General features: G+C 44.4%; 1 protein-coding gene and 1 pseudogene across 2 annotated transcripts; both read left to right on the top strand.

Annotated features, from left to right (window-relative positions):
• Nucleotides 1-10112: 10112 nt before the first annotated feature.
• LOC140507436 (merlin-like) lies at nt 10113-11790 on the top strand (annotated as a pseudogene).
• A 26200-nt stretch (nt 11791-37990) lies between these two features.
• LOC140503722 (cell adhesion molecule CEACAM6-like) lies at nt 37991-70783 on the top strand. 2 transcript variants are annotated; one of them, XM_072607943.1, is made up of 11 exons: nt 37991-38320; nt 39262-39615; nt 45579-45857; nt 46246-46500; nt 52427-52702; nt 52782-53051; nt 62837-62972; nt 63237-63286; nt 65040-65101; nt 67554-67607; nt 67822-70783. In XM_072607943.1, the coding sequence occupies exons 1-11, from the start codon at nt 38257-38259 to the stop codon at nt 67906-67908; spliced, it is 1887 nt and encodes a 628-aa protein (XP_072464044.1). In that variant the 5' UTR covers nt 37991-38256; the 3' UTR covers nt 67909-70783. The 2 variants fall into 2 exon arrangements, with proteins under 2 accessions (XP_072464044.1, XP_072464045.1); XM_072607944.1 differs by lacking the exons at nt 45579-45857; nt 46246-46500 and having other exon boundaries at nt 37994-38320.
• Nucleotides 70784-71857: the final 1074 nt, after the last annotated feature.

Raw genomic sequence — 71857 nt, 5'->3', positions numbered from 1 at the left:
GATGATCACCTGCAAATGACTTAGTTGTTCTCAGCAATACAATGATAAAAGAAAATTCCGAAGGATTCACTATCAAAATGTTATCCACCTCCAGAAAAGAACTGATGGAATCTGAATGCAGGCTGCAGCATCCTTTTTAATAAAACTTTATTTTTCTTGATTTTTCCCCCATTGTGTTCTCTTTGGCAATATAGCTAATATGGAAATATATTTTGCAAGGCTTCAAAATGCTTACTTTACCAAGACAGGCCCAGGGAAAGGACAAGAGGGAATCTGGAATTCAAAAATTATAAAAAATGAATGTTAAAAATTATTTTTATATGTAATTGAGAAAAATAAATAAAAACATTCTTAAAGAACTGAAACACATACTGACTTTGAAATAAATTCTTTTTGTCTGATTTCCTGAGTTTGTCCTGACTGACTAAGGGGAGGCTGTAATCAAGATTGTTTTCTCAACATCCCCTTTCAGTTGAGGTCTTCAAGATACTCTGTGGCATTGCAGAATTAGGGGATTGTTAAGAGACTTTACAGTCAGATCGTGCAGTTGTTTCATTGGAATGATGGGAGACTTAGACAGGGAAAATCCAATTGAGAAATTGTTTCTCTTCCAAGTGAAGGGAAGCAGTGTAGCCTTTCTGAGACTACACCTCCCACAAAGTCATACTAATGACTTTCTCTGCCCACAGAAGCATCTCCTTAATCTGGCTACATTTTATGATTGTATATAAACCCATTCAAAGCAGACTCTGTGTAACCAGCAGAGGGGATCAGGAAAGGCTGATGTAGAAGGATGCTTCAGATTAGTCTGGGAGGAAACCAGGGATCCCATACGGCAAAGCTGAGGAGGGAGAGCATCCCAGGCAATGGGTGGTCAGTAAAAGGACTCAGAGATCGAGTGTCCAGTATGAGGAGCAACAAGTAGACCAGGTCAGCTCCTTATGGAGTCTGTGGGGAATCCAATAAGGTCACACAGCCAAGACATTGTGCAAACCTTAAAGTGTTGTGCTAACATTTGTTGTTTTTATTATTGTTCATGAGAAACAGCCTAGAGAGGTAGGGAAGGGGTAAGGTTGTGAAGAGCTTTAGATGTCTTACAGAAGAATTTGTACTTGATCCCAGAGGTAATGGGGAAGGCTCTGGATCTTTGTGAGTGGGAGGGCATTTAGATTTACTTTAGAAAGTGACTTTACAAAAGCTACTTTGGGGGGTGAAATGTCCCGGGCTTTCTTCACTAATTTAAATCTCCCATGCTCCTTTTACTTATTTAAATCTCCCGGGCTCCCTACACTAACTTTCCCTCCCTGGGCTTCGCTTGGAATCTTACCTCAAGATCTACGTCTTTGTCGGTCCTCAGGCGTCCCTGGTCCCTCCCGTGGGGGAGGGGAATAACTAGACAGAACACCCGAGTTGGCAGCAGTCCACTCTTTAATTGTTCATTCACCTCTAACCCCGATCCCCCCAATGCTCCAGTATATCTTTAGGCACCCGAGCTCCTCCAATGTTCCTCCCCGTAGGCGGAGCCTACCCTGTTACTGAGGCGGTCCCAGTACCTCGTAGCTTACTAGAGAGCAGCTAGCATGCCACGTAGGCAGGTTAACGCCTCCAGGTGTCTCTACTTTCCATACAGGAGGCCACGGTCCAGAGCTGGGCCCTAACAGGGGGGTGTGTGGGAGAAGGATTGGCAAGGGGAAAGGCTGGAGCTGGAGAAACACCACTTGAGAGGCTAATGAGAAGCCCAGGTGAGAATTGAAGAGGGTCTAAATTAGGGCTATGGCTGATCAGAAGAACAAAGGACATGCATATGACAAGGGTGGTGGAGATAGAAAGGATAAGATGTTGCAACTGCTTACAAATATAGAGTGAATGAAAATGAGGAACTAGGGATACTAGCAGAATTGTATGGAAGAGGACCATGACATCAGGAGGGTGAATTGCATTTAAGAGAGGGATGGCTGTGCAAAGGTCACCAGCCTCACTCTCTCCTCTAGAGCCATCTGGAGGTGTCATCTTTACAGGAAGGAGACCACAGAGAAGGACCAGGAGGCAAGGTAATGGAAACTCATCTGTGGATGGAGACAGTTGGCATGGAGGGCTGGTTTTGTTTGTAGCACCTTACCACCAGCTTTATTCTCCTTCCTTGTAAGGGGAGGAGACACACTGAAGCTGTGGGGACCAGTGGTGGTTGCTACTTTCTCCCACCTGACCAGCCCCAGCTTGAGACCATGGGGGAAGGAAATTGACGAGGATGGTTTCATTCCCTCCTGGTGCAGCTCATAACTGTTTTAGAAATGTTTAATTGCCCTTGAATCCACTCTCTGATTTGGGAATATTTATAACAATAGCTAACAATAACAATATTTACTCTTTATAGGGCACTTTAAAATTTGTGACACTCCTTACACATATTATCTCATTTTATAACGGGCCATAAGACACCCCAGGGGGCCCATGAACCCATCTCTGGTGCTGTTGCTCTGGAGTTGATATCTTTTTGTTAGACTGCTCCTCCTGCTAGGTACTGATGCAAGATGGACCTAATGGCCTGGTGGCCCATGTTGAGCAGGATTCCTGAGCTGACTCTAGAACAGAATTGGGACTCTCAGGCAGGCACAGAACCAGCTCAGACCCTTCATGGGGGAGGATGGGAGCTAACTTCTGCTCAATTGTCATCAAACACACATCAGACTCACTTCAGTCTTGCTTGGTCCCATCTTTGGGTGCAGCTCTCTTTGTGTCCCTCAGGTGGCAGTAGCAGGACGCAAAGGGCTTTGTCTCACCCCATCCACCTGGTTCTGACCCAAATAGACGTAAATGGAAGCTCTCCCAGTTCCACATCTGACCCTTCCCCAGAGTTTCTAAGGACAGCAGCTGACACCAATTTCTAAGGCCCATGGCACCTGAACCTCCCTAAAGTACAACGTGGGTGCAGCCCACAAGGAAACTGACCTTGGCTTTCTGGGAAGATCAAGGAACACCGAGAACGCCTCTGACACCAGAGGGAAGAGGAAAGTGGGGGCAGTGATCTCCACAGGGACCCCTGAATGACAGATCCTCTAAACCCTCCTACCCCAAGCTCCTCACCTGACTGAACACCTTCTAAGAGCCCCCTACACAGATGGCCAGGGACCTCCTACACACACACACACACACACACACACACACACACACACACACACACACACACACACTAGCTTAGCCTCAAAGCTGAGGAGGCAGTGTTTCAGGGGCAGATGGACCTCTTCTGAGCAAAGCAGAGGAAAGTGGAGAACACTGGCTTTGGAGTCAAATGATAGTGGTGGAATTTCCCTTTACTACTTACTATCTGTGCAGCATTAAGCAGGTCCTTTAACCTCTGGCCCTGAATTTCTTTGCCTGTGAAACAGGGTGGTTAGAAGGGATCATCTGAAAGTCCCCTTTTAGCTCTGGGGTCCTGGGATTTTTACCTTTCCTGGGGAACATCCCACCCAAACCCAAACCATTGACTCTGTAATGTAAATTGTTGCAAGACTTTTTAGGGTCATTGCTAACTGCTGCCCAAATAAGCCAGCATAGGATAGAGATAGGTAAACCGCACACCGGTTTATTTCCCTATTGGAGTGTGATGCAATCATTGGTAAGTGGTGGACAGGTGTCTCACAATGTCACAAATCACACATATGTATGTATGTGTGTATGTATGTATACATGCATGTATTTATGTATATATGTAGGTATGTATACACATATAAACTTACATATATACATATGTATTCCCTCTTCCTGAGCCATTTAGCACAGAGAGAGTGAGACAATAGACCAAGTGTTTCTTACAAAGTAGTTTTGGCTAAGATCTAGCAGGGCTGGCAGACAGGAAAATGTTATCTCTTCAGATAAGGAAAAGGATGCTTAAGTTGTTACAAAGGAAAGAATGTATCAGAGCATAGTCATTTACACTGGATTAGGGGAAACAGTTTCTTCTTTATCAGTCAGTTAATCAACATTTGTTGGATTGGATAAAGAGAATGGGATGAGTTCCTGGAACTTTTCCAAGAACCTCAAGTCATTGGGGGAAGACAGGTAGCAGTCAGCACTGTCACAGAAGCATCTGGCAGAAAGGTCTAGATTTACAATAACAGCAAATACAGGGGGAAATGGAGTCAGTGACCTTCTCCTCCAAATCCACTTTCCACAGAATTCTGCTGGTCTCCACCCCTGACTCAAAGTCCTGAGGTTCTCTGGTCCTTGGGGCCTTACTTGGCAGCTGCGTGGTCACTGTCTCTAAGCCTCATTTTCCTTGGTTAAGGATGGTTAAGGACTCATCCCAGTCAATTAAGGCAAATTCATGAGACAAGACAAAAGTTGTTTTGTATGCACAGCAAGACAACCTTGGTGTGAGGAAACTGAGGCAAACAGTTCAGTGACTTGCCCAATGTTACACAGTTAATGAGAAGCTGGATTTGTACACAGATCTTCCTGACTTCCAACACTCTGTCCTGTGCCACCTCATTCTCCCAACTACGAGAAGTCAGAAAAAGGTCCCATTTCCAAAATAATAAGGAACTGATTAAGATGTGTAAGAAAAATAGCAGCTGCCTAACTGAAAAATGGTCAAAGGATATGACCAGACATTTTTCTAAAGAATAAATTCAAACTATGAGTAGCCATATAAAAATACTCCAAAGTCACTAATAGTTACAGAAATACAAATTAAAACAGATCTGTGGTTCCACCTCACACTTCTCAGATTGCTAAGACTGACCCCCAAAAGAAAACGACAAATGTTGGAAGGTGTGTGGGAGAAACAGACACATTAATGCATTGTTGGTAGAGATGTGAATTGGTCCAGCCTCCTGACAAAGCGCTTTGGAAGTATGTTCCCAAAGTTACTCAACTGTGTGTATCCTTTGGCACAGTGGGCTCTATCCCACCACTGGCTTCTATCCCAAAGAGATCAAAGGAAGAGAAAAAGGACTTATACATACAAATATTGGTAGCATCTCTTTTTGTAGTAGCAAAAGTATTAGAAACTAAGGCAGTTCCCACCAATTGAATGTATGTATGTATGTATGTATGTATGTATGTATGTAATACAAATGTAATGGGACAGCATTGTGTCGTAGGAAGTGATGAAAGTGATGGTTTCAGAAGAATCCTGGGAAGATTTGTATGAATTGATGCAGAGTGAGTATATGAATGAAGTGAACAAAGTAACAGTATTGTAAAGATGAACAACTTGGGAAGACTTAGGAACCAGCCAAGCTTCCAGATACCCCATGAGGAAACAAGCCGCTCATTCCCTAGAAGATGGATGAGGGGATGCAGAATGAGGCATGCAGTTTTACACCGGCAGTGTGGAAATTTGTTTTGCTTAATGATAAATATTATGAATATTTGTTAAAAGGTTGTTCTTACCCCCCCCCCCCCCCCCCATTTCGTGAAAGGAAAAGTAAGGGAGGAAATAAATAGTTGTAATTTGGGGAAAAAATTCAATAAAAAGAAAGGATGGTATACTGATATTGATCTGGTCTCAGGGAGATCTTTTTCTATCCTTAAAGAGAATGGTTAAGGAAGGAATTGAGTGGCAAACATTCTGAAATGTCGACTCAAAACTGCATTCAAACGTATCATGGTTATCCTCATTCAATCTTCCTATAAAGGGTACCTTGGGCCATCTTGGAGGAGGGATTTACATGAGGGCATGGAGGACCTTGCTAGATTGTCTCTTTTAGTTGGAATGCTTGGATTTAGCATAATGTTAAATTCAATACAATTGTTTCTGGAAAACTGAGACCTACAGATAATTCAGAGCACAGGATTAATGTTTTTCTTCCATAGAGGCATTATTCTCTTTGCAGCAGACATTATATAAGTTTCAAAGTGGAAGGGATGATACCATCAACATTTCTAAAGTGCCTACTAATCCTTATTGTGCTTGACTCTGGAATAGATACAAAATTTAGATGGAAATCTCAGTTCTTAGCCTCAAGAAGCTAAAATACAAATGGGAAATCTGATACCAACACAGTGGTGCTAGACATAGCAGGATAATGTTCTCCCAGAGTCATAAAATGAAGGGCTTTGTGGGGTCCAGGGGATAAACTGAATCAGTTATTCAATATTTATTTGGTATCTAATAAATGAATGAAGGAAAAATCATTTCTTAAGTGACTACTGTACGCAAAGCACTTTGCTGTGTGTTGGAAGGACAAATAAATACCTTCCCCAAAGCAGCTCACATTCTATTGGGAGGAGACAATAAATATAGACATATACATATATATGTCTATGCACAGCACTCACTGAGGAATCACCCATGGAGGCAGTGCCTAGGAGGAGTTCTGTGAAGGTTGGAAGTTCAATTCCATGTGGACGGTCTCGGGTGGGTAAAGGTGGGAGCTTCTAAATCTTAGAGTTCTTACGAGGCCCCCCAGGACAACTGCAGGGAATCGAGAAGGTCAGACCGAGCTAGCTCGGCTAGCTCGGGTATTTCCGCCTCTTCCCAGGAGATACGTGATGGGTGGAGCCTCCCTGCTCTTGAGGCTGTCCCGGATTGGACACACCTGTTGTCTCCTACAGGCTCGATATTGATATGTAAACTACGCGACAGAGGGCTTAAGTAGGTCCAGGAAAGCCCGAAAAAGCCTCTTGGGCGGAGGGCCACGTGTGAGCTTACTAGGCTCCCCATTTTCCTCTCTCTTCTCTCCCCTCCCCCTCTCTCCTCACTTATACTTCTACTTCCAATCTCTTATTGTAAGATCTTTGCCTCCTTGGGAGATCCCTCTCTCTCTCCCTCCTAAGGAAGAATCCCCTGCACTTGTAACCGAGACCCTGAAATAAAGCTCAACCCTTGTTCGACTCTGGAACGTCCTTTCTCTCATATGCGCACCCAGCGTGGCCAGCCGAAGACCTCGGGAGGTGAGGTAAGAAAGACTCGGGTAGCCCACAGGCCTCTAGGCCTGGCAGAGTTCCTGATCACAGGTGAGACAACATCTCTGCTGGGGCCCAGGGAAGGAGAGGGAAGGAACTTGGGAGAATTCCAGCTAAGACAAAGACAAGTGAATCAACACAAGGACCAGGAGAAAGGAGACCAGTCCCAGGGGGCCCGTTTCATAGACAGTCTCTGCAGACCTGGACAGAGGAATCTTATCTGAGCCAAAGTCTGAGGAGGCAGTGGTGTTGAAAGTTATGATGATTCAGTATCCCACTGTTCACAGCTGTTCTTACCAACCAATGTTGTGGGAGGTTCTGGTGGGGAAGGAAACCCCAAGTCTACAGCTTTTTGCATTACCTGTCCTTCATCATGTATCCCACTTGCTCTTCCTACCTTTGGGAGGAACAGAGGTGCAAAGATCTAACCTCTTCTGAGATGCACCTATCTGAATTGTCTTAAAGTTAGCTATAAAAGTTATGCCTTGACCTTAAAACCATGGATGATCTTCAGTGATCCACCTGTCAGTGGCTTGCTGCTGGTTCCAGCCAACATTTGCTCAATGTATTCCTCTCAGTGTTGTGCCAAACCCACCCTATGGAACAATGGGCAGCAACCTGAACTTGACTGTTCTGGGTGGGGTTCTCAGAGCAGGCCGTCAGCTATACTTGGTACAGAAACACAGCAGAGGCCTCCAACACTATCATTAGTTACTGTGTTCTTACTGGAGTGCAGACAACAGATATCTGGAACATAGCGCTCCCCAATGGCTCCCTGCTCATCGTCTCCAATCTCAGCCTCAGTGACACTGGCCTCCACATTGTGGAAATTGTTGATCCCAGAGACCAGATAGTTGAGACAGAAGAAGCACAGGATAAATGCTGCCCTTCACATGGGCCATTGTCACTCCAGCACCCTGCTTCTATATGGGATAAGAGGCCTCCCCTAAGTTCTGTACTCAGGGAGCAAGGAGAATGCAGAACATGATTCATGCCCACAGGAAGAAGCTCGAGGAGGTGAGAATTTCTAAATCCAGACCTGGGTTATCAGTCACAGAGAGCACATTAGAGTGCAGAGGTCCCTAGCTGCTGAGATCCCAAGGACACAGGGGACAAAATGGTTTCTCTCTCCCAGCTGGGCTCATAGAGCACCTGGCTGGCTGTTTCCTGGTGGGCTAAATTGTCTTGGCCACCAGACCGTAGCCACCCAGACAATTGACTGCACCAGGAGCAGTCTAAAAGAGATTAACCCCAGGGAACATCTGGAGGTCCAGTTTAGAAAGGGCCAAGGTGGGCTGAAAAGAGCAACTTTGCCTCACATTTGTTTAGTGAACCTCTGCAATTCTAGCTTGGCCCCAAAGGCATACATCCCAATTAACCCAGAGCCCCTTCAAAGCTACTACTTAACTCAAGGAAGTCTGAGGGAAGGAGGGAAAAATAAGGTGTTGGAGGAGGGGGATCAACTTGACACTGACTCATTTTCTCTTATACTGTCCAAGCCCCAAATCTAGATAGAGTTCTTTAGAGAGACTGAGAGCCCAGGAATCCTTGGGGGATAAAGGTGATTGGGCATGGGAATCAGAATTTGGGGGGTAATTTCCTTCTTCCTCCCAGCTTTCTCAAGCCACACTATGAAACTAAAAGGGGCCACTGAGAGCTCAGAATGGACCTGGCCCCTCTAGTTGTGCCTGAGGCAGACAACCTGGTACTGCAGTTCACCTGCCTCAAGATAGTTAAAAGTCTATGAGGAAAGGGGAGCATTACTGGGGGTGGGGACAGTCACTGATACTCGCTTTCCAACTTGGCCCAGCAGACCTTGAGCCCAGACTCTCCACTGCCCAAGAACCAGAAGCCTGGTTGCCTGGGAGCCCAAGACTGCCTGGATGCCTATTCATCCTGAGGTTCCCAGGACTGGGAGGGGGACCTCTGAGGGAGGACATCTGTATCTCCTCCATGTTCTAGAGAGAAGGCCAAGACAGAGGGGTCCAGACTTCCCTGAAGGGACAGGTTGGGACAGAAGGTCACAGGTCCTGCTGGGGTCTAAGCTGGAGGAGGAGAAGAGAAATTCAATGTGGGGAGCAAGGAGTCCATCCGGGGCTCCCAACTGGGGAGGCGTTCCCAACAAGGAGAGATTTCTAGTTGGGGAATGGATCAACAATTGGTTGTCATTCAATCATTTGTCCTGTCTGATTTTTCAAGACCCCATTTGAACTTTTCCTGGCAGAGATGCTGGAGAGATATGTTGTTCTCCAGGACATTTTGCAGATGAGGAAACTCAGGCAAACAGGCTGAAGTGATTTTCCCATAATCACCCAGCTAGGAGGTGTGTGAGATCAGATTAAAACTCAGGAAGATGAGTCTTCCTGCTTTCAGGCCCAACACTCTATCCATTGCATCACCAAGGACTTGCAGTCACTAGCATTTATATAGTTCTTATGTAATATACCCAATATATACTCTATATATCATAATGCATTTGATCTCACAAAACCACCTGATGTTGGTGCTATTTTGGTAAATGAGACTGAGAGAAGACAAGTGACTTGCCCAGAGTCACATAGCTAGTAAGTATCTGAGGCAGAGTTTGAATTCAGGTCGTCCTGACCATATCCACCATTCCATCCACTGCATACCCTAGATCCCTTCTACCATGGAGGGTTGCGTCAGGAGAGAGTGACCTCCTCAGCATTGGGGATCTTCAAGCAGAGACTGGATGACTATTTGCCAGGGATGTTGGAGTGAGTATCCCTCATCAAGTCTAGGTTGAACAAGATGACCTCAAAGACCCAGAAGAAAAGACTTGAAGAGGCCCCTGGGAGATTTCTAGCTCTGAGGTGGTATGGTCTGTGGGGGAGGGGGTGACAGCCCCCTCCAGAGCTTCTTCCATGGTCTGCCTTCTGGAAATGGTCCTAGGCATCTGTCTATGGCAGGATGCATCGAATGATTACAGGTGAGAGGCAGGAGCTGGTGTTTGGGGAGGGCCCTGTTGGTCATTGGCAATGGCCTTCCTGTCCCTCACCTCCTAAGAGGAAGATATTGTTCTGAGAAGCATATATCTAATACATCTGCTTTTCTGCATTTATTTGTTATTTTTGCTCTACATTTCTTTCTACATTAGGTTTTTATGCCCTAACACATGATCAGTTTTTGTGAAAGTGCCCGGGCCAGATAAAGCCTGTCCCAAGCCAGGCTGGGGCCTCACTATGGCTGGAACCATTGTGTCCCACATAAGCTTCAGGTCCCTCAAGAGGAAGCAGTTAAAATGTTCACCATGCGCACATTGTCACTATGGATGCAGACATTGAGTTCATCAGAGAGATTCAATAGAAAGGGAAGGATCTATCTGACCTGGTGTGCACCACTCTGTGACTATGGGAACCCTGATTCTTTGGATTGCAATACATGATCAAGGGCACTATGGTCTGGATCCAAATGAACAAAGAGGTACTGGATCAAGATGTTTCAAAGGAAGACCCAGCCATCTTTTGCTTCCTGATCAAATTTTTGTCCAGAGAATGCCAAGGAGGAGCTGGTCCAGGAGGTCACACAGCATTCATTCTTTCTACAGGCAAAAAAGCAGATTCTAGATGAGAAGATCTACTGCCCTCCCAAGCCATCAGTACTCCTGGCTTCCTATGTGTTCCAGGCCAAGCATGGTGAAGATGACCCCTTTGTTTATTAGCATGGTTTTTTGGCCCAGTCTTCCAAAAAGCGTAACAAATCTGTTCCTGATGCCAGTAGAGATGTGGGAAGAGAGAATTGCCTTCCGTTATGCAGAGCACTGAAGCACAGCAAAAGATGCAGCCTAGCTAGAATATCTGAAGATTGCCCAGGAGATGTATGATGTGAACTACTTGGCAGTTCAGAATGAAAAGGTGTGTGACTGCTTCTTGAAATGAATGCTCTGGGCCTCTACGTATATGACCCTGAAAGCAGACTGACCCCCAAATCTCCTTCCCTTGGAATGAAACCCAGAACATCTCTTACAGTGAAAAAATACACCACTAACCTCTGGACAAGAAGATTGATATCTTTACATCTAACTCCTCAAAACTGCAAGCTAATAAGTTGATTCTGCAGCTGTGCATTGGGAACCATGACCTCTTTATCCAAAGAAGGAAGACTGACTCATTGGAAAGAGAAAAGAGGAAAACCCAGGCCAGAGAGGAGAAAGCAGATGGAGAGGCAATATTTGGCTCAAGACAAGCAGATTGGGGAAGAGTTGAGTGAAGAAGAAATGAATTAGAGAAAAGACTCTTACAAGAGAGGGAGGAAGCTACAGTGGCCAAGGGTATGGTCTGAGGCAGCAAAGGTCCAGATCATAGAAGAGGAGGCAAAGCTCTTAGCTCAGAAGCCAGAAAAGGTCAAACAGGAAATGCAACAGGTCAACACTACAGAGGAGGAAAAGCACCCTAGAGAGCAGAAGGTGCTGGAGACCAGGATGCTGGTGCTGATGATGGCCCAGGAGGCAGAAAGGAGCACTAAGGAGGGTGATCAGGTGAAGCAGAATCTCCAAGAGGCCAGAGAGTCTGAGAGAAGAGCAGGGCAGAAGATCTTGGAAACAGCCTACAAAGCTTCATCCATGCCCGCTGTGATCTCGAGCACAGCCCTGCCACTCAACAGGGTCAGCTTCAGTGTCATGGGCGAGAGCCCGACTTTAAGGATTCTGACACAGCAGCTCTCCATGGACACTGAGAATGAGAAAGTGGAATGTCTGAAGAAGAGAAACCCTGCCAGAACAACTCAATGACAGGTAAATAGAGGGAAACAGCCTCAGATATTCTGCACAGTGAAAACTCAGACAGGGGCAGCAGCAAGAAAAACACCATTAAAGAAGACCTCTCCTCATTGGAGCCTTACACTTCAACTTGCATGTCATGAAGTCCCAAATGGCCTTCTTTGAAGATGTATAGGAAGTGCCTCAGCCATCTCAGGAGTGGCAACTTCTGTCTGGTCACTCCTGCAGCAGCAAGAATAACCATGCCTGTGGAAGTCATCCCTGGACATGCTGGCAGGATGACTAGGAGGTCCTTGGACTTTGCTCCAGACAAGTGGTGACTGCAAAGCCAATGATGTGCAATGGCTTTGAATTTCAGCCCTTCTAAGGACATCTTGTGTGGGATTCAAGTTCAGCATTATGGATTTAAAAGGAACTTAGGGAAGGCCTCTCACCCCAGACAGAGGCAGAGTACTGGAATAACTGCATGGCCCATGGGAAGGTCAGGACATATCATATACTTTTAATCATGCTCCTTCTGTTTCAATTATCCGGCCTCTGGAATCAACAATTTCCACAATGTAGAGATCAGTGTCACTGAGACTGAAGTTGGAGATGAGCAAGGAGCCATTGGGGAACACTGCCTTCCAGATATCTGTTATTACCTGCCCTCCAGTAAGAACGTGGCAGCTAACGATAGCATTGGAGTCCTCTGTTGCGTTTCTGTACCAACTAGAACTGAGATACCCTGGATGGTGAAAGTAACATTGCTGCCCACTGTCTCATAGGGTGGGTTTTGGACAACACCGATGTAATCCCTCTGAGCAGATGTTGGCTAGATGTAGCAGCTGAGGATGGAAGCTGAGAGGGAAGGAAGGAGACAGAGGTCAGAAAGGTTCCCTAACTCTCCTGAGGGCCCAGGTCACTGAGCTGTCCCCAAGGTAAGGATGGGGGCTTGTAAACCTGCCACAGGGTAAACTGGGGGATCACTGTGGCACGTATTTGGAAGGGATTCATGTGCCTATACATCAATCTCTCTGTCCTAGTCTCTGCAGAGGATCTGAGATCTTGTGGTCCTGAACCCAAACCCACTAAACCCTTGGTGCATTTTAAGGCTAACAAGTTTAGTCCTGTGAGGAAGTAAATTTTCCAGGTAAATACAAGCTACAAGTGTTAAGTGAACTGTCCATGTCGCACAGCTAGTAAACAACAGAGCTGGGATCCAAACCCAGATCTCTGTCAAAACTTCCTTAGTCTACATCAGGGATTGCTCAGCTGTGGGGCTAGATGTTGTCTTGAGTCCCAGGACTGTGGAGTGCTGGTGCTAACCTTTCCCCTTTGTCCCTAGATCAGGGAAGACTCCCCTAGCCAGATCTGCAGAGACTGTCTCTGGGAGAGATTCCCTGGGACTGGTCTGCTTCCTCCTGGTCCTTGTGTTGATTTTCTTGTCTAAATCTGGATCAGAATCCCCCAAGTTCCCTGTCCTTCCCTGGGCCCAGAAGAGCTGGTGTTTCACCTTTGAGAAGGACCCACTTCCAGGAACTTTTCCCACTGTGGGGAACTTTAGAGGGTCTCTCCATTGATCTGTGCTTCTCAGCACATCACCACTTCTAGCTGTTCTATCCCAATTGCCAATGTGTGCCTGCAGGCAGGACAGAGTGCCCACTTGGTGACTCTTGCTTGAAGTCACCTCTAACTCTGGATCTCTTTGATTCTGGGGAGCTGACCCTTGTTTTCATTTCCTGTAGGAGGTGAGACTAATCCTCACTAATGACCCTTCTCAGCCACCTGTGACAGCCAACAGGCAAGCTCTCTGGCTGGGGCAGCTGGTGGTTAGGGTGAAAGATCTTAGAAGCAAAGTCCCATGTTCTTTGAGCTGCTTTTTGGGGTAGCATCTCCCTCAAAGCCTAAGAGCCTGTATCCTCAAAGAGTTGTTCTACTAGGAGAGTCTTCCTAGCCCCTATTAAGTCAGTATGGCAGAGTAGCTGTTAGGCAACAATTCAGGTGGAAATCAGGGTCCTGGGCTCAATGCTTAGGACAGAGTAAGTGCCTAAAAAATGCTTGTTGATTAAACAATAAGCTAGGCATGAGTCACCATTTTGTGATGAGCCAGCCAGAAGAATTAATCTAACCTTGCTTCAATACTTCATGGATTCATAACTTTCTTAATGTAGAACATCCCTCTACTGATGCAGATTTCCAACTCTGTCTCCATGCCTTATCAGGGTTTCTTTGCACATTTCTGGGACCTGAATATCCCTGTCTCTATAATTATGCTTGTGCTAAGAATCTCTGATTTCACTTACTGTTCCTCACACAAACAGTACACAGTCTTCCCTAGGGCCACAATCTCAGTCTCCCTGCTCCATTCAATTATCTTGGCTTCTGTTTTGCTAGTATAACCATGTAGGACCCATGGCAACCTGCCCATGGCTTCATGGAGGACCTCAGGCTGCTGCTGGGGGTGTTCACAGTCCAGTGGGAGGAAGGCCATGTATTTCCTTCACTCTGTTCATACCCCAGTGGAGTCCTGTATCCAGTCACAGATTTCACATTTAAAGAACAGTGAAGTGTCATCCAGAGGAGGTGACAAGAATGGGAGCCAAGAAAAAGGTTTAACAATGGAATGGAAGAGGGGAGACATGAGAGGGAATGTGTGAACCTTACTCTCATTGGATTTGGCTTAGGGAGGAAATAGCATACACACTCAACTGGGTATCTTACTCTACAGGAAAGTAAAGGGGAAAGGGATAAGTGATGGAGATGATAGAAAGGAGGGCAGACTGGGAAAGAGGGCATTCAGAAGCAAACACTTTTGAAAAGGGACAGGGTCAAAGGAAAAAAATGAGAGTAATGCAAAAAAATCATGAAAAGAGAACCAACATCTTGGTAAAAGAAGTATTAGGAAATACCAAAAAAATCTAACACTTTAGAAAATAAAATTGGCCAAATGGTAAAAAAAAAAAAGGGGGGGGGGCGGCAAAAATTCACTGAAGAACACCTTAAAAAGTAGAATTCATCAAGTGGATAAAGTGGTACAAAAGCTTATTGAAGAAAATAATTCCTTAAAAATTAGAATTGGGCAAATGGAATCTATTGACATCAAAAAACAGCAAGAAACAATAAAACACATTCAAAAGAAGAAAAAATAGAATATCTCATTGGAAATAAGAGCCCAGACATCATGTTTTAAGAAAAGTGTAAAGGACAGCAATCTAGATATCCTGGAACCAGAGAATACATTAGAAATTGAAAGAATCCACTAATCACCTCCTGGGAAAGAGATCCCAAATGAAAACTGCCAGGAATGATATGCCCAAATCTTAAAACTACCATGTCAAGGAGAAAATTATTCAGGCATCCACAAAGAAAAAATTTCCATTATCATGGAATCACAATCATTATCACTTATAATTTAGCAGCTAACATGTTAAAGAAGTGGAGCTCTTGGAATATGACATTCCAGAAGGCAAAAGAGGTAGAGTAACAACCAAGAAGAATCTACCCAGCAAAACTGAGTATAATCCTTCAGAGAGGAAAATGGGAATTTAATGAAAAAGAAGACTTTTAAGAATTCCTGAGGAAAAGAGCAGAGCTGAATAGAAAATTTGACAAACACAAGTCTTGAGAGAAGCATTGAAATGTAACTTAAAAGAGAAATCATAAGGGACTTAATAAGGTTAACCTGTATACATTTCTATATGGGAAGATGATACTTGTAACTCCTAAGAACTTTATCATTGTTAGGACAGTTAGAATGACTCTGTGTAGATAGAGGGCATGAGTGTGAGTCTATGTTGTTGGGATAATCTCAACAAAAGATAAAGGAAAGACAAAGAGGGCTACCCTAGGAGAAGGGAGAAGGGAGAAAGGGGAAAATGAATTCACATAAAAGAGGTGCAAAAGGATGAGCCTTTACTTGAAGGATGGAAAAGGAGGTGGGCAAGACTCAAAACGGTTGGAAATAAAATTCCTAGATGAAAGACAAAGGGTCCTGACGTAGATGAGGCAGGCTCATTTATTTTATGATCCTTGCAAGAAGCAGATGTGCTGCAGCCAAGGAACACATACACACCTACAGGAGCAAGAGCAAGCTCATGTATTTGGTCCCAAAACTCAAAGTCTCTCTCTCATTTCTTCATTGACTGAGTACTTTGAGGTGTACAACTTCCTGGTACACCCACTTCATGTTACCCTCTTGATATATTGCCATTCCCTCCACATACATTGCATGTGCATTTAAATGAGCTTTAGCTCCTTGTCCCCCCAGGAAAGGTTAATATTCATGAAGCAATTAAGCCAAGCTTTGCATCCTAACCTTAGTTCAAATCTAACAGCTGCTCCTTCAGTGGATGACTTCTGCTCAGGCGACAGTAGCCCCAGTTCACATTGAGGCTAGGGCCCAGCCTGATGAATGTACTTTGAGCAGAGGAGGAGACCCAGGTGTGTCACTGATCATGGTGCCAGTATTTGAGGTGGAAAGGAAGATGAACTTCTAAGAAGCAGCCAATGTGTACCTCTCCTCTCTGAGGGAGGGGAGGGGCTTGGCTGGGAAGCCTTGGGGAGGTGAGAAAGTGGGCTTCTCTCCTCCCACTTCCCTTGGGATGGTAGAAATGAGGTAGAGATGGGTTTTGAGGCTGGAAACTTGCATCCTGAAATAACTGCGGGTAGATAACAACAAATAACTACATGGTGCTGATCATTCCATTTTGATTTCAAACGATGTCACTAATCACTGAGGACAGAGCCATGGCAGGTGGTTTCTGGGCACTGATGTACACAGAGACATCAGTCTGCAAGGCACAGAGCAGGATCAGTGTGTGCCCCACTGCACAGAAGAGGAAGGTATACCCTGAGGGCCTTTCCAACTCATGGAATCTATGAACTACAGACACTAGGAGCTGGAAAGGATCCATGTACTCTAACTTGTACATAAAACATGGACCCTCTTCTCTATGGCATTTCTTAGCCAGTGGTCATCCAGCCTATACTTGAAGACCTTCAGTAACAGGGAGCTCAAGCTACATCATAAGGTAGTCCATTCAACTTCTAAACAGTTCTCTGTTTTTAAGGGAGGTACTTGTCCTTTTATGAAAATGAAATCTTTTTTGGAGGGGGGGGGCGGATTCTGCACCATACTGTGGGTCTCAGTCTGATTCCTTGACTAAATCCTCTTGTTCTGGACATGCTACTGGAGCAGGGAGGATCTATGCCATACTTTTGTATCCTTTTGTATACAGAGTATAGGGGCGTGTACTGGGCAAGTGGTGGATAAATATGGGTTGGCCCAGGTCAGTTAGAGAAGCAGTCTCTTTTTTTTTTTAATTTTATTTTTCATTTTTAACACAGTTTACAACAGATTCAAACTTTTGGTCAGGTTATACTTATTTTTAAAGCATTTAAAATATGGACCATAAAAGATAGTTTTTAAACATTAACCAACTGAGACACAAATAATATTTATGTTTCTAACTTCACAAGCTCTTGACTTAATTGTCCCCACAGTATTAATAAGAATTAAAGGACCCTAACTTATTGTTGTTGGTCTAAAGTTCTATGCCTAATAGCTTAATTTTAGACTTAACCTCGGATGTTCCTCTACCAATAATATATAATTTGATAGATCTGGAATTAAGCTTAGAAACTTTTTGATTGTAGGAAAGTACCACCAAGAGTAGAGACGTTGCAGGGATACAATATCTCCCCAACTTCATGTCAGTTCCAGGCAGGAGTAGATTGTCCACTTGCATTCAGTCAAACTTAAAGTCTGCCAGGTGTCAGTGGGAAAACTTAGTCAGGAGAATCCTGCCTCAGCCCAGGCTAAACAGCTGCTCTCCCACCCTTCCCTTGAGATCACCTTTTGCAGTTCATACCAGCATTTCACAGGCTTGTTGGCATCATGGATTGGAGGCTCAGACCACGTTGCTATCCATACCTGGATTTAGACTCAGAAGAACAGTCACTTAATAGTCCCATAGCATCTAAAAATAGCAAGTTCAAATAACCAGGTTTCAAATATGATTATAATTTCCCTTTGGCTAAGGAACATCTTTTGAAGCAAGTCTTAAGTGGCTTACATGCCTTTCTATACATGTTCTAGTTCCTGATTAAATAACAACCATAAAATCAAATTTACCATTAAAACCTTAACTTTTCCATCAATGCCAAATTTTACCCAAGGTTACCTTCCTCTAGGAAATTTAGACTAAAATTCTTTTCCTCAAACTAAACATGCCATTGATTTATTCTCAGTAATTAATTCAGTCTATTGTTTTAATACTAATTGCTTTTACCTCACTTTGTAACATGTGCAATTTTTCTCCCCATCACTCCCCTCCCCCTGCTTCCTACTACCTTGCATTCTGATTACTCCTTCTCTCAATGTACCCTCCCTTCTATCATATCCCACCCTTCCTTTATCCTCATCTTCTCTCTTTTCTTGTAGGGCAAGATAAATTTCTATACCCCATTACCTGAATTTCTTCTTTCCCAATTATATGCACTAAAAATTCTCAACATTTGTTGCTAATACTTTGAATTCCAACTTCTCTCCCTCCTTCCCTCCCTCTCCCAATCCCAGTGAGAAGGCAAGCAATTCAATACCGACTAAATATGTGTCATTTTGCAAAAGACTTTCATAATAATCATGTTGTGTAATATTAATTATATTGCCCTCTGTCCTACTCTATTTCCCCTTATTTTTCCCCCCACAATTGACCTTGTCCCTTCTGAAAAGTGTTTATTTCTAGTAACTCCCTTCTCCCATTTGCCCTCCCTTCTATCATTCCCCTCACCCCACTTGTCACCTCCTTCCCTACTTTCCTGTGGTGTGATATAAATTTTCATATCAAATTTAGTGAGCATGTTATTCCCTCTTTCAGTCACATGTGGAGAGAGTAGCTTCATTTTTCCCCTCTCACCTTCTTCCTTTTCTCCTCCATTGAATAAGATTTTTCTTATCTCTTTAATGAGTTATAGTCTGCCCTGTTCCATTTCTCCCTTTCTCTTCCCAGTGTTTTCCTCCCTCACCCCTTAATTTTTATTTTAATTTATTTTATTTTTTTGCTTGCGGATATCATCTCTTCTGATTCAATACACTCTGAACTCTGTCTATATATGTATATGTGTGCATGTGTGTACAATTTCTTCATCTACCCAAATACTGAGAAAAGATTCAAGAGTTATAAATACTTTCTTTCCATATAGTAATGTAAACAGTTCAGCTTTAGAGAGTCTTTTATGATTTTTCTTTCCTTTTTACATTTTCATGCTTCTCTTGGTTCTTGTATTGGAAAGTCAAATTTTCTATACAGATCTGGTCTTTTCCTCAATATGAATGATTGAAAGTCCTCTATATCATTGAATGACCACTAATTCCCTTGAAGTATTATACTCAGATTTGCTGGGTAGGTGATTCTTGGTTTCAATCCCAGTTCCTTTGACCTCTAGAATATCCCATTCCAAGCCCTTCAATCCCTTAATGTTGAAGCTGCCAGATCCTGTGTTATCCTGCTTGTATTTCCACAATACTCAAATTGTTTCTTTCTAGCTGTTTGCAGTATTTTCTCCTTGACCTGGGAACTCTGAAATTTCGCCACAATATTCCTACGAGTTTCTCTGTTTGGATCTCTTTCTGGAGGTGATCAGTGGATTCTTTCAATATTTATTTTGCCCTTTGGTTCTAGAATATCAGGGCAGTTTTCCTAGATAATTTCATGGAAGATAATGTCTAGGCTATTTTTTTGATCATGGCTTTCAGGTAGTCCTATAATTTTTAAATTGTCTCTCCTGGGTCTATTTTCCAGGTCAGTTGTTTTTCCAATGAGATGTTTCACTTTATCATCTATTTTTTCAAACTTTTGGTTTTGTTTACTAACTGCTTGGTTTATCTCATAGTCTTTCATTTTCCTGAACTCAATTCTTTCTTTCAATGAATTATTTTATTCAGTGAGCTTTTGAACCCTCTCCTCCATTTGGCTAATTCTGCTTTTTAAAGCCTCCTTCTCCTCATTGGCTATTTGGATATCTTTTCCCAATTGAGTTAGCCTTTTTTTTAAAGCTGTTATTTTCCTCAGCATTTTTTTGATTCTCCTTTAGTAAGCTGCTAACTTGTTTTTTAAGCTCTTCTATTGCCTGAGCCTAGTTTAAATTCCCTTTGGAGGCCCTGGAGGCAGAGGCCTTGACTTCCTCTGACAGTATGCCTTGTTCTTCCTCATCCAAAAGGATGGGGGGAGATACCTTTTCCCCAAGAAAATAATCTTCTATGGTCTTATTTTTTTCCCCTTTTTTGGGCATTTTCCCAGCCAGTTAACTGACTTCTGAGTTTCCTCTCCACAACCACTTCGCCTCTAGTTCTGCTAAGCCAGCATTGGAGGCTGAGATTCAGATGAGCTGCTCCAAACCCTCAGGGGCTTTAGGTGCAGGGCCACTATTCAGTGTGAGATTAAGATCAGCTGCTCAGGTGGAGGCAGGGCTGCCACACAGGGCTCAGTTCCCTCAGGGGGTTTAGATGAGACCTTCAACAATGGATACAGGCTACTTCCTGTTTTGGGAGACCCCATCCACTCCTGCCTCCACAGTTGCCGTATGAGGAGGCCTGAGTTATGGGGACACCCCGCTCCCTTCTCAGCCAGCCGAAAAGAACCACTTACTGACCTTTAGCATCTGTGGGTTGAGGGATCTGAGCTGCCACTGAAGATTCTGTCCCAAAGCCTGCTCAGTTCTGCTCCTCTCTGTGTCTAATGGCCAAGGCAGGGCTGGCCTTTGCTCCCTGGGATCTTCTAGGGATTCCAGCTTCTGTTAGAGTGGTGGGACCAAGGACAGAAGAGAGCTCTGGATTTGGGATCAGGAGGTTTGGAATTATACCCAGCTCCAACAATCACTGTGTGACCTCAGGGGAGTCACCTCAGCTCTGTGACTTTCCATTGCCTCATTTGTAAAATGGGGATAATAATCCCAGCATCCTCTCCTTCTCTGGCTATCCTGAGGAAAGATTCTTCAAGTGTGATAGAGATGGGAATCATTACTACTCATTGTAGACTCCATTAGCTGCTCCTCTTATTCAATATGATTCAACAAAATGAGCTGGGCAGCTAGGTGGCTCAGAGCCTGGACTGTTGGACCCACATCCAGAAAAAACTGGAAAACCAACCTTGGGCTCTTACTAGCCTAGTAATCCTGGCCAGATCATTTAAATTAGCTCTGACTCAGATTCTTCAGGTCTCAAATGGGTCTAATAATAGCAATTTTCACCCAAGATAGGTGTGAGGATTGATAGAGATAATTATTAATAACGAATCACTAATATGGGGGAATCCAGGGTTTTTGGTTTTTTTTCTATTTTCTCATTTATTTACTACATCAAACCTCTGAAGGACAGGGCTAATGAGGAGAGTGGGTTCAGTCTTGACTGGGACCTCACTAATTAGGAAAGCTTAGTTCTGATTAAAGGGTAAAGACTACCTTATCTAGGCAGAATTCTTATGAATTCCACCATTGTTCTACTCAGGTAAGACTGGGTATCTAGATTTTGTCTGGATTGCCTGATACGAGTGATCTGGGTAGCTCTGGGTGTCTTTGACCAAGACTCATGTAATCAGAGTCATGCACTCAGCCCCTTAATAGAATAGACGCACCTTTCATTATAATATTCATTCTCTTATTAATTGTTAACCAGTCAAAGTTGATTTCCATTTGTTGAGAACACCCACTCTTCCTAGGGTATATAAATGTTCAGCAGCCCCTGAGATTTGTCTTTGGTTTCAGAGAATGCCACTGACCTCACATTATTAATTATTTGATAGCCATAATTAATAAATTCATTATTAATTATCCAGAAATGAAGTCTCTTGAACTTTTTGTTTGTCATAGGGAAGTGTATGAAAAACCCTTAGGAAACCTTAAAGCACTCTAAATAGTAGCTCTCATTATTGCTACTGGTCAGTCATTTCAGTCCAGTCCAACTCTCTGTGACCCCCTTTGTAGTTTTCTTGGCAGAGATACTGGAGAGCTTTGCCATTTCCTTACTCAGCTCATTTTCCAGATGAGAAAACTGAGGCAAACAGGAACAAACTTTCTCCCAAGGGCTGGTTGTTGTCCTCTGTTTTTGAAGAGGACCAAAATGACATCACCATGATAAAGTGAAGTTTTAGTGTGTCCAACTGTGACTTATCAGACCAGTACAAGTTTGGAATGCTCTACCACAGGTTGGGCACAGATAGTCCGTGTTATTGGAATGGATATTCCAAATTTGTGTATCCTACGTTTGCTTTGTGCTGTCTCAGTTCTGCTTTACTCAAAGAGCACAGCGTCTTTTCTGATGTGGGCACACCATGCTGAGTGGTCCTGTGCCGGTGTCTCCCATGTTGCACAGTTGAATCCAAAGTTCTTGAGAAAAACCTTGTATTGCTTCTTCTGGCCACCATGTGATCGCCTGCCCCATGCAAGTTCTCCATAAAATAGTCTTTTTGGCAAGCATACATTTTGCATTCAAACAACGTGGTCAGCACATCAGAGTTGCTCTCTCTGAAGCATAGTTTGACTGCTTGGCAGTTCAGCTCAAGCAAGAACTTCAGTGTCTAGTACCTTATTCTGCCGGGGGATCCTTAGAATCTTCCTAAGACAGTTCAAATAGAAGTGATTCAGTTTCCTAGCATGGCACTGGTAGATTGTCCATGTTTCACGGGCATACAACAGTGAGGTCAACACAATGGCTCTGTAGGCCTTCAGTTAGGTAGTCAGACTAATACCTCTTCTCTCCCACATGTTTCTTCGGAGCCTCCCAAACACTGAGCTAGCTCTGGCAATGCTTGCATCAACCTCATTGTCAATGTGTACATCCCTGGAAAGTATACTATCAAGGTAAGTGAACTTATCCACAGCATTCAAAACTTCTCCATTCACTGTAAGTAACTGATGGTTCCACATATGAATGGTGTGGTGGTAGCTGATGGAGCACCTGTGTTTTCCAAGGCCTGTAAGAGGGAAAGCAATGTCCATGCCAATGAAATTACAGGTTCTTGGCCTCAGCTTCCAGCATCTTTGGTCTTGCCAAGATCTTAAGGAGGCTACTTCTAAGCCAGATACTTTATTGGAAAGGTAAGAAAAAAGACCAGTCTTTTTCTGTCTATTTTCCGTACAGGGAGTGGAGAACAAGAACACCATCTCCTTGATATGCTGATTTACGAGTCAAGATGTCATACACCTGTGGTTCATAAGCCAAAGCTCCCCAGCTGGTGACAAAATACTGTTGTCCCTGAAGAAGAGGACATTCTCTGTAATCAATATCACAAAGGAAGACAAAGGACCTTATGAGTATGACTTCTGGAACCCAGTTAGTGTCAATAGAAGTAACTCATTCACCCTGAATATTACTTGTGAGTAAATTCTCTTTCTATATGGTACATGCTCATAGACTAGTAGTATGTTCCCAGAGGTCAGGCTCATTTAGTCACTTGCCTGAGTGCTAAAGATCAGATCTCTGAGGTTCCTATCTCTCTTGAGTTTAGGGGGCCCACAATGTCCATGTCTTGCTTTCCCATCTATGATGGAGCTGGGCCAGCCATGGTGCTGAGCTAGAAAAGGCCTTAAGACTTTCCAAGTTCAGGGACCTCAGGTTCAAACCTGTAAAGTGGAGGATGAGCTGTGAATTTCCCAGCTCAGAGGAGGATCAGGGAGAAACAATGGTCCCTGGTAATGGGTTACAGAGCAGGAAATTCCCCTTATCTGTGCCTTTATTTCAACATGGACTCATTCTCTTTGCTCCAGATGACCCAGATGCTTCCATGATTATGGAATTCAGGGCCAGAATACAAGGAAATACGTCTGAGTTTCTCTCCCTCCAAGTGAAGATATCACCCTGTATGAGAACACTGCTTGCTCAGCTCTACCTGCACAGGTAGGGACAGAAGATCTCCTCCACTCACTTCCAGGACTTTGGGGTGTCCTTCAGGGAATGGGAAGGGGTCCTTTTGTGCTGAACTGAAGAGTCTTCCTGGCACTGAGCCTTAGACACTTTGATTTGCCTGAGAGATTGCAGTATCCCTAGAGCACCCTGATGAGCTGTGAGGTGTCTTAAGGAGCATAAGAAAAAGTGTGAACATTTCCTAGAATTGTGAAGAGATCTGGCTGTGGATCAGCCTAGAGAAGAGAAGCCTCCAGGAGGGGATGTGGTAGTAGGTGGGGTCCTGATAACTGTATTCATCCAAGATTTTTATGATGACATTTGATGACACTACATGGGAGCCCCTACCCTAGGCTACTCTCTCCAAGGCCTCTTCATGGAGGATGCTCTGAAATTACAATGTATTGGCCAGACTGACTAGATACTTATGCCAGCAGCTAGCACTTCCCTTCCTCATTAGAATATAAGCCCCTGGGAAGTAGGAATTAGTTATATCTATGCCCAGTGATTAGCACAGTGCTAGGCACATTGTAAGTACTTAATAAACAATCAACTAGACAGTGCTAGAGACATGCTGGTGAGTCTTATTCTCCAGCTCTCCCTTTTCTAGACTCCAAGATGACCTGGATGACACCATCTTCCTGTGTCCCTTTGTCATTATAAAGGATTCCCATAATATCCTGAAATTTCCCATCGTATAGCTATATTTCATGCAGACTATATCTTAATTGACTGTTTCCTGATGAAATATATGGTGGTACTTTAATCTCATCAGCAAACGTCTATAAATTAGACAGCTATGGTGAAAACATTTTCAGTTAAATAATTGTATCCATAAAGCTTACAGTCTCATTTACCATCAATCAATCCTTATTCAACAACACAGTTTATTCGTTTCCTGATTTAAGTGCCATGTCTACTTTTCATTGTTTGCCTCTGACCCATGTCACCTCCCTACTCAATAAATTCCAGTTGCTCCCTATTACCTCCAGAATCAAATACAGACTCCCATGTTTGTCATTGCAAGGGGCAGCACACCCTTGTTCCTCTCCCATTTTTGTTCTTCTTACACCTCATTCCCCGTTTTATGTTCTTCATTCCTGTGACAGTGTCCTTGTTCCCCATGTCTGGAATGCACCCCCTCTCATCTCTGCCTACTGGCTTCCTTCAAGTCCCAACAAAAATCCATCTTCTCCTGGGAGCCTTTCTCAATCTCTCTTCATAGCAGGGCCTCCCATCTCTGGATTGTTTCTTCTTTATCCTGTATACAGCTTGGATAATTGGTTTGCTTGTTGCCTACCTCATTAGACTGGGAGCCCCTTGAGGTCAGGTACAGTCTTTTGCCTCTTTTTCTTTCCCCAGTGCTTAGCACCCTGCACATTGACTCATTTTCTTTTGTTCTAGATTTTAAGATCCATCTCTTTCTTTTCAGCTTCCTATCCAATTCCTGGGCCTGGTTTGCAAACGAGATTGTGATAAAAGAAGACACAATTTAAGAGTCTAAAACGGTGCTTTGAGGATTTGGTCTTTTGAGGTTTCTTTGGTGTTAATTTTTAGTGGGACACAAAATCTGCCTTTGAAGGGACTCATATTCCTGGTATTGAAATACTTTACTTGTCTAATATGGAAGCTTTGAAATGGGCCAGGCAGAGGAGACATGTTACAAATTGGAAATTTAGGGGGAAATACCAAAAGAAGGTCAAGATTTTGAAAGTCTTTAGAAAGGGGTGACAACATGAAGACAGAGGAAGCAGAAACAGTGGTGAAAGACCCCCTTCATTTTCCAAAGAGGCTTTTCTGATGTTCAGAAGGAGCTATTTAGTCCACTAAAACTAAACTCATCCCCTCTCTCCCATTACACCTCCTTTTTCTGAGGAAAAAGGACCAGTTTCTCAAAGAATATTTTGCACATTCATGACACTGACAGGATTTTTCTTCACTGTGTCTTTGCTGATGCCTAAAAGGATTTGAACTTTGACAATACACTTTCCTAAAATCACTACATTCATAAGGTTTTTCCCCAGTACAGATTCTCTGATGATTAATAAGTCCAGAATTCTGACTGAAAGTCTTCTCACATTCATGACATAAGGTTTTTCCTCAGGGTGAATTCTCTGATGTTGAATAAGGATTGAAAGCTGAAAACTTTCACACACTCATCACACTCCTAGGGTTCCTCTCCACTGTGGTTTCTCTGGTATAGAATAATGGCTGAGCACTGACTGATAAGTTTATCACATTCATCACATTTGTACTGGTTTTTGTTATAATAGAGATTTCCCTGCTTTCTCTCAAATGTACCCTTATGCTTAACATATTTGAAAATTTGAGTAATATCTATATTAAGGGTGAGAGAAATATCATCCTGTGGTTCTCTGTCTGAAGAAATCTCCTGATTTGGAGTGGACTCCCCAGTCTCAGTCTCAGTCTCACCAATCGCTGTGTCTTAGTAGGTGGAGCTCCCAAGCTTCCCACTTAAGCACCATGGGCAAGGTCTATATATTTAATGACTCCTTAGCTCTCTCCTGAGGTTATATGCCATCTCTAAGATCTTCCTGTGCTTGACCACGGGATGAGATTCGACGCCCTGGTTCATCAAGTTCTCTTTCCAGATCTTACAGAATCATCATTGCCTCTTCTCCATCTTCTGGATAACATTCTCAAACCCAGGTCTGGAGTGCCTTGATCAAGATGGTCAGGAACTGCTCCAGGACCAGTAGATCTAAGATTTGCTATTTTGTGTGCATCTGTTTTAAACCTGAGATGGCAAAACTGACAGTTGGCTCAGGGCTTCACAGGGCCCTGGTGAATCTTGGTACCCAAACTGCCTAAACTTCTGGAAAAAGATCCTGGACCATGGCAGCTGTTCCACTGGATGCCAGATCATAAGTGTTATACTTTTCTATCTTCACTCTCAAAATATTCTTTTTCAGTTATAGAGAGAGAAATCAATATTGACTCTTCATTGAATTCTGCAGGCATTCTGAATTAGAATATCTCAGAAAGAAATTTATTTCATCTGGGGTCCAGTCCTAGTACCTTTAGTTCTTCTTCAAAGTCACTCCTCCAACCTTAGAAAGAGGTGGTTTGCCTTGTGTGGGCTGCTGTAAAAGTATCCACTTACTGCTTGGGAACAACCAACCTGAAGATCCCCAATCCAGAGTCACAGACCTCTTCTGTCAACCTCTTAAGTTGTCTTGGGGTGGAAAAATGTTTTGTCCTGATATTTTGTTCACTCTGCTAATCCAGATTTTGATTTGAGGTATTATTCTAAGTTGTATAGAGGGGAATGTTGGGAGAGTTCATGTCTCTACTCCACTATTTTGCCTCTGTCCTTTACTTTCAAATCCTCCAATCACATTGTCAGCACAGATTCACTTTCTTTGACTTGTTACCCATTCACCTACCCTATTTGCTTAAACTTTCTCTTTCCTTCCTTTTTCTCTTCTGATGTTTTTGCTACAAAAGTGGTTCTTAAGTGCATCTGGTCTGTGGTTTTCCGAGACATCTGAATTGTATGGCTGTCCTGTATGAACCAGCACCACTAATAAGTATGGTAATAAGGGGCAGTCCTGGTTTGAAAGTCCTGTCCCATAGCACCAAAAAATTCATTTGCAAAGATTCTAACTCTTTAGGTCTGGCTTTTAGCACATGCAGCAGCCAATAATCACATGTCCCATATTTATTTGCCCAAACTTGCTTCCCACAATTGGAATCTAAGTAACAATTTCAGTCTGAACTGAACTCTATTACTTGACTTTTGCTCATTCTTCTTTGAACAGGCAGTTTTCTGTTGTCCTAAACTTTTAAGTGCTTTCCTAAGTGGGAGTCAACAGGAGGTTTTCTATGTGCTGATCCTATGTAGATACTGGTATCCTCTTGCCTTGTGGCGGCCTAGTGTTGGGCAAGCCCATCTACTTACCACTGCTCTTTTTCAGCATGTGAGCCACTCCTTTTCATGAGTTTTAGGCTCAGGACCTATTTCTCCTTATCCTTCCTGAATTTAGGCAGTTTAATTCTCTGACCATTTCATGACTGACCAGTCATGGAGAGAGTTCACTCTGATCTGCTATTGAAAAAAGTCTGGGTGCCATCTCTGGAATGGCATGGTTAGCTCACCTAGTAATGCCATGCCAGAGAGTGACCTCTTCATGGTTACCATGATTGTTAAAAGAAATCTTGGTTCAGGTCTTGCCCTGATCAATTAAGTAAAATTCAGGAAAAGGAGTTTACTGAGCAAACCAAGGCAGCCCCTGGAGGGCAGGCAGAATTCAAAGTGTAAGTTGCTTTTGTGGACAGGAGTAAAACAATTTCCATTTAAAGGTAATATCATCCTGATTAATACATATGAAGAAATGGAATTAATGTCTTTTCCTATGAGAGAATCTTTGGAAGATGGGATTAGTCTTTGGAAAATGAAATTGGTCCTGAGTGGACAGCTCTCTCCTGCAGGCTAGCTGAGCACCACACCCAAAAGGTTAAGAAAGGTTAAAACATTGGCAGAGATGGTGTCATTCAGATTAAATTCTGCTGAACTGATTCACTGCACTCACCTCCAGAAAAAAACAAAACAGCTTGGAAGTTAGTTGAATTCAACTTACTGAAAGAGTTGAAGCAAGAGTTAAAGGGGGAAATGGCTAAAAGTTAAAGTATAAGTGAAATGAAAGCACTAAAGGAAAGAAATGGAAAAGAAACAAGAATGTTAGGGGAAGAAATAGAAACAAAGTTAGAGCCACATAAAAAATAACTGGAAATTCTTGGCACAAGTCTTCCCCAAGCAATAGATTTCTTGAAAAATTAGAATGGAGTGAAGAGAAATTACTTATTTCATAAGACAATAGGAAATATTAAAATAAGTCAAAAATTAAAAAGAGAAGTATAAGATATCTCATAGCAATAACTGAACTGGAAAACAGGTCTAGGAAAAAGAATTTAAGTATCATGGAACTACTTGAAGGCCATAACCAAGAAAAAAAAGCAGGGGCCTAAAACGAGAGAGAGAGAGAGACAAAGAGAGAGAGAGAGAGAGAGAGATTGAGAGATCTATTTCAAGAAATTATAAAAGGAACTTCCCAGGGGTGTTAGAACTACAAGGCAAAGTAAAAATAGAAAGCATCTACTAGTAACCTCCTGAGAGAAACCTGAAAATGAAAACTCTCAGGAACCTTATATTCAAAATCCAGAGCCTCCAGGTGTAAGAAAAAATACCATAAATAGGCAGGAGGAAAGAGTTCAAATACGAATGAGCCATAGTCAAGATCACACAAGAATTGACAGCCATCCCTAAAAAGAAGCACAGGAAAGCAAAAAATTCCTCAACAAAACAGGATGTAGTCCTAGAGGAGCAGAGAAAAATGAGTCTTTAATGAAACAGAGACAGGCCTTTCACAAATTTCTGATGAAAAAACCATAACTGAGCAGAAACTTGGAAATATAAAGAAAGGAGTCACAAGAAACACAAAAAAAGGACAGGAAACTCTGATCAGCACAATGACTAAGTACAATTCCAAGTACAATTAACAGCACAGGGAGGTAGGCTTAGTCTTCAGTAGATGGGATAATAATGAAACGTGCCACCTACAGCCTAAGAGGGAGGTGATGCTCTCAAGAGTGCAGACTGAAACATTTTTTTTTCTCTAAATCTGGCCAATGCAAGAATTTAGTTTACTTTACTATTCATATGTGTTGCAAGAGTGTGTATTTTTTTGTCTTTTTTCAATGGGGGTGGGAAGGAAGAGAATATGGATTTTCATTAACTAAAAAAAAGTCTTTTCGCAGGAGGGTATAGGTTAAAGGCCACCAAGATTGGAAGAAAAATAATTAAAGGAAAAACATCTTCATTGAAAGCTTCTGTGAAAAATAATAATAGTTATAATAACTCACATTTGTATAGAGTTTACCATGTGTCAGTTACTGTGCTAAGTGCTTTGGAAATGTCTCTAGTGAGCTTCACAACAACCTTGGGAAATGGATGCTATTATTTACCCCATTTTACAGCTGAGGAAACTGAGGCAAAAATAAGTTGAATGACTTGCCCAAGGTAACACAGTTAAGGTGTACCTCAGGCTGGATTTGTACACAGACCTGCTTGACTCCAGGTCCAACATTCTATCTGCTATGTCACTTCACCGTCCCAGCTATGAGAAATGAGAAAAAGATCTCATTTTCAAAATATATAAGAAATGGATTAAAACGTAATTCCCCCAATTGATAAATGGCCAAAGAATGTGACCAGACAATTTTTAAAGAATAAATAAATTTTTAAATAAATAAATTTTAAAGAAAGAATAAATATTCTCACTATCCATATGAAAAAAATGCTCCATATCACTAATAATTACAGAAATGCATATTAAAACAGCTCTACAGTTCACTTACTCCCCTGATTGCCAAAGCTGACTCAAAAAGGGAAAATGACAAATGCTGGAGGGGCTGCAGGAGAAACAGACACATCAGTGCATTGTTGGTAGAGACATGAATTGGTCCTGTCATCTGGAAAAGTAGCTTGGAACTTGGTTCCGAAAATTACTAAATTGTGTACATCTGTTAAGACAGTGATACCACTATCGGCCTCTATCTCAAAGAGATCAGAGAAAAAGAACAAGGACTCATACGTACAAAATATTTGCAGCAGTTCTTTTTGTGGTAGCAAAACTATGGGAAACTCAGGGAGTTCCCACTAATTGGGGAATGACAGTGCAAATTGTGGTAGATGAAGGTAGTGGAACCATACTGCTCCACAAGAAATGATGAAAGTGATGGTCTCAGAAGAATCCTAGGAAGGATTGTGAACTGAAATGGACTGATGCAGTGTGAAGCCTGCAGAACATGGTGAATGAAGCAACAATCACCTCGGAAAACCTTAAGGACTCCAATGAATGCACAACCTTCTGAGATTCCAGATAGTCCATGAGGAAACAAGCTACCCATTTCTGAAAAGAGGGAATCAAAATGCAGAAAGATTCAGAAATTTTTCCATGGATAGTGTGGAAATTTGTTTTGCTTGACTCTAAATATATGTTCAAAGGGCTGGGTTGTTTTTTTCATTTTGTCAAGAGAAGAAGAGATGAAGGAAAAATAAATACTTATTATTTGAAAATAATGCTAAAACTAAAAATAAAGAATATCATATTGATATCAGTGTGGTCACAGGGAAGAGATCCTTTTCCATCTTTAAAGAGAATGGTCAAGGAAGGAACTGACAAGGAAATATACTGGAATATCAACTCAAAATTGTATTTGAATGTAACATGATTATCCTCTTTCAATCTTGAGGAGGGACATGTCCGAGGGAACAGGAAACCCTGCTAGTTTGCATATTTCTCTCTCAAAATGCTTGGATTTAGAATAATGTTAAATAAAATTGTTTCTGGAAGACAGGGGCCTAAAATTCAGCATAAAGTATTAATATTTTTCTTCAATAAGATTTTTTTATGTCACAACAGAAATCGTGTAAATTTAAAGGTAAAAGGCATGATACAACCAGCATTTATATAGTGCCTACTTGTGTAGAATGTGCTTGACTCTGTAAGATACACAAAGTTTGGATAAAAATCTCAGTCTCTGCCCTCAAGTAGCTGAAATTAAATGGGGGGAATCAGATCCCAACACAAGTCACATGAGCTGAGCAAGACTACTGTCCTCCCAGAGTTACAAACACAGGGCTACGTGGGGCCCAAGCGAGTATGGCTCATGAAAAATGCAAAAGGCAAAGTTTCTGGGTAATTAATCATCAATTTGTTAATTAGGCCAGCTAATAATAGATAAATTGATAGTTAGTGGTCTATCTCAATAACCAAAGACAAAATAGATGGAGAGCCTGAAAGCTTTAAACAATCCTTGAAAGGGAATTCTCTTGATAGCTAAAAATCAACCTCGAGTGGTGGACATTGAATGAGGAGGAGATCTGGAAGATTTCATCTCTTGCTGCTGAGGATGTGGCTTGATCATGAGACTGAGACACCTCCAGCAATGTGGACAAAGGAATCAATTTCCATCCAGACTGCTCTGGCCAGTTTTCTCCTTCATGAGCTGAGTCACTCTGAACTTGAATGGAGGGGTACAAAGACAGGGGCTCCTTTCCCCAGGTAGAGAGTGCCAATGCCTGTGGGTATCAGGAAAGGCCCATGGAGGACATGGCACCTGAAATGGGTCCAAGGAAGCCTGGGATTCCAGAAGGCACAGAGGCGAGGAAAAAGCCCATGCCCAACACTTGGGTGCATTCATGCAATGGCAGTCAGGAGAGACAGGGAATGTTGGGGAAGAGGGACTGGCTGGGAGCAGGGAAGAAGTTTAGTTGCATGGAAAGCGCTTCAGGAAAAGTGAGAGAAAACAACAGTAGAAAGGGAGATAGTTGCCAGATAGTGGAGAACTCCCAGAAAGGGCTGAGGGGTGTGTGGTTGGTCCTAGAGACAACAAGGGGCCCTGGAGACATTTCAGTAGCAGAAGGGGCACTGTCAGACCTGTGGCATCTGTGGGGAGGAAAGAGAGAGAGAGTGGAGGCAGGAAGAATGATTAGAAGGTAGTCCAGGAAAGAGGTGATGAGACCCTGAATGGGAGAGAGGTGGGATGAGAACAGAGGAGGATCTGGACAAGAAAGATGTTGTTGAGATTAAGGTGACAAAATTCAAAACTGAGGGAATCCAAGAGAGGGAAGGGTCAAGGACAGCTCCAAGGTCATGCAGTTAGATGACTGGAAAGGTGGGAGTGCTTTCATTAAAAAAGGGGAACTTTGGAGGGGGAAAGGATGATGTCGTTATTGATAGGGAGACCAGGGATCTTATCCTCTTTTGTGTCCTAGACCCCTTAGCTAGTCAGTCTGAAGGAGCCTATGGACACCTTCTCAAGGTGATGTGTTTAAAACCATTGAATAAAATATGTAGAATTTCAAAGAAAACCATTATATTGAAATGGTTATCAAAATAAATTTTATGGACCCCCAAGTTAAGGACATCTTTAAGAGGTTTCCTGAAGGGAAGGAATTTGATTTAGTCTTTAAAGATAAGTGAGAATTCAAATAGGGCATTAAGGCATTTTTTTTCCAGTCGTGTCAGACTCTTCTTGTCCCCAGGGATTTTCTTAGCAAAGCTACTGGAGTAGTTTACAATTTCTAGACATTTCACAGATGAGGAAACTGAGGCAAATAGGGTTAAGTGACTTGGCCAGGATCACACAGCTAGGAAGTATCTGAGGCCAGACTTGAACTCAGAAAGGTGAATCTTACAGACTGCAGGCTCAGCACTCTATCTACTTTGCCACCTAGCTGCCCTTATTCCAGGCCTATGGAAAAGCACACATAAAAGCCTGGAGGCTGGAGGATCCAGTGGTGTTTCTAGTAGATTGTGTGTGTTCATCCTTCATTGCCAAAGAAGATTATGCCATCAGAGAAATGATGACATGACTTGCACTTGACTTTGTTTTGAGTGAGGGAGGGCTGTGCAGTTCACCAGCCTCATTTCTCCTCCAGAGCCATCTGAATCCAGTGACCAGATATTCATCAGGATGACTGAAGATGACCCAGGATGAGGTAATTGTGGTTAAGTGACTTGCTCAAAGGCACACAGCTAGTGAGTGTCAAGTGTCTGAGGTGAGATTTGAACTCAGGTCCTCCTGACTCCTGTACTGGTGCTCTATCCACTGCACCACCTAGCTGTCCCTCAAGTAGATTATGGAGGACGTAGAGTAGTATATAGAGGGTCAGATAGATAGCAACTTACCTTGACTAGAGTCTATGGTCTTGCTTAGAGGCTATGGAGGAGAATAGGGGAAGATGAGGCTGATAAAATGAGCTGGTGCCACATTGTGAGGAGCCTTGAATGTCTGGCCTTGAATATGTGGACTATTTTTGATGAGACAGCATGGCAGGATAGCTACACCAACAGACATGGAGTTAAGAAAAGCTGGGATCAAAATTCTCCTAAAACACTGAATATCTGGGTAACCCTGGATGAGTCAGTTAACTTCTCTTGGCCCCAATTTCATCATCTGTGAAATGGGGATAATAATGCCCACTTCACTGGATCACTGTGAGAATCCAATGAGATGTTCCATGTGGAGCCCTTTGCAAACCTTAGAGCCCTCTGTAAATATTGGCCATCAAGATTCCTCCCAGGACAAGGGGGAGTCACTGGAGTTTTTAGCAGCTGATCTGAGAAGTCATTTTTAGCACTGTGTGGTCATTTTACTGATGAGGAAACTGAGGCCCAGAAAGATGAAACAATGTGCCTAAACATGTAAAATGGGTAAATAACAGAGCCTGGACTCTAGCCCTGGACTCCAACGTCCATGTGCTCAGGACTCAGCGAGCCCTTCTTCTCTAGTAAGATCCTGTGTGGAGCCAACTTCCCCAGTGAATGTGAAGTTAGGATTCATTTCCGAACTTGATTTTTGTAGAAACTGATTGTGCAAAAGGAGCCAGGTCTTTGCACACTGATGCCAAATCCCTCTGCCAAAAGGAATCCACACTTAGGAAAACTAACCCAGCATCTGGCATGTGTTCACTCTCGCAGCCACCAGGGGGAAGCACAGAGACACAAGAGATCAGAGATGTTTAGAATTAAAGTGAAAGCAACCAAGCCCTAACTGAATGACCTTCCCCACTGTAATATTTGTCTAGGCTCTGCTTGAATACTTCTAGTGATGGGGAACTCACCACTTCATGAAATGAATCAATCCATACTGGACAGCTGATTGTTGGGAAGTTTGTGCTGAGCTAAAGTCATGAGAATTTCCTAGAGCTTTGCCCTTAGTTTTCTTCCTGGGGCCAAACAGAACCAGTCTGATTGCCTTTCCCCCAGGACTGTCCTTCAGAAGTTTGCAGGCAGTGACCATACCCCCTAGGTCCTAGTGTCTCCAGTAATTTCAATGGTTCATTCTCAGGACACACAATTTCATCTTCCCTCCTCTTCCTGTCACCACCTCTGGATGACGCCTCACTCTTTCTTTAAATATGAAGCCTTTGGGTGGACACAGAACTCTACTGGGGTATGAAGTAAATCCATGACCTCCCTCCCACTGCACTGTGAACACCCCCTGAAGCAGCCTGTGGTCCTCCATGAAGTCATGGGGAGGTGATCCAGGGTCCTAGGTGGCTACACCAGCAAAACAGAAGCCAAGAGGATCTAAAATATGGGAAAGAGATTATGGCCCTAGGGACAGACTGTGCATTTCTTGTGTGAGGATCAGCCCAGCTCAATCACAGATACTTAGCACAGGATACTCATAGACTGGCAGCAATGCTCAGAAAGTCTGATCAGGAATAGAGAGAGGATTGGAAATCTGCATCAGTGGATGGATTTTCTATACTAAGGAAAGTAGGAATCCATGAAGCATCGAAGCAAGATCAGATTAAATTATTTAAAACTTATGGAAGTGAATGTTGAAAACTAAAAATAAATCAGTAAATTAGAAAAAAAGATCAGATTTATTTTTTTGGCAGCCTCATCACAAAATGTTAGATCAGTGACAAGCATTGCTAAGCAATGACTCTGTTCCAGGCATTGTTCTCAGGACCCCAATTTATGCCTGAATTGTTGCCTAATAGCTTCTCTGCCATCCTGAACTAATAGGGGTTGAGAAGGCTCTCCCAGGAGGTCAGCTCCTTGGGGATCCAGACTCTCAGGTCTTGGGGGAGCTGCTATTCAAAGAACAGCTCAAGGAACAGGCAACTTTACTTCTAGGAGCCTTCACATGAACCACCAGGTCCCTCAGCCAGAGAGCTGGGCTGTTGGCTGGCACAGGTGGCTGAGGAGAGTCATTAGTGAGGATGGGTCTCAACTCCTCCAAGCATTGAAGAATACAGGGTTCAGCTCCAGGGAATTTCCGAGATCCAGAGTTAGAGGAGACCTCAAACAATGGTCATCAAATGGGCTGTCCATCCCTACCTGCAAACTCTCTCCTGATTCAGCTCATACCAGCTGAAATGGATGAAATAAATCTAATTGTCTCTTTCTTCAATCTCTGAATTTTATGATGTTTGGGCATTGAAGGGAAAGTGAGTTCTCAGAATCTCTCCCACCATGTCTGTCATCAGTGACAGCCGGCAGCAGAAGACATAGTCCCATCCAATAGTCAAGAACAAGTTATGGCCTAGGAGATAAGAAATTGGTTCCTGTTGGTTTCAATGGCCAAGAATAACCCAACTTTCTGGGGTTGGGTGGCCTTGGGGCTCAGTTCTGCTCTAGAAAACCCTGATGGGCTTGACTGAACAGCATTCCAGAACTGGGTCTAGAGCAGAAGCGAGAATATCAGGTAGGCTACAAATGGGGGGTGAAGATAAAAGCCAATATCTCCCCAGCTCTAATCACTCACAAATTATATTTCCTGGGTGTCCCTGACCCCAAGAATCTGTCTCTTCCTGTAGTTCTCCTTGGGTCCTCCAGGTGGCACTAGCAGGATGTAAATGGCTCTATCCTATTATCCCATTAAGCAGGTCCCCCTGGGAGATGGATGAAGGAGTTTGCTCTGTCCAACACCAGACCTCTCTGAGAAGCCTCTAAAGGCAGCAGACCCACAATGGATCTAAGGGCACTTGAGCCTCCCTAGAGAAAAAGACAAAGCCATTGGGAAATAGACCTAAGCTTCCTGGAGAGATCAGGGAATACACAGGAATGAGGCTTAGACTCACAGAGCAGAGGGATGAGGAAAGAGAGGGAATCACCACAAAGTTACCCTTGAAAACCCTGCAATATATGACTCCATAGTCACAAGACCCAAAGGCCTTGTCCAACCAGGACACCCTTAGAAGCCCCCTATGTAGATGGAGCAGGGAGCTGTGTTCCCCTCCAGAGTTACAAGTTTCAAGACTTCCCTGGCTTATGCTTGAGGCAGAGGAAGATGGAATGTTGGATGACTTGCATTTGCTTGCCACCTTTCCTATTTACTCTCTCTGGGACCCTAGGCAGGTCACTTGCTGCCCTCTTTGAGTCATTTTCTCGGACTGTCAAATCCATAACCTTGTGATTTCATCTTCCCTTGGTGGGGGAGGGGATGTCATTGCATCTAGCCCCTTCACCCAGAATTCCTCCTCCTGTCATCCAAACCTCACTGATCACATCAGCTTAATGTACTGAAACTTGGATGCCTGGTTCCCACTTGTTCCCTCTGTGACCAGGGGCTAGTTACTGGACCACTCTGAGTGTCAGTTTCCTCTCCTTCAATATAGGGAAAATATTGGCTGATCTTGCAGACCCACAAGGCTATTTGACAAGAGTTAGTCTTTAACTGTTTACGAGAAATGTTTGTTTTACCGAGTGTTTCTTCCCCTATTGGACCCAAGCTCCAGAAGTGGGTGGGGGCTTAGGAAGTCTTCTCCTGTTTCTCCAGTATGGAGCTCAGTGCCTGGGCTTAATATCTGAGGGAATCCTGTGAGCTGGTGTCTCCCTCCTCCTCCCCACCCTGGCTTCCTTCAAGTCCCAGCCAAAATCCCATCTTCCAGGACAAGTCTTTCCTGAGCCTCACCCCCCCCTGCCAAGGCTAGTGCCTTCCCTCCAAGATGCTCTCCAATTTGTCCTTAATTGATCTTACTTGTACAGACTCCATTAGACTGGGAGAGCAGGGACTTTTACCTTCCTTTGCATCCCCAGAGATGAGCACATGGACAGGCACTTAGGAGAAGCCTACAATGTGTTTATGGACTGACTAACCTAAGCAAAGGCCCCTGAAGTCCCCAGGCCTCCCCCATTCTCCACACTCCACCTCAGCTCCATCCCTGGCTATCTTGGCTCCAGGTCCTGTGCCCTTCCAATTCCCTCCTCCCAAAGGTGACTGGCTGTCCTCCTTTACTGTGCCAAGCACTTTACCAACATGGTCTCATTTGATTCTCACAGCAAGCCTGGGAGACAGATGCAAGTATTATCATTCCCATTGCACAGTTGAGGAAACTGAGGCATGTAAAGTTTAAGTAATTTGCCCAGGGTCATAAAGCTGCTTAGTATCTGAGGCTAGATTTGAACTCTCCTGTTCTTGGCTCCAGATCCAGCCCTTCCCTCAACTGAACCAGCCAGCAAGGGGAAGGGTTGGGAAGGGAGCGTTGCTGGGAGTCAGAGAGGAGTGTGGGGAGAGGAAGATGCCCCTTATCTGCTCCTACTATGGGGGAGGCACCTCTAGACTGCATCATCCCCTATTCCCACTCCCTAGCCCTGTTGGACCCTCCCAGAAGCCACAGTGAAATCCCTGAGGAAAGGCCAGAGCACTCTGCCCTGGCCTGAGAGGTGAGGAGTCCCCACATAGGGACCAAGCACATTCAATGCCCCTGCTCACCACTCTCTGTGCACATTCTCTACTTCAGGAGGGAAATAAGGAGTAAGGGTCAGGTGTCAGCACAACAGGACAGTAGGTAATGCTGAGTGACCCTTGTTCCCCTTGGGGACAGAACCACTTCTCCATGGACAGTGGGAGGGATCTGTGCAGGGGAGGGGCTCCCTGGGAGAGGCAGGAAACCACAGCAGCTGGGAGGAGAAGGAAGAAGAGGGAGGAGAAAGTCGGAGGCCAAGTCCCTGCCCTGTGGGGCCCATGTGATCCTGGCAGATAGAAGAGCTCCAGCCCTGAAGAGAGAGACCTCAGTCCTCTAGGGAAGGAGGAGACAGAGCAGACACCACTCTGGGCTGCACGCAGAGACACCTCCAGGATCTGCCTATAAGCTCTGTAAAGGAAGATACAGCTCAGGAGGGGAAGGCAGAGATTCCTGGAAAGGAGAGATGTAGTCACACACAGTGTACAGCAGAGACCGATGGAGAGCCCCTCACAAGCTCCCCATAGTGGGGGCAGCCCCTGGAAGGGGCTCCTGCTTACAGGTGAGACACCAGCTCTGCTGGGCCACAGGGGAGAGAGGCAGCTTGGTGGATTCTGACCCGGGTATAGACAAGTGAATCAACAGAAGAAACTGTAGGAAGGAGACCAGTCCCAGGGGGTCTGTCCCAGAAACAGTCTCTGCACACTTGGCCAGGGGAGTCTTCCCTGACCCAGGGGCAGAGGAGGACCTAACAACTCACCACCATCAGTCCACATCCCTGACAATGAGGGCAACATCCAGCTTCAGAGCTAGTAATCTGTGCAGAGGCTCAGGGAGGCTTTACAGTCAGAGGGGTAGGGATTCCCACTCTAATGTTTACTAGCTGTGTGATCATGGACAGGCCATTTACCCCTCTTAGTTTGTGTCTGCCTGGAACACCACCTTCCTCCCAGGGCTTCTTGGGAGCTACACTGTCAGGCTTAAAATGAACCCAGGATTTAATGGGAAAGGCCTCCCTGGGTTTGGACTAGAGGATCTCGGTTCAAATGCTGTTTTACCATTTCCTATTTAATATCAGTCATATCTGATGCTTTATCTGGGCCTCAGTTTCCTTAATTGTAAATTAAGGGTGTTTAATTCAGGAATCTCTAAGGTCTTCTCCGGGTCTAAGATCCGGTTTCTATCCTTAACCACAACACCTTATTGATTCATTTCTCCCTTCAATGTCTGGCTGACCATATCAGCACATTCTTTCTGAATCAAGTCTATGGAGGGAGCCAACAGTGGTTACAGAGCAAACTTTCAGGTCCTCTTCAGAGACTGGGACTGACAGACTGAGACAGAGGCACATGAATCCCCTTCAAACACACCCCATTGTGCCCCCAGCAGACCCTGGGGCAGGCTTAGCAGCCCCCACCCCTATGTTGGGGACAGCTCAGTGACCTGGGCCCCTCAGGAGGGCAGGGGACCCTGCTGACCTCTGCCTCCTTCCTCCCCTCTCAGCCTCCATCCTCAGCTGCTGGATCCAGCCAACATCTGCCCAAAGTGCTTCTGTCACTGTTGTGCCAAAGCCACCCTATGGGGCAGTGGGCAGCAGCGTCATCTTGGACATCCAGGGAATCTCGGAGCAGCCTCCCAGCTACACTTGGCAAAAAAGGACATTAGACAACGAGATTGCTTTCTACCGTGTTGCTGATGGACATCTGAGCGCAACAGATAATCGGCTGAATGTGTTCTCCAATGGCTCCCTGCTCATCTCCAACCTCAGACTCAGTGACACTGACAACTACACTGTACAATTTTTTAATTCCATTAGCGCCCTGATAGAAACAGTACAAGGATATTTGGTCGTGTATGGTAAGTGCTGCCCTTCCCATGGGCCCACATCATCCCTCCATTCCCCTCCCTCAGTCTGGGTTGAGAGCCCTCACCTAATCTCCTTGCCCAGGGAGCAGAGAGAATGCAAAGTATGACCCACCCCCACATAAAGTAGACCAAAGAGATAAGAACTAATCAAACGCAGACCTGCTTGCTTATGGGTCACAGGGAGCACAAGAGAGTTCAGAGGTCCCTGTCTTCTGAGGCTCTAGGCAATCAGTATTTGGAAGAGAGCTTCCTTCTTCCTCCCAGCTTTCCAAGGCCATTATGTGAAGCTAGGAGAGGCTGCTGAGGCCTCAGGAGGGGGCACCTGGCCACTCCAGTTGTGCCTGAGACAGGAAACCTGAAGTTCACCTGCCCCAAGATAGATAAAAGTCCATGAGGCAGGGGGAGCTTTGCTGGGGGTGGGAACAACCATGACACACCCTTTCCACCTGTGCCCAGCAGACCTAGAACCCAGACTCCCTACTCCCCAAGAGCCAGAAGTCTGACTGCCTGGGTGCCCAGGACCACCTGGAGGCCTGTTCATCCTGAGGTTCCCAGAGCTGGGAAGGGACCCCAGAGGGAAGATACTTGTATCTCCTCCATGTTCTAGAGAAAAAGCCAAGATAGAGGGGCCCAGGCTTCCCTGAAGGGGTAGGCTCTGACAAAGGGTCACAGCTCCTGCTAGGGTCTCAGCTGTAAGAGGAGAAGAGAAATTCAATGTGGGGAGCAAAGAGGCCATCTCAGGGTGCCAACTGGGATGACTTTCCCAACAAGGAGAGATTTCCAGTTGGGGAATGGTCAACAAGAGGTACCATTCATGTAGTGCCTGGAGGTGGGAACTATTCTCTATGTATCATATTTCATTGGATTCTCTCAAAGACCCAGCAATGTTGGTGCTGTGTGTATAAATGAGGAAAATGATCCTGAGAGAGACAGAGTGACTAGGCCAGAGTCACAAAACTAGTCTGTAGCTAGAGCAGGATTGATTTCAGGCCTTCTTGACCCCCCTGTAGACCATTTCATCCATTGAATGATATAGATGCCTCCTACCATGGAGGGTTACCTGAGGAGAGAGTGACCTCCCCAGCACTGGGAATCTTCAAGCACAGATTAGATGACCATTTGCCAGGGATGTTTGAGTGGGGATCCCTCATCAGGCCTGGGTTGGACAAGATGACCTCTGAGGCTCAGAAGCAAAGACTCCCAGAGGCTTCCAGGAGATTTCTGGCTCTGAAATGCTATGGTCTCTGGGGGAGGGGTGACAGTCCAGCACATCCAGGACCTTGTTCCAGGGTGTGCCTTATGGAAATGGTCCTAGGCATCTGTCTGTGGCAAGATGTATTCAATGATTACAGGTAAGAGACAGGAGCCACTGTTAGGGCAGGGCCCTCCTGGTTATCTCCAGAGGTCTTCCTTTCCCTCAGCAAGTGGGCAGAGGACATTGTGGGAGGAAGGATCTAAGAGTCATTATTCCTTTGATTGACAAGCATTTATTAGGCACCTACTGCATGCAGCTATAGATATAGGGAATAAAAAAACAAGTCAAGGCACACACGTTCTATTGAGGAAACATGGAAACATGGATGTGGAATAAACATGAGGGGAATGAGTCCTGGACTGATGATTTCCTGGGGGAGTCAACCCCTCTGCCAGGGCAGGCTGGCACCTTGTCTCCAATCCTGGTCTTAGAGAGTTCTCTTGGGCACTAAGGCAGGAATTGACTTCCCCCATATTAAGCAGGTGATGTCACTGTGGCAGAACTTGAACCCAGGTCCCCTTGGCCCCCAGGCAGGCCCTCTAGTTAAATACAAGGTCATTAGGTAGGGAGAGCACTGGCAGACAAAGGCATCAGGAAAGGTTTCCTGGAAAACATCCTGGCAGAGGAAGGGAGGGGGAGGGCAAGAGGAGGGCATCCCAGGCTGGGGGGCATGGTTCCCTTCTAGCAGAGGGCACTATAACAGCTGGGACCTGAGAAGAAAGCTCAGCCCACTGGGCTCTCTGAGGAGCCTGGGAGAAAACAGGGCACCAAGAAGACCCAGGGATAGGAGCTGAGACAAGGAACTTGTGTGGAACCAAGAGCACAGAGTCTTCTCAAGCCTGAAGGCAGCAGAAGATTGGGCCCTGACCCAGATAGAAGGTTAGCTAGCTTTCCCAAGGCTTCCAGCTTCTTCTAGAGGTGTAGGGCCAAGGAAAAAAGTGAGCTCTAGACCTGGGATCAAGAGATCTGGATTCAAAGCCAGAATTTACTTTGTGTCCTCAGATGAGTCACCTGAGCTCTATGACTCTCCATTACCTCATCTGTAAAATGGGGATACTGCTCCTCCTACTCAATCCTGACCAATGAGTGAATTGGGCAGCTAGGTGGCCCAGTGCTGGGTCTGGGGTAAAGGGCTCTATTATAATTTGAGGAAGGGTTGTCAGCTGAGGCAGGGGACATGAGCAAAGATTTCTTGAAGGAGATGGAAAGTGAGCTGAGGCTGGCAGGGATCCTCCAGTATAAATGTGGGGGGTGGGGGGTGATGGTAGGTGAATAAGGAAGAAAGGATTCCAAGACTGTAGGAAATTCTCTGTGAGGTGTGGTTTGTGATAGAAGTCAAGTGTGCTGGAACATTGAGATTCTAAAGAGGAGTGGTGCAAAATGCCATTGGGAAGAGGCTGTGCTGACCTGAGCCATCCAGGGTGGAGAAATAGAGAACACCTGGAGGGACTTGCTTTCCCTTCCCCCACTCTCTGCAGTGATGCACTGAGACCAGAAAGGCTCATGTCGGACATGGGCTTCGGGTTTTGTCTCTGGACTGCTGTGTTGTCTTTGTCTGGGAGCATGAGGTCTCTGGGTTGCTGGGATTCCTTCCTTTCTCCTGCTGTTCATGGTTCTGAGCAGATCTTGACCCTTGAGGAGTTGGCTCCTTCCTCTGGCCTTCTCCCTTCTCATTGGCCATCCCTTCCAATGCTTCCTGGGTATCTTGTTGGCCACACTCACTGCTGTGGTTCAATGGGGCAGGGAGTGTCCATGATGAGGGAGCTCCCTGGGGAATCCCAGACCACCAGCACTGTCTCTCCTCTGCTCTAACATTTAGCTGCCTTGAGCTGGTCAGAACTGGCCCTTTGGCCAAGCTTCTAGAGCTGGAAGGAGCCTTGGGGACTGCCTAGGTCAGCCCTAAGTTATTAGGGACTCAGTGGTTACTCCCTGGAATAATTTTGGGACTGTTTTTTTTAAAAAAAAATACAATTTCATTTCATCATATGCTAGACACTTGGCAGTGTGGTACAAAAAACAATGTTTTCAGATATTGGAATACCTGAGATCAGACACTGCTAACTCCTGTAGCAATGGACTGTTCTCTGAAGGTCTGAGCTTGAGTAATTTTCTAGAGGGGAAAGAGGACTGAGCCTGGAGTCAGAGGGCCTGGGTTCAAATTTAGACCTGCTGCTTGCTGGCTGTTTGGTCACAGACAAGGCACAATGTGAGGGCTTGATTTTCTCCTCAAACAAGGGCATCAACCTAGATCAGGATTCTTGGACTTTAGGGGATTCATAAACGTGAATGGGAAAAACTCACATCTTTCTTTTGACTAACTTTTGGTTTTCTTTATATTCCTCTGTATTTCATTCTGTGAGTTGAGAACCATGACTCTGAGACAAATCCATAGGCTTCCTCAGACTGACTGCCCAAGGGACCCATAAGATAAAGAAGGTAGAGAGTCAGCAGTTCTGATGATCTCTAAGGTCCCTGCCAGCTCAGAATCTGTTGCCCTATAGTCCTGTGAATCATGGTCCAAGGCTTGAAGGTTGCCGAGAATGAGACACACCTCATAGGCAGACAGTCATTCAGTTTGGTCAGAGGATTTAACATAGATGTAAGAGTGGTATGAGATAAGGCTGCAGAGGAAGGATGGCTCAAGAGAGTACAGAGGCCTGAACAGCAGGTAAAGAAGTTTAACCTTGAGATAGCAGGTAACAGTGAGCCCCAAGATGTCCTTGAGGAGAGGAGTGACATGATCAGATCTATGTACACTTCCCATTGTTTTCACAGTGGTGTGATGGGTGCATTAGAGGGGCACAAAGAAAGGTACAGAAACTCTGTCATGCAGGGATGATGGAATCCTCCACTGAGCCCTGGAAAAGGATCTCAGATATACTTTAATGTAACCCTCTCCTTTTACAAACAAAGAGACTGAGTCTTAGAGAGAGGAAGGGACTTGACCAAGGACACATAGAGGAAGGGTTTGAATCCAGGACCCTCTGACCCTGAATCCAGTACTCTTTCTCCTTTGCCCTATAGCGTGTCATGGGCTCTGTCTTGTCTCCAAGTGGCCTGTGTCCTACTTCCCTCTCTCTCCATGATCCATCTCCCTTTGCTCCTGTCACATCAGTAGAGACCATGACCTTAAAGCCTTGCTCTACCCCATCTCCCTCCAACCAAGTCCACTTACTGGGACCCTCCTTGTTACAAAAGGTGACCACTTACATCTATGTAACACCTTCTGTCTTACAAAGAACTTTACATAGATGGTCTCATTTGATCCCCCCAACAACTGAGAGGTGAGCACTATTATCCCCATTTTACAGATGAGGAGCCTAAGGCACAGATGAGTTAAATGACTTGCTAATAAGTCATATCCCTGAGTCATTTGAACTCAGGTCTTTCTTAAGTCTAACACTCTGCACTATGCCATGTCTGGTATAAGATTCATCCGGGCTGCCAAGACACCCTTCAAAAAAGCTACCATGGTCTTCTTTCCCAGGAGTATGCTCACTGCCCTGCATGTCCTCATTACACATCAGAAATGACTAGCTGGCCTCAGCCTTGTTAGCTCCTTGGCCAATCCCACTCAGCCTTACTATGTACAAGGCTCTCCCAGTATCTTTGCAAGAGATGAGACACACTCTCCTTCACCTTAAACCTCTGAACAGGGGTCAAGGGAGGGAGTGGGAACTCTACCAAAAAGAGGGAGAAAGAAGGTAAGAAAAATGCAAATATTCCTAATTTGTTCCTCTTTGGAAATCAATCCTTAGACAGATGGGGAAGGATGACCCAAGGAGGGAGTTTGGTAAGTCTGCTGAATTTGCCCCAGGGCTTATTCTGAGACACACACCTTTCTCAGTCATGAGGCTGACTTGCCTACTACAAGAGAAGCCAGGGACAAGGAAAGGCCACTATCTGAGCCCTCTTTGGGCCATGAAGGCTCTGCTTCCTAGTAACAAAAGGATATCTGAGCCTGAGGAGACCTTGAAACAAATCACATTCAACATTCTCATGTCTTAGGAGAAGAAACTCCTGGGAAAAGGGAGTGTCCAGAGCAGAGAATCAAAGAATATTCTGTAAATGGGGATTAATTTCCCCTATGGGCAAGACACAGTCCTAGGCACAGGGGGTGCTATTATGCCTTAGAAACTCCTGGATTAAAACCAGGTCTCTTGATTTCCAGCCCAGGACTCCATTCTGCCTGTGGCTGTTAGCTGATCTATTCCCAATCTCCCCCTTTCCTTTGGAGTTAAGGTGATGCCTCTAGCTTGTCCTCTGACCTTCACCAATATCTCATCAAGGTGTCGAGGTGACCCTGGCTTCTTGAGATCCAGGTCAAGAGAACATAAACTCTCCCAGGTCCTGCCAAGCTAGAAAGACCTCAAATACAGCCAAGGTAATGGCCATGGGAGCCTCTCATCTCTGGACCAGACTCTCATACTGTAAACATTCAGCTCCAGGGGCTTGGGATCGAGGGGAATATGGTTGTCACCCAAAGCAACTCAAGATGTTTCAGCCCTCCTAAGGCCTGAAAAAGCCATGACCTGCATCACAGAAAGCAGTCATGACAATGAGATCACAGGTTCTTGGCCTCATTTTCCAAGACCTCCCTCTTTGCCAAGGTCATAGGGAGGTACTTCCAAACCAGATGTTTGGTTGGAAGGTTAAGAAAAGGAACCAAACAGTCGTCTTCTGTCTATTTTCTGCACAGGACTACTACCCCCACCTACCATCAGCAGCACCAACATGGCCCCAGTGGAGAACAAGGACACTGTCTCCTTGACATGCGAGTCTAATAGTCAAGATGTCACAGACCTGGTTTGGTTCATAAACCAAAGCTCCCCAGTTGGTGATAGGATATCGTTGTCCTCGGATAACAGGACACTCACTATAATCAGTGTCACAAGGGAAGACCAAGGACCCTATGAGTGTGAAATCTGGAACCCAGTTAGTAGAAGTAGGAGTCAACCATTCACTCTGAATATTACTTGTAAGTAAATTCTCTTTCTATATAGTACATGCTCATAGTCTGGTGGTGTGTTCCCAGAGGTCAGACTCATTCAGTCACTTGCCTGAGTGCTGAAAATCAGATCTCTGAGGTTCCTGTCTCTCTTGATCTTAGGGGGCCCAGATTGGCCGTGATGCTTTCCCATCTATGATGGAGCTGGGCCAGCCATGGTGCTGAGCTAGGGAAGGCTTTAAGACCTTTCAAGTTAAGGGATCTCAGGTTGAAACCTGAAAAGTCGAGGATGAGCTGTGAATGTCCAGCTCCAAGGAGGGTCAGGGAGATACAATGGTCCCTGGTGATGGGTTATAGAACAGGAAATTTCCCTTCTCTCTGTCTTTATCTCAATATGGACTCATTCTCTTTGCTCCAGATGGCCCGGATACCCCCGTAGTTGTCCCCATAAACCCTAATTACCCTGTAGGGGCAACTCTTGTGTTGTCCTGCTCTGCTGATTCTAACCCACCTGCCCAGTACACTTGGCTCTTCAATGGAGTTGAGAGGACATCCACACCCCAGCTCTCTATTCCTGATGTGTCTCTGAATGACACTGGAACCTATATCTGTAATGCATCTAATTCAGTCTCTGGCCTGTCCAGCAGCAAAGACATCAATGTCACAATCTCTGGTGAGTAAATGGACCTGTCCTCAGTTTTGTGTTGGGCTCTCCCCTTCCCTGGCATGAAAGAAACAAAGGTTAGTGGCATTCTGCCCCCTGGGCCCAATGGCACTACATGTTGTAGTGAAAGGATCTCTGAGCTCAGAATCATGAAACTTGGGCTGGAGACCTGACTCTACCATCTACCTGTGCACCCAGGTGTCCATCCTCCATTCTGAGCCTCAGTTTCTTCCTCTGGAAGGCTGGATAGTCCTTCACTGCCCATAGCACAAGATTCTGTGATAGAGGAAGTTCTTTTTACATTTTAGGTACAAAAAGCGTGTGAGCTGTTGTTGTCGTTCTCCTCCTCCCTCTCATTTTCATTCTGTTCTGTCCTGCTGTCAGAGACACACCTCTCATTCTAGGGCCACAGCTTCAATGACTGTCCCTAGACCCTGTGGTCTTTCCTTCAGTCTGTCTCACTTGGGACTATGGGCCTGTATGGGGGTCTTATTTGGAATGTAAGCTCTGATTGTGTAATAGGGTTGGCTCTGATCCCCTTTGGAAAGGAAATTCAGAAAATGGGAAGGGGAATTTCAGCTTTGTCTCCTTTCACACACAGATTCACCTTTGCATTCATATGTCCCTTCTTTGTGACATGCAATATCACACAGGGACATACCCAATATGAAACTGGGCTCTTGTCCAGATGACTGGTCAAATACGTATGCCTAGATCTGGCATCTCACCACTGTCTCACTTCCCTGGTCTTGTAGCTTGCCTGCCATTCCACATGTGCTCTGTGGATAATAGTTTCTGAGTAGGTATTGTCTGTCACTCATATGTACTGATGACAGACCCTCTGCATCCTGATTCACACTGGTGTATAGCAGGACTCTAGAGAGATCATCTGCAGCCTCAGTTTCCTTTTCTTTCTTAGCCCTATTAAGATCTCTGGCAAAATTCATGGAGTTTTGTTGTTACAAACCCACAGCTTCCTGCTGCTGTATGTGTTGTGTTGAAAGGAGTTGAGTGTGAGGTAGGTGGAATGGAGAGCAGGAGAAAGAGTAGAATGGTGGGCTGGGGATTTGACCCTGGGAAATTCAGGCTGCAGCAGGATGTGCCTTGAAGGAGAGATGTCTCTTCTTGGCCTAAAGCTGCACAGAGGGATCCCTAAGGCCCACATATTGACTTATTTCTTAAATGTATTATTGTCTTTGGGTTATTATATTTTTATTTGTCTTGGTAAGTATTTTCCATTTCCATTTTAGTCTGGTTCACCCTGCACTTGAGAGTATTTTATACCTTTGGCTTAAATTACTTAATTTAAAATTCTCAATTACCCCAAATCTATTTTCTCTCCCATCTTCTTCTTGCCCCCCCACTAAAGAAAAAGGAAATTCTTGTGATGGGTATGGCCAATCAAGCAAAACTAATTCCCATGTTGGCTATACCCACAAAGTCTCTCACCAGTGTATACCCTGAGTCTGTCATCTCTGTGGTGGGAAGTGAGGAGCTTATTGCATTGTGTGTCTTTGTGACTCCTGGTTGATCCCTGCATTGATTGGAGTCTTCAGTCTTTCTAAGCACTTTGCCTTTATAGCGCTGTAGTTATTGTATAAATTCTTCTCTTGGTTCTTCTCACTTAATTCTGAATCAGTTCATACAAATCTTCAGAGGTTTCTGTTCTTGGCCCTGTCTTGGTAGATGTTCTTATCTCTGACTTGGGTCAATGAGACAATGTATGTAAAGAGCTATGTAAGTGGTGGCTCTTATTCTAATAATTATACAGAATGAAAGCATAATTTTGAAATTTAAGAGGAAAAAGTCAAGCGGAAGATGACTATATGCATGGACCAATTAGAATCCAGAAGCATTTCAGCAAGGTGGCCTGGTGAATGAAATGTGACCAGATGAAAATTATTGGGCACCAATGTCAGGTCCTGCCCTTGAGTTCAAAAAGTCCAAAGCAAAACCAAGAATGGGCCCAGATGGGGAAAGTACTAGTCACCAAGTTATAGGAAAAATAGTTCAAGTAAGTAAGGAGAGTTGGCTTAGAGAGGGGGAGATTGGGGCAAACAGGACACCTGACTTTTGGACATAACGTTAAATTGCCTTAAAAGAGGCCAAGCTCCCATGAAAGAGGGGATCATCACAAACTCAAAATCCAATGATGAGACAGCAGTTCATCTGAAAAAATAACTTGACAGGGGGAGGAGGGGCAGGGCTCTGAGTGAACCACAAGCTTCATACTTGAGTCAATGGAATGATAAGGTAGCCAAAAAATGTACTGCAATTAAAGCATGGCCACTGCCAAGGATAAGGAGATAACAGTCCTTCCAGACCATCCAGTGGCATTCAGAGTATTGTATCTGGTTCTAGATGACACAGTTTACAAAGGACATTCAGACATTGGAGAGTGTCCAGAGGAAGGCAACAAGGTTGGTGAAGGATCTGCTATCCATATCATTGGTGGGCCAGCTGAGGCAACTTAAGTTAGCTTGGAAAAGGGTCTTGGAGGAGACACATGATAGCAGTTTGTTGGACTGTTCCAGGGAAGGGAAATCAGATGTGTTCCATCTGGCCTCAGAGGACAGAGCCAGGAGCACACAGAGGTAAATGGAGAGAGGGCACAATGGCCTTAAAGGTCCCATACAACTGGACATTTTGGTCTTCAGTGGGAAATTCCCTAATTCTGTCCCAAAGTAGAATGGGTTCCTCAAGAGTATGTAGGTTCAAAGGAAATTGTACCTGTAAAGCACTTAGCACAGTGTCGAGCACACCCAGTAGTCATTAAAGACTTAATAAAGGCCCCTTCCCTTCCCCATCCTTCCTTTCCTCCTCTTTGGGGGCTGCACTAGCATCTGTCAAGTAGAATGTACTAAAGATTCTTCTTCAGGCCTGAGATGGTTTTGATGGTCACCAAAGTCCCATCAACTCCAAAATCACAGGGCTGTGTCTCCAAGTCTTCTGTAGCTATCAAGCAGAAAAGGGATTTGTCTTGCTGTACTTGACCCCAGAGCAGTGAATCAAAGGTGCAGAGATGTAGAATCAGGCTGATTGTCAGAGCAAACTTTCTAACAATTACAATGGTCCAAAATGGGGGCAGATAGCCTTGACAGATAGAAGGCTTCTCCTCAGTAGAGGTCTCCAAAGAAAGATGAGATTCAACTGGGACTAAATGACCCTTTCTTCAAAGTCACAAGGTTTAGAGGAATTGACTGAATACAAATGGTGGAGAAAGAGACCTGACAACAGTTGGTGTCGAAAAAATTCACGGACTGTTTGCACTAAAAGCTGACTCAGTCTTGGGCTGTAGCAATAGAAGCATGCTGTCTGGAGCCAGGGAAGCAGGGGTCCTTCTGGGTTCTGGGAGGGACAGGCCACCCTGGGAACAAATGCTGTGTTCATTTCTGGGCACCTCATGTTAAGATGGACATGGACAAGACCCTAGTGATGTCTCATGGAGCCAGGAAGGTCCATCATTAGAAGACTGCTCTTTGCCAAGTGAACAGAGGCCCATCATTCCAAGTTTCGCCACGAGATGAATTCTTCAGGTTCAGAAGTTCATGATATTCATTTCCTAAGGACAGAGGGCCCAAGAATTATGGGGTAGAGGGAAGACCTCCTACAAATAATAGTTAACTGAAGCATCAGAGTATCTACCCACAGGAATGTGGTGACTCAGTCATGGCTGGAGGGATGGATCAGAGTGGGGAGGGTACAAGAAAACAGTCCTCAGGATCCTGAAAGGCCTTTGTGTGGTAGCAGGTCAGTGATACTCTATATTGTTCCTGAGGTGAGAACTAGGACCCAAAGGGTGATGTCCCAGGGTGCCAGTGTCACACAGCATAAGGGAGACCTCACAAGCAGAGCTGACCACCAGGGAAACAGGACCTGAACATTGATAAGGTCATGAATGAGCAGAGGCTGGATGACCATAGATCAGGCATGCTGAGGGATCTTGGGCCAGGTGCCCCCTGCCATCTCTGGTTCTCTGCTGCTCAGACAGGGGCAGAGTGTTGGTCTACCCTGGGTCTCATCCCAGCCAAGGCTCCTGAGCCCTCAGGGGATGCTGCAGTGTCTCTCCTGGGGCAGAGAGCATCTGTTGACCTCTTTGTGTCCCCAGCTGGTCAAAGAAGGAACAAAAACTGCACTAGGGGGAGGAGGAAGAGAACAAGGAGTTTTTGAGTGCCTACTGTGTGCAGGCACCATGCTGAGCTCTTTATAAATGTCATCTCATTTGACCATGGATGGTGCATAAGGCTCAAATCACTAGCGAACCTGTGGGAGTCCAAGCTTTTCGTACCACAAGCCAGACACTGTAGATGTCCTGGGTCTCCCCATGAGGTACCTTGTCTATACTCCTCTCCAGGGGAGGTTTGTGGAAGGGAGCACAGCCACCCCCACACACATGGGAGCCCACCCCTGGCAGGGGCTCTGATTTGGAAAGGAAACTGTGTTTGCCAATAAAACCACATGGGGCCCCAGGGCCCTCCTAAGGCACCTGAGGAAGAGGGAACCCAAAGCAAAGCGGCTCTGAGCTCAGGGTTGTCTCTCTGCCAATTGCTCCCATATCTATAGGGAGAAAACATCCTCAGAGAATTTGGGGTGTGCTCTTGAGAACTTGGCTTCAGAACCAGAATGCCTGGGTTCCAACCCTAGTTCTGTTATTGTTATCCAATGGACCTTGAACAAGTCACGTGACCCCTGGGAGCCCTCATTTTTCCCATCAGGAAAATAAGGAGGTTCATTAGATGATGGTGAAGGCTCTTTGAGATGGAGATCCAGGGTCCTCTGATCTCTGCCAGCTCAAAGCCTTCAGGTTCCTGGTCTGAGAAAGGCCCCCAAGGACCACTGGGCAAAGAGGGTAAGAGCTCAGGTCCTGGAATAGGAGAAGTCACTCAATTTCCGAACAATATCTCATCATCTCTTTGAATATCCACTTTCCCCTTTGTAAAGTGGGGTGCGAGGATCCTGGTGAAAGGGACCTAGAAGGCAGTTAGTCCTGCTCCCTCATTTTACAGATGGGGAAACTGAGGCCCAGAGGAGGTGAGTGTCAGCACAAGGAGAGGAAACAAGACCCACAATAATATGTGCATTATATACTTCCTGGTACCACAATTAGGAAGGAGCAAAGTAAATTAAGGGAATAACTGAGGAACAGAGAGTGATGGGAGCCAGGAGAGCTTTTTGTTACATCAAAGAGCCCCAGGAAGGCTAGAGGAGTCCAGGGTCCCCTTCTCAGAAGGTTGCTTTTAATTGGAGAAAATATAATCTATAGAATTCAGAGGAAGGAATTCTACTGAAATACAGTCTTCAACCCTTTTTAAAGATGAAATTCAGACTCCAGGTTAAGGACCTGGATTAGCATGAGATGACTGGTGAGAGGCTGGGATCCCCAGTGGATAGGGAGGGCACTGGGCCTGGATTCAGAAAGACTTAGACACTTTCTAGATGTGTGACCTGGGACAAGTCACTTAACTACTGTCTGCCTCAGTTTCCTGAACTGTAAAATGGAAAGAATAGTAGCCCCTACTTCCCAAGAGGATAAATTAGGTAACATGATATTTAACACTATGCTTGACAAGAACAATAATTATAATAATGAGGAAAATAACAGCATGTAGATAGCTCCTACCATGTGCCAGGCACATAGTAGGCATTTCATAAATGCTTGACTCCCATCCCCACCTTAGTCACTAGGTTTGCATGTCCCAGGTCCTGTCTAGAGAAGGGATTGGCCCAGGACACAGCACTTCATCCCCTGGGCTTCTTCCTCACCTTCCTTATTGGCACAGCTACAGAACCAGGGAGCATCTCCCTGACCATGGGGCCAGGGACCATTGCTGTATGTCTTCAGTAGAAGGGTTTGGGCTTGGGCTTTGGACGACATGACCCGATGAAAATACAGGACAGTTTCTCACACAACTCTCTCTTCTTTTCCTCTCTACAGAAATAGTATCTAAACCTAACCTCACTGCCAGCAGTACCAACGTCCTGGAGAATACCACTTTGGTCATCACATGTATCACAGAACACCAGGGGATAAACATTCTCTGGGTCTTCAATAATGAGTCCCTGTCACTCAATGAGAGGAAGTACCTGTCTGAGAATAACCAGATGCTCACCATCAGGAATGTGAGGAGGGAGGATGCAGGGTCCTATCAGTGTGAAGTCTGGAATCCAATCAGCAACAACAGAAGTGACCCCCTTACTCTGACTGTGAACTGTGAGTGACTCTGGTCTCCTCCTTCTCCAATCCTTTCCCCAACAATGGCTCACATCTCATCTCTTTCTTTTTTTCACAGACGGACCAGACAGTATCACATTTTCTCCAACCCCTGAAGGAGACAAGATTCAGGTCACAATCAACAATCCACTGACCTTAGTGTGTCAGGTTGAGTCTTACCCCCCTGCACAGTATGAATGGCGAGTCAATGGTACCGTTACCTGTAACTTCTCTGATAACTCATACACCATCAACAATACATCTTGGGAAGATTCAGGAAGCTATACATGTTTGGCATGGAACAACATGACCAACTTATCAGTCTCTAAGGTTGTCACAGTCTCGATTGGTAAGTGGTCTCTCCCTTCTCTAAGAGAATTCACTTTTTGGGTTGGCCAAAGGTGAGAGGCCAGGAGCAGGTGCTCAGGCCCATTAAGGAGGATGGTTTTTCATGATGAACTAGGAGACGACATGTAAAGATCTGGTAAATGTGGTCAGACTTTTAGTGAATGTCAGTCCAATTATAACTATTTTATCTTTGGTAAAAATGGAGACCAGTCTCCCTCTCTCCTAAAATCACCTTAGAAAATGTCATGTACAATACAAGTTCATTCATCATTTGACACACATTTAGGTGCAGACCTTCTGCAGAGCCCTGTGACAGGCACAGAGGGAAATATAAGGTTTAGCTAAGACTCCCTTTCCTATTTTCAGGAACCTTACAATCTAGTGAAAGAATCAGACCACAAACAGAGTTAACTGAAGTGCAATATTACATGATATGCATATTTAGACTATGGCTACAAAATAGTGTTGTGGGAGACCTGGGGGGAAAGACCATTCTGGTTTGGGATTGGGCAGAAATCAGGTCAGGTTTCAAAGAAGAGCTCTCACTTGAATTTTGTTTTAAAGGAGGATGGTACTTTAACAGGGAGAATATTCTATTCCATGGAGAAATAGCCTGAGCCGATGTTCAGAGGAGGGAAGCTATAGTACATGTCTGAGAGCAGAATGTAAAACAATGCAGCCTGAGCAGATAATATATGACCAAGAGAAGTATTATAAAGGTCTGCTGACATTTTGTGAAAAACCTTGAATGCCAGATTCAGAACACTAAAGGTTACTTAGTAGATAAAACAGAGTCCCCGAAAGCATAATACCAGAAAAGAAGAGATGATTGCATACCTACCTTATTGATACATGCCATTCATCAATGCTGGGTAGACCAGTGAGGTTGAACCTGACACTCAAGGCTCAGAGAGTGTTTAATATTGACCATTGTCACATCACTAGTTCATTTGTGACTTGGCCCAAACATCCTGGATGTCTAAAAATCTGGTGAATCCAAAGTTAATTTTCACTCCCTCAATTTCAGGTAAAACTGACTCCAGCTCCAAGCTAAGGTGATGAGAATGCAGGAAATAGAGCCATGAGTGGGCAGGAGACATTATACAGATGCATTTGTAGAATGTTTTTTTTAATTGAGAGACAGACCATGCCAGATAGCAGAAGGAAGAGGAGAAAGCAGCCCTTCAGCCCAGCTCTCCTTCACAACCATTCCAACAAAGGGCTCAAAGGAGCCAAAGACCAAGAGGAAAATGCAGACAGTGATTTTCCTCCCCAGTTCAGCATAGATATAAAGGCCAAAGTCCAGGCACATGAACCAACCAGGAAGGTGATGAGAAGACTAGGGACTAAATGAGGGCGCTATGCTGGGGATGGAAGCTCAATTCCATGTGGACAGTCTCGGGCGGGTAAAGGCGGGAACTTCTAAATCTTAGAGTTCTCACGAGGCCCCCCATAAACACCAGGGAATCGAGGAGTGAGACCGAGCTATCTCGTGTATTTCCACCTCTTCCCGTGAGAAACGTGATGGGAGGAGCATCCCCCTCGAGACTGTCCCGGGTCTGGGCACACCTATTGTTATCTAACAGGCACGGTATTCAGGTGCAAACTATGCGGCTGGAGAGCTTAATTGGGATCAGGAAAGCCTGAAAGCGCTCTTAGGCGGGAGGGGCACAGAGCGGACAGGACAGAAGGCTCCATTTTTCCTCTCTTCACTCTCCCCTCCCCCTCTCTCCCCACTTACACTTCTACTTCCAATCTCTTATTATAAGATCTTTGCCTCCTTGGGAGATTCCTCGCTCCCTCCTAAGGAAGAGTTCCCCCTGCACTTGTAACCAGGACCCTGAATAAAAGCTTAACCCTTGCTCGACTCTGGGAGGTCTCTTCTCTCATATGATTATCCGGTTTGGCCAGCCCGAAGACCTGCGAGAGGTAAGGTAAGAAGACTCGGGTAGCCCTCAGGCCTCTAGGCCTGGCAGCGCTAGGCTATGTACTTTGGGGAAGAAGTGGGCAGGGATTCAGCAGAAATGGCCTGGCTCTGGGCAGGGAGCAGCCAGAGGAGTCAATGGCCAGCTCTGCAGTCTAAGTCTAGAGCTAGGTCATAGATTCAGTGCTGAAGAGGGGACCTGTGCTAAGAGCTGGGAGCAGCTGTGGGCCTGTGGCTGTATACTGGACAAGGACCTGAATTTCCATCCTCTATCTGGGGCTGAGGCTTGCTGCTGAGTGAGCATGGCAGAGAGCTCAGAACAAGGGGAAGCCTGTAATTCTATACCATCAGAGTCTTTTAGCTGGCTGACAGCAGCTGTGGTCAGCAACAGTCTGCTGGAACAGTCTGCAGTGGCGTTGCAAATCTAAAGCAAGACCTAGTCAAATTCAGACAAGAAGGGAGAGTGATCAGAATTCTCTCTGGGTAGCACTGCTTTGGGCACACTGAAAGTTGTTAGCAGATGACCATCCTGAGCCACTTCTCATATCCTTAGGGAACAGAACACTGAATATGCAGAGAAAGCAGCAGCAAGATACCAGGGAATACAAATCAAGACCAAATAAGACCAGGTATTCCTTCCAGATGGGTGCAGAGCCTGGCCCTAATAACGAAGTACCAGTTCAAGAAGTAAGAATAGAATAGGGGTGGGGAACCTGTGGCCTTGAGGACACATAAGGGCTTCTTGGTCCTTTGGAGTGGCCTTTTGATTCAGTCCCAATTTTACAGAACAAATACTTTTATTAAAGATATTTATCCTGTGAAGTTTGAATTCAGTCAAAGAGCCACACTTGAGGACCTAGAGGGTAACATGTGGCCTTGAGGCTGCAGGTTCCCCACTTCTGGGCTAGAATATTGAATAAACCAAAAATACTACCTTGAAAAAAACTATCATTGAGACAGAAATGCCCAAAATACAAACCCAAGAGAGAAAGTTCCTTGAAAACATCTACAAGCAGAGTCTCAAATACAAAAAAATATAGTTTGGACACAAAGTCAAGGGCTTTCTTCCAGGGTCTGCCTTCTGGAAACTGTGCTAGGCATCTGTCTGTGGCAGGATGTATTCAATGGTTACAGGTGAGAGGCAGGAGCCAGTGTTATGGCAGGGCCCTGCTGGTCATCTGCAGTGGTCTTCTTGTCACTCGGCTCCTGAACAGCGGATATTGTGGGAAGAAGCACCTGGGAATCATGCATCTGTTGAACTAGAAAAATTTATTCAACTCCTACTACATGCAAAGGCCCTGGGCTGAGTACTGGGCATAAAGCGAGGGGAAAAAAGAGCCTCTAACCTCAAGGAGAATGCTTTCTATTGGGGACACATGTATACATGTATTGGAATAAAGGAAAGAAGAAGGGTCCATCCTGGACTGATGATTGCTGGCTAGAGCCAATTCCTGGGGGAGAACCCCTCCACCAAAGCAGGCTGGCACCTTGTCTGCAAATCCTGGTCTTTGAAACTTCTTTTTGGCACTAAGGGGTGAAGCAGCTCACCCAGCATTAAACTCCAGTGTTGGGACAAATCTAGCACCCAGGTCTGTTTGGCTTCCTGGCAGTCCCTATAGACAAATACAAGGTTATTATGTAGGATGGGCACTAGCAGATGATGGCATCAGGAAAGGTTGCTGGGAAGGTCCTGTTTCAGGGCCTTCTGGAAGGAAAGCCTGGGTCTATGAGGCAGAGGGCATGAGAAGGGCATCCCAGGCTGGGACGTATGGTTCTCCTCCTCACTGCAGGGCACTGTAGCAGATGGGACCTGAGAAAGAAACTAAGTTCACTGGACTCTCTGTTAAGCCTGGAAAGAAAGAGGGAACCATGGGAACTCCAGACTTAAGTAATTTTACTTTGGTGATTTGTGTGTTTGTCCTTCATTCTCGAAGAGGACCATGACATTATGATGAGAACATGACTTGCAATTGACTTTGGTTTGAGTGAGAGAGGACTGTACAAGGTCACCAACCTCACCTTCTTCCCCTGAGCCATCTGGGTCCAGTAGCATGATATTCATCAGACTAACTGGATATGGCCCAGGCTGCAATATGAGACCCTGGCCATTGCAGGCTTAGGTCTTATCACAATCTTCCTTTGAGTGAGATACACTCATTCAATAAATAGTCTTCTTTACATTATTCAAGGGATGACCCCTTTAATAAAAAAAATCAGACTTGGAGGGGAAGACCCTCAGGGTATCTGGGTAAAAGAGAAACAAGTACTATTTAGTTATTACATCCACTCTGTGCAAGGTCGGTGGGTCCTTGTTGTCCAGTCTATGAGTTCCAGGGTGGAGGGTGTGTTCAGGGAGAACCAGCACCTTGGTGTGATGGCTGCTGAGCCCTTTCGGGGGCTCTTTCCACCTTTGTTGTTCACCTGTTCTACCTAACTCTCACTTGTGGCTCCAAGAAGCTGTAGCATGTGCAGATACCATACCCCAGTTAACCGTTTTGTCAGATGGGCCAAACCAGTTTGAGGGTAACCAAAGGTCTTAAATCCATTGGTGAGTTAGGGGGGTGTCTACCTCAAGCATGTGAAGGCTTCCTCTGGTGGAATGGGCAGATGAGAACAATTTATTCCAATGGCCATGAAGGCAGCAGAAGCAGGTGATGTCGAGCACTTAGAGCTTGGTTAGACCCTGAAGACACCAAGGTCATCCACTTCAGCCTGAGCCATTTCCAGTCATCTTGGCTCTGTCCTGCCACTGAACTATGATGGCTCTGGTGGAGAGAGTGAGGCTGACGACTTCGTGCAACTCTGCCCCACTTAAATCCAATTTACACACAAATCAAAAGACAAAGTAGAGGGAGTGCTGGTGCATGATTTTCTGTTTGCACATGTTTGTGCATTCAATACAGCCTCTGAAGCTGAGATGCAACAAAATATGGATCAATTCTCTGCTGCCTGTGCTAATTTTGGTCTAATAATTAATATCAAGAAAACACAGGTGCACCAGCAGCCACCACCACAACATTCATACATGGAACCACTGGTTACAACAAATGGAGAAATTCTGAATGCTGTGGATAAGTTCACTTGCCTTGGTAGTATGTTTTCCAGGGATGTACTCATTCATAATGTGGTTGATGTGCACATTGCCAGTGCTCGCTCAGTGTTTGGGAAGCTCCAAAGAAAAGTTTGGGAGAGAAGAGGTATTAGACTGACTACCAAACTGAAGTTCTACAGAGCTGTTGTGTTGACCTCATTGTTGTACACCTGTGAAACATGGACAGTCTACCAGTGCCATGCCAGGAAACTGAATCGTTTTCATTTGAACTGTCTTAGGAAGATTCTGAGGATCACCAGGCAGGATAAGGTACCAGACACTGGAGTCCTTGCTCAAGCCAAACTGCCAAGCATTCAAAGTGTGCTTCAGAGAACACAACTCTGATGAGCTGGCTGTGTTGTTAGCTTGCCAAAAAGATTATTTCATGGGGAATTCACATGTGCCAGGAGACCTCATGGTGGTCAGAAGATGTGATACAAGGACACTCTCAAGGTCTCTCTCTAGAACTTTGGATTTGACTGTGAAACATGGGAGACACTGGCTCAGGACTGCTCAGCATGGCATGCCCACATTAAAAAAGGTGCTGTGCTCTTTGAGCAAAGTCAGATTGAGGCAGCACAAAGTAAATATAGGATGAGCAAATTTGGAATATCCACCCCCAAAATTTGTACAGACTATCTGTGCCCAACCTGAGGTAGAGCATTCTAAGCTTCTATTCATCTGATCAGCCACAGTTGGACACACTGAAACTTCACTTTATCACGGTGATGTCATTTTTGTCCTACTTGTAAGTGAAGGACTACAATCACCCACCCAACCACCCAACCATGAGCTCCAGAGTGAATTGGTTTTAAGGTTTGATCTTTGAGTAAGAAGTATTCCCAGTAAACCCAAAGGAAAAAAAAACAGCTTTTGACCATGGAGTTTACCTTCCCCTGGGCAGAATACCAGAGGAGAGGAGAGGAGAGGAGAGGAGAGGAGGAGCTACTCACTCACAGCTTGTGTTTTTCTTTTATTCTCAAAGAGGACCATGATATCAGGATGATGACAGGCCTTGCAGTTGACTTTCATTTGAGTGAGGGAGGGCTGTGCAAGGTCACCATTTTCACTTTCTTCTCCTGAGCCATCTGGGTCCAGCATAGAAGATCAAAACATACGACCAGAAGAAGACACCAAAGTCAAAGCTCCTAATCCAAAATCTCCAAGAAAAATATGAATTGGTCTCAGGTCATGGAAGAGCTCGAGAAGGATTTTTTAAAATCAGGTAAGAGAAGTAGAGGAAAAACTGGGAAGGGAAATGAGAGAGATGGAGGAAAATCATGAAAAATGAATCAACAGCATGCTAAAGGAGATACCCCTCAAATACTGAAGAAATGACACCTTAAAAAATTGACTAACCCAAATGGCAAAAGAGGTCCAAAAAGCCAATGAGGAGAAGAATGCATTAAAAACAGAACTGGTCAATTGGGAAAGATGGTTCAAAAGCTCACTGAGGAAAATAGTTCCTTCAAAATTAAAATATAGCAAGTGGAAGCTAATGAGTTCATGAAAAACAAGAAATCATAAAACAAAACCAAAAAGAATTTAAAACATAGAGGACAATGTGAAATACTTCATTGGAAAACAACTCATTAGAAAACAGAACCAGAAGAGATAACTTCAAAAATTATTACATTATCTGAAAAACATGATCAAAAAAGGAGCCTAGACATCATCTTTCAAGAAATTACCAAGGAAAACTGCCTGGACATTTCTAGAACCAGAGGGTAAAATAGAAATTGAGTGAATCTATGGATCACCTCCTGAAAGAGATCCCAAATAGAAAACTTCTAGGAATACTTTTTCCAAATTCCAGAGCTTCCAGGTCAAGCAGAAAATACTGTGAGCAGCCAGAAAGAAATAATTCAAGTGTTGTAGAAACAGTCGGGAAAATACAATCTTTAGCAGCTTCTTCATTAAAAGATTGAATGATTTGGAATATAATATTCCAGAGATCAAAGGAGCTAGGATTAAAACCAAGAATCACCTACCTAGAAAAACTGAGTATAATTCTTGAGGAAAAAGTTTTTTCGGGGGAAAAAATGGACATTCAATGAAAAAGAAGACTTCTGAGCCTTCTTGATGAAAAGATCAGAGCTGAATGGAAGATTTTATTTTCAAATACAAGAATCAAGAGAATCATGAAAAAGTAAAGAGGAAAGAGAAATCATAAGGGACTTATTAAAGTTGAAACATTTACATTCCTACATGGAAAGATGATATTTGTAACTCATGAAACCTAAGTATGAGGGTAGTTGGAGGGAAAAAAATATATACATATATTTGTGTATATGTTTATATATGTATACACACATGCATATATGTATTTATATGTGTATACATATATGATACACAATATATGCATGTATATATAACATATGTATACACACACGTGTGTGTCTGTCTGTCTGTCTGTATTCTTCCTTCATTTTCGAAGAAGACCATGACATCAGAGAAATGATGACATAACTTGCACTTGACTTTGTTTTGAGTGAGGGAGGGTTGTGCAGGATCATCAGCCTCACTTCCCCTCCTGGGCCATCTGGATCCAGTGACTAGATATACAGCAGGATGACTGGAGAAGGCCCAGGATGCACTGGGAGACGTTGATCTATTCAAGTACTCACTTACTGAGGTAATGCCCATTCGGTGAACAGGCCTCTTTAAGAAGTAAACAGAGAATGGCCCCTTTAATGAGCAAAACAAAGAAAAAAAATAAGCAAATGTAGCTGGGAGGGAAAGAGCAACAGTTACTATTGATAATCATTCTGAAGCCAGGAATGTCCCCAAAATAGCCCTCAACTACAGTTTGGTATATGTGTATGTATATGTGTACACACACACACACACACACACACACACATATACATATACAAACAGATATACACACATATACATATACACACATACACATACATATATGCACACATATATACACACATATATACTTATATATATATAAAATGTACGTATTATGTACATATGCACATACATATAGACAGGTGGCAAAGGCTGAGTTGAATACGGAGGGATGATATCTAGACAATAAAATTAAGGGGGGAGACAAGAATATAATAGAGAAGGAGAAAGGAAAAAGTATACTGGGGTAAACTATCTCACATAAAAGTGCCAAGAAAAAGCTTTTACAGTGGAGGGAAAGAGGGGGGAGGTGAAAGGGAATGAGTGAACCTTATTCTCATTAGATTTGGCTTAAGGAGGGAATAACATTTACATTCAATTTGGCATGGATAGATATCTTACCCTACAGAAAGAAAGGGTGGAAAAGGATAAGAGAAAGAATGATAGAAGGGAGGGCAAATGGGGGAAGGGAGTAATCAGAAGCTAACACTTTTGAGGAGGGACAAGGTCAAAGGAGAGAATAGAATAAGTGGGTGGTGGGATAGGATGGAGTTAAATATAGTTAGTCTTTCACAATATGACAATTATAGAAGTGTTTTGCATAGATACACATGTATAACCTATTTCAAATTGCTTGCCTTCTCAGTGAGGGTACATGGAGAAGGCAGAAGGCAGAGAATTTGGAATTCAATAAATGTTAAAAATTGTATCTACATGAAACTGGGAAATAAGTTATATAGGCAATTGGGTGTAGAAATCTATCTTTCCCTACAAGAAAACAGAAGGGAAGGGGATAAGAGAAAGGGGGGATAGAAGGGAGGTTAGACTGAGGAGAGGGGTAATCGGAATGCCTGTCATCCTGAGGTTAGGGGAGGGGAGAGTTGGGGAGAAAGTGTGGAACTCAAAATCATGTGGAAGTGAAAGTAAATTTAAAAAGTTAAAAAGTGAAGTGAAAAAGTGGAAAAAATAAATGAATAAAAAGAAAAAATAAATTAAAAAAATAAGAAAATAAGGGGTACATTAGATGATGGTGATGGCCTTCCCAGATGGAGATTCTGGGTCCTCTGACCTTTACCAGCTCTGAGCCTTCTGGTGCCTGGTCTGGAAAAGGCCCACAAGGACCATGAGGCAAAGAGGGAGAGAGCTCAGGTCCTAGGGTAGAAATCACTCTCTGTCTGAACAATCATGTCATCTCTTTGAACCTCCGTTTTCTCCTTTGGAAACTGGGGTGCAAGGATCCTGGAGAGTATCACAGACTTGGTGATGAAAGGGACCTAGAAGCCCATACAGTGAATAGGCCTTTTTAAGAAGTAATTAGGGAGTAGCCCCGCCTAATGAGAAAAAGAAAAAATAACTAAATCAAGCTGGGAGGGAAAGAGCAACAGTTACTGTTGATAATCACTCTTAAGCCAGTAGGGTTCAGAAAATACCCATTAAATGGAGTTTGGGCAGAGATCCAATCTATGGGCTTCAGAGTGAAATAGGTTTAAGCGTTAAGGGTTAAGGTCAGAAGAGGAGAGGACAGGAGCAGAGGAGACAGGACAGGAGAGCAGAGGAGAGGAGAGGAGAGCAAAGCAAAGCAAATCTGGGTTACTGGGATGAGGGTGGCACCATCAAAAGAAACAGAGAAGTGCAGTGGCCACATTGTGAGCAGGAAATTATAGGTTCAGAGACTGATTACATACAGGTTCCTGTTTTTCCCCAAAGTTCAGATGTTTCCAGACAACCTGCAATGGGATTTTGTCACAGAGATCCCTAGGTTCTGAGGAACAAAGGTCAAGTCAGTTTCATTGATCAACAGACATTTGATAAGTTTTTCCAGAGTGCCAGACACTGTGCACAAGCATAGGCACTTCATATTGGAGAGACCACTCAAACCAATCAAAGTTCTTTTCCTCTTTTCTGTCCACAGAGAAAGTGTCCCCAGGCAGAGGTAATGGCTCCTCATTCTCTACAGGGGACATTGCTGGCATTGTGATTGGAGTCTTGGTTGCGGTGGCTCTCACTGGAGGCCTCATCTATTTTTTCTTCTTTAAAGAAACTGGAAGGTAAAATAATACTTGCTATGTTTGTCCTCCTTCCTACTGTCTCCCTGGGTAGGGGAGGGACATTAGTTCAGTCTTCTGCAGTCTGAATTCACTTCTGGACCTGATCTGCCTCTCTTCCCAAACTGCTACTTTTTAGTACTAATTCTCTTGGGTAGCTTTCTTCTCTGGGATTACATTTAATCTCATCTTTCATACTTGATTGTCTCTTGGAAACAAGTCTCTTCCCCAGTAGGGTGCACTCTCACTTGTCTGTTCTTTCTTAAGGGCAAGCAAGTATCACCATTCAGAGAAGAACTGTTCAGCACCCAAATATGGTAAGTGAAAACACCAACCAAAGAAAACTGGTGGCTAATGGTGGCCTTGGGAATTATGGCTCCAACCACAGTTCCCTTTCTTTACTTAAAGGAGAAGCTATGAGCTGTCCTGGTAATAAGAGCCAGCTCTTTTTCCTTTTCTTTGACAGGATGACCAGAGTTCAAGAGTCCTCCATTCAATTAATCTTAAACAGATATATTAACATATCCCCTACTTAGGCACTGAAAGCCCTTCGTATTTGGAGAAGACTCAAGTTGTTCTTTGTGCAGGGCCTATTCATGGTGACTCTGAACACTGTCCACTAACTTTTCTACTCCTCTCCTTACATTCTGACTCTGAGCTTAACACCAGTGTGGCCCTGGGGGAAAAGTCCTTATGCAACAATTCCTCAGGTGTGGAGAGAGAGCTGGAGTAGCTGGCCTCCATGGACACTCCCTCCTCAATGTCTCTGATTAAAAACAATGGCTCAAAGGCAAGCTGGATTTTAAGCTCAACATTGGAATCATTGTGGGTTGTATTATTTTCAGTATGAGCTGCCTTGGTATAAGAACTCATCCCCACATGGCTAGTCTACTGGGCATGAGCCTCTGCATACTTGGTGATACAAGCCCTTCTAGATTAAAGAAACCGTCCAGAGCTGCCATCCTAGGGGCACAGGCTTTGGCACCTCTGGGTCACCTCCTTGCCTTGATGAATCACCAGAGACAGGCTTCGTGACCAAAATGACACCTTCCTTCTCCACACTGAGCTTCTATTCTCTCATATCTTCTCTGTTCTGTCCATCAAGAGAGATCCAGAGATAAGACAGGGCCCATCTAGACTCAGACTCTAGAAGTCCAGCTCTTGGAAACAAAGACCTGAAAGTCTTAACAAATCTGAATGTACACATCCCGTCATGAATTCTTAGAAACTCAGAAGCTCAGAAACCTAGGTGACCTGGAATTCCTTCTGTGAGAATTTTCTCATTCTGTCCCCCATATTTGGAAGCTTCTCGCTCTTTCTCTTATCTCCTGTCTTCTTGGCTTCCTTAGAGTGCCAGCTAAGTTCCCAGCTCCCACAAGAAGCCTCTCCTCATTCCCCTTAACTCAAGAGCTTTCTCACACTTGGTTATCTCCTCAATGTGTCCTGTCTACGTCTTGATTGTACACAGTTTGCAGGTTGTTTCGTCCCTTAAACTACATCTTGTTGAGGGCAGGGATGGTCTTCTGCTTTTCTTTGTTTGCCCAATGCTTAGCACAGCACCTACCTGAAATGAATGTTTATTGAATGACCCTGTGTGGGGGAGATGGAGAGGAAGCAATTCTCCTGTGTCCTCTTCATCTGTTTGGAGTGTGAGTGTGTTCATCCTTTGTTGCCAAAGAAGACCACACCATCAGAGAAATGATGATGTGACTTGCACTTGACTTTGTTTTGAGTGAGGGAGGGATGTGCAGGTCACCAGTCTCACTTCTCCTCCAGAGCCATCTGCATCTAGTGACCAGATGTTCATCAGGATGACTGGAGATGATCCAGAATGAGGCAATTAGGGCTATGTGACTTGCCCAAGGTCACATAGCTATTGAGTGTCAAGTGTCTGAGGTGAGATTTAAACTCATGTTCTCCTGACTCCTGCACTGGTGCTCAGTCCACTGGACCACCTAGCTGCCCCTTGGAGAGTGAGTCAGAGTGGTAAGGAAGAAGAGTCAGTCCTTCATGGAATTCAGGCTCATGATACATCACTGATATCTTCTGTTTGGGTTTCTCTCTCTCCAGGTGAGGACACCACCCTGTATGAAAACACTGCTTGTGAAAAAGGCTCAGCTGTGTTTGCACAGGTAGGACAGATGGTCTCCTTCACTTACTTCCAGCATTTTGGAGTGTTTGTCAGGGAGTGGGAAGGGGCCCATTTCTACTGATATGGAGGTGTTTCCATCATGAGTCTAAGTCATTTAATGTGCCTGAGAGATTGCAGGATAAGCAGAGCATCCACAAGCAGAGTGGAGTATCTGGAGAATAAAAAAGAAGGGTGGGAATTCCCTAGCACTGTGAAAAGATCTAGTTAGGCAACAGTCTGAAGGAAAGACTTTGGGAGGGAATGTGGTGGCAAATGGGCACCTGATAACTCTTTGGATGCATGACATGTAGGAGAGGGTTCAGACTGAACCTCCTTGGTCCAGCAGGCCACAATAGGGAGTAAGGAATGGAATCTGGAGAGGTCACTTCAGGCTTGATGTCAGGAAATCTTGGTAGAATATGAGATGCCAAGTGTGCTTTCCCTACCACTCTCACCTGTCCTCTCAAACATGACAATATTCTAGTTCAAGACACCATCAACTCAGTCCTAGAGTATTACAACTGCTTCCACATTGGTTTTCCAAGCTCCAGAGTCTCCCCTGTCCTCTGTACTGCTGGTAAACATGTACCTGGGAACAGGTTTGACCAAGTCCCTTCCAGATGTTGAGAATGCTCAGTGCTTCCCTATTGCCAGAAAAAGAAACTATAACCACTCCTGGTTGGTTTGTTTGTTTTTGTTCAGTTGCTGATTTTATTAATGGAGGGAACTCCCATTCTCAGTGTTGTTAGGGAGTCTATAATGTTAGAGATCTGCTAGCCAATGAAACCATGAGAGACTTGCCCATGTTCTTAAGGCCAGTTTGTGTCAGAAGCCAGACCTAAAATTTGTTCCTTCTGAGTTTTAATCAAATATATACCCACTACCCCTTACTCATTGGAAGGATCTAAGGTCGTTGTCTCCGTGTTTATTACACATTTATGGTCTTTCCTCCTCTCAAAGGTTCCATCTAATCAGTCACTCTTGTGTTATTGTGCGTTTGTCCTTCATTCTCAAAGAGGACCATGACATTAAGATGATACCATGACTTGTAGTTGACTTTGATTTCAGTGAGAGAGGGCTGTGCAAGGTCATCAACCTCTCCTTCTTTTGAGTCATCTGGATGAATTGCCCTCATATTCATCATAATGACTGGAGATGCAGCAGGATGTAAAGTGAGAACCTAGGCCTTTCAGGCTGAGGTCCTATAGCATTCTGACTTTGAGTTAGATAGACCCATTCAAGGAAGTTGCTCAAGGGATGGCCCCTTTAATAATAAAAAAAATCAAAGTGGGAGGTGAATACCCCAGGGATCCTGGGTAAAAGAGAAACAATTATTAATCAGTCACTTTGTTGCTCCAAGAACACCACTTTCTACTTGTCCTCTCTGGGCAGGCCATCTTCCATGACTGGAAGGGGCTCTCTCCTCACCTCTTTCAAATGAAATCCTGACCCTCCTGCCTAGTTCAGCAGAAGTGCCAACCTCAACAGGAGCCTGCCTTGCTCCTTCCTATTGCTCACGCCCTACCTCTTTTCATTCTTCTCTGTATGTTTGGATTTATTGTTTCTTTACTGATGGCTTCCTCCCAACACAATATTATCTCCTTGACTGCTGGACTGTCTTGTTTTTCTCTGCTCATGTCATGAATAAAGGGATCAATGTATAAGAAAGTCATTCCTTCAATGAATGATTTTTATTCATGTCATATGTAAAAGTGCTCACTGTACACAGTGAGATTATGTTGAAATTGCCAGAGATTACACATATGGAGAAATGCTATCCAGATAGGGACTTTTTGCTTTGGGAAATTACAGGGAGAGTAAATGGAATCAGAAGTCAGGCTAGAGTTGATTTGATTGTGGCTCCAGAGCTGGAAAACAGGAGAGAGGGATGGTTAACTTGGGGGTGCCAGGTGGGGAATTCCAGGACTGAAATGCTTAACTCTTGGTGGAGCTTGTCTTGTGGATCAGTCATGGCTAGAGGTGAGGAGTAGTCTGGGAAGGAAGTGACTCATGACTTGAGCCCAAGGCTTGGTTGGTGGCCTGCTCCTGAGGCCATGATCATTCAGGACAGTGAGGTTTTTCATAGCAGGACTTCCAGGCAGGAAAAGAATAAGACTTTCCAGTATTTATGGCACTGTATTTCCCACGTAGTGGGTGCTAAATAACTGCATAGATGCAGGTGGAATGGCTACCTGGGATGTGGTGTCCTCCTCCACACTGGGAGTCTCCAGGGAAGAATGAATGACCACTTGTCACATGAACTGTAGAGGACATTGCTCTTAGGGTCTAAGGTCCATTCTAATTCAGAGGATCCATGACCATGATATCCCTGAATCCCTTCTGATTTGTCACATGTCATAAGGTTCCTTCCATATCAAGCGTTCTCTGTCCTGAATTCCTTTCCAATTCTGGCTTTTGGAGACTTTTACCAGCTGTTGTTTCCCCCTCTACAGGCCCTGGACTCCTCCCCTGCTATTCCTCAAGCCCAATCTGAGAGTCCCTATCAGGTATGTATGTGTACAAGGAGGGCCCAGGCCTTTCTCAGGGACCAAGGGAGAGGTCAAAATGTTCGTTGAGGATGGACTTCTAGTTGCTGATGAGAGAGGGAACAGAACAGGGCTAGATGGAGACAATTGGAGGCAGGATTTGGAGAGGGAAGAGTCCTCCTACTCCCAACCTCCATTCTAGGATGCCAGTGACATCTGTTCTCTCTATATGCAGGCATTGGACATAACCCAAGTGGATGTTTATGAGAAGATCGGTCCCTGGAAGAACCCTCAAGGTGAAGGAAGAGAGAAAAGGCCCTAGGGATGTTATGACAGCATTTCTATTTCCCTTCATTAAGGAAGGTTCAGAAGAATCTCTCAGGGAAGAAAGTTGAGACACCTAGGCCAACTGGAAAAACTAACCAAGAGAAAGAAAAAGGCTCTATTTGGAGAGAGAGAAGGCTTCCATGGACTCACAGGCACCCAGACCTCACAGAGAGGACTGAGAGGGATGAAGGAAGCCAGTGTTATGTGTGCCAGAGCCGATTAGAAGCCAAGGTACCCTCTGAAATGAATTTGGGTGACATACTCTGTTGGTCCCCAATTACTTCAATATTTTTAATGCCTCAATATTTTCCTGTGTTTATCCCCTTTATCCTTGTCAAAGTACTTTTGGAAACTTTCACATTCATTCATATTGAACTCAGGTGTGGATGATCCAGCTTATCTGCATGGTCCTCAGATGCTGAGATTCCCAGGAGTCAAAAAGTCTTATTTTTCTGAGGTTCCATGGACCCAGGAATATTTGTTTCTTGATAACATGATCTCAAAGATGAACAAGATCATCTGGGTCCCCCAAGGCAGAAGTGGCCAATGGCAGTGGAAACTCTTACAATGTACAAAGAGAGCCAGTCACAGAAAGCCAATGGCAGGTGCAGGGACCATGACTGCTCATGGCAGAAAGAAATGACAGGAACGGGCTCCAATGATGGTGACACTTGGAGCCCAATAGTGAGCTCTATTCATAGAGTACTTCACAAAAGGAAAAAGAACATCTAGGGGAAGGAGCTGGGTGGCATGCCTTAGCTACAGGGATCCTCATCCCAAGTATCTCACTACAGTTTTATTTGAAGTTCGTACACTTCCTATCAAGGAATCTGTATTCATGGGAGAATGCACCCCCAACTTTTGGTTTTAGAGGAGATGTTTTGTACACTTTATTATTACTACTCCTCAGTAAATACTTTTGCTAACAATAATTTCATTTCTGTCTGGTTATTAATAGGGAGCACCCAGGTAGTGACTCATAAGAAACAGTGCTAGATGCCCTTCAGTTTTGCCCCCTGAGAGAGAATAGTCATCAGGTGCCTTCTGGGCTCCCCAGTCATGAATGACAGTGGGAATTGGGTGATGCACTATACAATCAGGCAGGTATCCCAAGGGGGTCAAGGACAGAAAGGAAGGAGCCATCAGTCCATGACATTTATAGTAACAGTTTTTGTTATAGTAAAAAACTAGACATGACCTAGGCAATCATCCAATGGGACACAGATTATGAACTCCTGTGTATGAATATCATGGAATTTTGTTGTGTCATGAGAAATGTGAATTTGACGGATTCAGTGAAATAAGGAGGGAATTATATCAGCTGTGCATGTTGAAGAGAGAAGAGCAGAGAGATCTATTCATAGAGTGATGAGAAGAATCCAAAAGTTAAAGACATCCAGAAAACCTGGTAACTTGGACTATTTGGGGGTTAATCATGAATTCGAAGGATCTCTCATGAAATGCACCTCCCACCCCTTGGCCTGAAGAGCAATACCCTTGGGAATTGGACTTTAGCTTTCTAGGGAGATCAGGGAATACACAGGGATCCAGGCTTAGCCTCACAATGCAGAGGGAGGAGGGAAGAGAGGGGTTCACCATAAATTTCTCCTTAATTATGCAGCAACACATGGCCCCCCAGCCCATATACCCAAAGGTCCTGTCCTACCAGGACCTCCCAATGAAACTTTCTAGATAGAGGCAGTAGGTAGCTGTATACTCTCCCAGACATACAAACTTCAAGATTTCCATAGCTGAGCCTGGGCTGCATCTCAGGAAGGTAGAGCACTGTATTTGGGGCCAAAAGAACTACATTTGAATCTTAGCTTTCCTGTTTCCTCCCTGTGGGACCCTGGGTAGGTCACACTGTCTTTGTCTCTCTTTCTTCCACTGTCAGATGAAGTTGTAGGGCCAGATCCTCTATACTATGGTTGTTGCTGAGTTGTTTCCAAATCTTTGGGACCCCCATGACCATAGCACACTAGCCCTTTCTATCCTCTGCTATCTCCCAAAATCTTCCACCACACTCTCCATCGATGGATGACATCATCCTCTGCCGTCCCCTTTCCCTTTTGCCTTTAATCTTTCCCACCATCATTTTTTCCAGTAAGTCCTATCTTCTCAATATATGGCAATATTATTTAAGCTTCAGTATTTGACCTTCCAGAGAATAGTCTGAATTCTTTAAGTATTGGCTGATTTGATCTCCTTGCTGTCCAAAGGACACTGAGAAGTCCTCTCCAGTACCACAATTCCAAAACACTGCTTCTGCTTTTCTCAGCTTTCCTAATAGTCTAACTCTCACAGCCATACGTTGCTACATGTATGTTTACATTCTCACAGCCATACATTGCTACATGTATGTTTACATTCTCACAGCCATACTTTGCTACATGTTAAAAGAATCAACCAAACAAAACACAGCTTTAACCATGAGGACCTTTGTCAGCAAGGTGATGGCTTTGCTTTTGAGTATGCTGTCCAGATTTGTTGTAGTTCTCCTTCCAAGGAGCAAATTCCTTTTCATTTAATGGCTGGAGTCACCACCTGCAATGATCTTTGAATCCAAAAATATAAAATCTGACAGAGCTTCCATTTCTTCTCTCTATATTTGCCAAGAAGTGATGGAACCACTTGCCATGGTCTTAAGGTTTTTGTTTTGTTTTGTTTTGTTTTTATGTTTAGTTTCAAGACTGTTTTCACTCTCTCCTCTTTCACCATCATAAAAGGGCTTTTTGATTCTTCTCTTTCTGAATGGCATCGTCCGCATATCTGAGACTGTTGAAATTTGGCCTGTCAACTTGAATTGTCCTTTTGATTTGTCCAGCCTGGCACTCTGCCTATCACACTCTGCACATAAGTTAAATAAATAAGCTGACACCATACACCTCGGCTGTACTCCTTTTACCATCTTAAACCAATCAGATGACCCACGTCCAGTTCTAAGTGTTGCTTCTAGACCCACATACAGGTTCCTCAGGAGACAGATGGCCTGGTCCTCCCATGTCTTTGAGGACTTGGCACATTTTGTTGTGATCCACACTCAAAGGCTTTAGTGTAGTCAATGAAGCAGAAGGATGTGGTTTTCTAGAACTCCCTTGCTTTTTCAACAACCGAGGAGGTATTGGCAATTTTGTGTCTAGTTCCTCTGCCCCTTTGAAAATCAGCTTGCTCTTCTGTATTTCTCAGTTCACATATTGTGGAAACCAGGATCTTAAGCATATTTCCTGTGGTGTGAATAGTTTGATGCCAGTACAGGGGAGGACACCTCTAGTCTGCTCCATCCCCTTTCCCTATACCCCAGCTGTGTAGAAAATTGTGAGAAACCCCTCTCAAAAGCCAATGAAAAAGAGAAGCCAAAGCAAAATGCCTGATTAAGGGCACTGGCATCCTGACCTAGCTTGATAAGGGAGGGGAGCCCAGCAGTCCAGGTCCCAGAAAAAGCCCCAGTCATTGAGCCAATCATGTGTCTTTCCCTCCCCCAGACTCTCTGTCCTCATTCTGGCATGCAGAACCTTCTTAACCTAGAAGGTAGAGTCAGGTAGCATTACAAGGACCTGTGACTAAGACTGACTGATCCCTTTTAGCCTTAAGGGACAAAAGAGTCTCCAAGGACAGTGGGAGAAATCTGTGAGGGGAGGGAAGAAATAGGGAAAGATGATTGTGTCTGGTTTTCATTTTTGATGAATATCAGCGAAATCATGAGGCTACATTTTGACTTGTCTGCAAATTGAATTTAAGTGAGGCAGAGCTGTGCAAAGTCTTTAACATTCCTCTCTCTCTTCCTGAGTCCAATAGCAAGACAAATGCAACAGTCCATGATGCAGTGAAATTCCTTCTGTCTTCAATGTCTGACCAAACTCTAAGCACTCCTCAGTGCCTGTTTTCACCACCTTCATGGCTGCTGGAAAGAATTGTTCCCATCTGTTCTGTCTGCTGGGGAAACT

Source organism: Notamacropus eugenii, chromosome 5, assembly GCF_028372415.1.
Source record: "Notamacropus eugenii isolate mMacEug1 chromosome 5, mMacEug1.pri_v2, whole genome shotgun sequence".
Taxonomy (NCBI): Eukaryota; Metazoa; Chordata; class Mammalia; order Diprotodontia; family Macropodidae; genus Notamacropus; species Notamacropus eugenii.
Note: the sequence above shows the minus strand (reverse complement) of the source record. Positions and strands in the feature narration are given on the sequence as shown.

Bases quoted from the DNA above. Each gene is read 5' to 3' on its own strand.
- LOC140503722 (XM_072607943.1), top strand. From the start codon at position 38,257: ATGGAGAGCCCCTCACAAGCTCCCCATAGTGGGGGCAGCCCCTGGAAG. The intron at 65,102-67,553 runs GTAGGACAGATG...CCCCCTCTACAG, and splicing joins GCTCAGCTGTGTTTGCACAG to GCCCTGGACTCCTCCCCTGC. The intron at 67,608-67,821 runs GTATGTATGTGT...CTCTATATGCAG, and splicing joins AATCTGAGAGTCCCTATCAG to GCATTGGACATAACCCAAGT.